The following is a 71,672-nucleotide window of genomic DNA, read 5'->3' as shown; positions in this document are numbered from 1 at the left end:
ATCGATTGATTGAAGAAACAGGAACGAAGATTGTGAGGCGCAGAACAGTTCCTCAGAGTTGTTTGGACGAAGAACAAATCCGCAGAGGGCCTTTCTACGGATCCAGAGAGCCCTCTGCGGGATTGACATTTTTTTAATGCTTTAAGCTATCATTTCCTTAGAGATGTACAAGTTTCCGTAGAGAGATACGTATTTCCGCAGAGACATCTTTTACGGAACTATGTAAAACAACGAATTTTTTGTCTTTTTCCCCACGTGTCTGATTCCTCTGAGCTTCAGGCATTCTATAAAGCTCTTCTCTGCGGAAGTCATGATCATTTAATAAATTTCAGTTTTTCATAGCCATTTGCTTTATATACACCCCTCAGTTTGGTCTTTTGAAGAATTTTCTAAAAAATACTTTTATATGAAGCAATGGGCAAGTATTTGATTTCTAGAAAAAATAATTAGACAATTAATAGAGTATGAGGTTGTAGGTTTATTTACTTTTTTTTAATGGTTATTATACTGAAATCTGAATGCAAATGTTTATAAAGACATTTAAGAAGTTTTTGGAGTTTTTATTTGCTAAATTTTTGTTGTTCCTTAAGGCATCCACAATGCATTAAACTTATTAGAGTTTAATGGATTGACACATCATCATTTTATTTACTATACAACTCTACATTAATTTTTCTACAATACATTGAATTCAAGAAAGTTCAATAGAATATATATATATATATATATATATATATATATATATATATATATATATATATATATAATACTTAAAAGGTTTCATTTTTCCCATTGAAGAGTTCAATGATCATTGAACTCAATATCCATTGAATGCCAACATGGCATCCTACAATGGTAGAGTTTAATCCATTGAATGTCAATTAGGCACTCATTCAACTCACTCATTGAACTATGCATTGTGGATGCTCTTACAAGCAAAAGTGCACAAAAATAACCATTTTTCCTAAAACCAAAAAAAAAACTTTTTAATAACCCATTTAAATAACAGAATCATCAATTAGAAATATGTTTTAATAAAATCAGAAAACCAGTTTTTGCATGTACAAATGTACTTTTACTATAATGGAACCGAATCGGTTTTTAAATCGAAAAAGCCACACAAGTTGTAATTGAAACAGATCTAAAAAAACAGGACAAGCTTTTAAAAAATAGAAACCATTATTATACACCTTTCCTCACAAACAATGTTTTAAAAACCGGTTTGAACCGGCCGATCGAACCGGGAACTGGGAGAGGGAGCGGTTAAACAATCACCAGTTTTATGTCGATTTCTGAACCGAATTGAACCGGCCGGTTTTATGAAAAACCTGGTTGAACCGGTCAAAATATACCGATTGAACCGGTTAAACCGAATAAAAACATATGAAAAATAACCATTTATATAACAAACGTTGGTGATTTTTATTTCAAATTTAATTAGTTTTCTCTAAATAAAAATATATAGTAAATGCTATATAATTTTTAATGTATTTGTATACATCTAAAACAATATTTTGTTTCGACATTATACTATATTTTCTTTTTGACGTATATGAATTGATGTAAAACACTAAAACTTATAGTTATGTGTTATTTTAATATGTTTGGATTCGTCAACAATTTATTTTTATGTGTATTTTTAATGTTTGAACTTATAAACATCAAATTCATGATTTATATATGTATATATGTGTAGGAGAAAAGGTAAAAAAAAATATGAAAAATATAGAAACCGGTTAATCTGACGGTCAAACCGGTTGAACAGTAAACCAGTTAGCATGCCGGTGCAAAAAAAAACGGTTTTTAAAACATTAGTCAGCCATATTATTTCCAGATAACTTTTTAATCGAAATTAATACTTTCATTTAAAGATGATATTAAATTATAATTAAAAAAAGAGAAATTAAATCAACCTACGTGCTGCGGAATCCCGTTCCCGACACCGTCATCCTACCAAGAAATCGCGTGCCACGTGTACCACTAAAATCATTTACTACCCTGATAGCATGTCCACCTCATCTCCTCGCCATTCGGCACTGACCATCAATTTATCTCCCTCCAGAAGCATCGTCGTTTTACCTGCACATCTTCATCACAAACCGTTTAAAACCCCCAACATAAGGCCAAAAAAAGCTATCAAATCACAATTCTTGAATCCTCATCGTTTCTGTCGTCTCCCAATTGGAAATTCCACTCCTCAATGGCTCTTAGGCTGTTGAATTTTGCAGGTTATGTATGTTTTTTAGCCCTAATAGTTCAATTTCGGGGTTCAGAGGCTTTGATCTCGGCACCTGACATCAATCAACAACATCCTAAAGCCATAGCGGTAAGTAATTATCTCAAACTCAACCGATTCGTAAATCCGAATTGTGTTTTTGATCCGATATTCCTATACATGGTTAAATCAAGTTTGTTCGTATTTCAATTTTCACAAAACCAAGTTTCCGATCTAACTGTGTTTCTCATGTGAATTTATCTTTGACTATTTCCTGAAACAATCTCTAAACATTCTGAATTTCACTTCGCATCCGATACATCTTTCAACCTAGTCTTATGCCGGTGTTGATGTATAATGGTTCATTTGTTCGTTTTACGCTTACAAAACTAATGGAAGCTTACCAAAAGATGCGAAATAAAGAATCTAGATCAAGAGTGAAAGAATCTATTCCGTGTGTTTCAGGATTTGAAGGAAGCTATTGTCAAAGGATTAGGGCTTCAATCGGATGATTTTAAGATATCTGGCTTTGATGCACGAGACGCCTTAGTCGGCCGATCCCTAGCTTATGAGTTTGATATCGAAATCGATGATAAGATTCTTCCATTTAAACTTATGGAGGATGTCAATAGATGGGAATACGTGGATTTACCTATTTTCCAAATGCAAGATCAGATCATAAACGCCGGTGATGAGAATGGTCTGGTCGAGAAAAAAGTCCTCGGAGAAAGGCTACCTGTTTTGGCTCCATTTCAGCTCGCAGGCCCAATGGAGCTCTGGATCCAAGACGCCAAGGACATGAGGCTTTCCTTGCCTGTAAGTTCAAGGTTCATATGATTCTTTACTTCCAACTTTATTGAGAAGAATAAGATTCTGATTTCTTATCTCGATAAATCGACAGCATGACGTTGATGCTGGTGAACTAAGGAAAATAATCCTAGCAGATGGTGCGGTTGTGACAGTGAAGGGTGCCCGATCGGTCAGCCTACGCCACCCAATCGAGCTTCCACTTCCATTAAACACCACCCAAAACGGCTTCGCTTCAGGTCTCCTAACCCTAGCAGAACGCCTCCGACACGCTTCCCAAACACAAACTCAACTTCTCTCCCTTCGAATCGTGGGCCCTACGTCTCTCACATCACCAACTCCATCCTCACCATCTTCAAAGCTCAAACTCAAGCTCAAGCGCCTCGCACCTGGTTTAGTCGAACTCTCCTCGGTTTCAAAAACCGCAATCTCAACCGTTGATCATCTTCAAGAAGACGCCCCGACCCTCCTGACACCGGACCATTTCACCACATTATGGCCGGTGACATCCATCAACGGTTCACACTCGAACCTAGTTGGGTTAGAAAGACTGCTGACGTCGGTTTTGGGTTCGAAAGCCAGTAAAGAGGGTTCGTTTAAGCTTTTGAAAGCAGATGTATCGGCTCGTACTTTTGTGAAGATAGGGTTCAGAGTGGAGAAGAAGCTGAGCGGAGCCGGAAACCTGTCAGAGTGGGAGAGTCAGCGTGTAGGTCAGCTGCCCGAATGGAGGACGAAGCCGGAAACAATGAAGATGCATTTTGAGGTGGTGGCGAAGGTTGATGGAGATAAGTTTGTGCCGGAGAGAGTTGTGCAGATTCAGCCTGTTGCTGTGCAGCATACTGTAGCACAAAGTGTTTTTGTTGGGAACACATCTATGTCTAAGCAGCCTCTTGTTTATACTCCTTTTAGTCCATTTGCGTTATAAAGGTTACAAAAGTTTCTATATATTGAAAATGAATCCTTTTATTTATCATTTTCAGAGTATATACAAAGATCATATGTTTTATAGGATTACTTTCTGTTTTGTGCCTAAAATGAAACTGTCGTTGAGGATTACTGCATATTGATTTCGTAAAACCTAGACATATGGAAAGTGAACTTACACATCATCACTGTATCCAAGCATTAATAGATTATTAAATACCTTATTTTGCACCCCTGTTGTAACAGAACTTTGTTTCTTTTCACATTTTGAAATAAGTCATTATTTCTACATTAAATAAAAGAACATTATTCATATATAGCTTGTTGGAGCAAATCATGTCTCCATTAATTTTTTTAAGTTAAACATTAACGTCTTATGGTGGCTGAAAACAATGTCACGTTTAAACCACAAGTCATGTGTCTCTTTTTCTTATTATGAATTTACAAGCATACAAACTCGTCTTAGGTTTCGAGTATGACTTGCTGACAATGATGTGTTGCTGCATTTTGGTTGAACATCTGGTCACATATACCATCAAGACTTATTTGAATTATGAAAAACCTAATATAAACCAGATTAACCCTTGATTAAAAGATAAAAGTATCCGGATTAAACAAAGTGTCAAATAATTTGATTTTATTTGGAATTTTTTAATTTGCAATGGTTAAAAAGTGACCAAAATATATTAATTTTAATTTAGTTTCCCTAATTAATAAAGTTTTTGATGAGTTTGCTAAAATGCCATAGGAATACATTTATTTTAATTTGAAAAAAATATATATGTAAGACTCTTTTTTGGATTATATATTTAAGAAAATCCTAAGCTCATATATTTTCCCTTTATAGGATAGATGTGCTTTTGCATGGATCCCATGAAGATATAAAACGTCCATACTGTGTTTCTTAAATGAGCACGATGAACCCACTCTTTATATTGTTTACAATAGAGATGTATAATACTTTTATCGTTGAGTAATTAACTATTAACAATGGAAATGTCTCAAAATAACATTCTTCTGAGGATGAAAACGTTTTTCTTTCTACATTAGTGAGTTTAAAATCCAATTCAGATTCAATAAAGTTGAAACTCAAAGTGAACCGAATTTGTATTCAATTTGAAGTTTTCAATTTGCATGAAAAGTTTGAACGAATTTTGTTGGTTAATTTTCGTTTGATTTTTATGTTGAAATTTTTTTCAGTCAAACAAAATCAAAAGAAATCAAGATGTGTATCTTTTACAGTTTCCTATTGTTAATGAAAAAACATACATAAAGTGCAACTACAAACAAAGCTAAATCCTAAAATTAAATATTTAAGATTATATGTAAGGATCATATGTTATAAATTACATGATGAAACTTATAATTTGTTAAAGTTACCTTACTATGAAAGTCTGGTGGTTGAGATACGGAATTTCGCAAAGAATGGTCAATTTTCAAATTCGGACACATCTAAATTATTGTTAATGCTCCGTGATAGAACTTCCATGTAACGGGCCGTAAGGCGTGTTCAACATGGGTCTTAGATGTCTGTTTTATCATTTTTTTGGACAGATTCCACAAAATTTACTAAGCTTATACAAAATTTGATGTAGACACTTTGTTATTTTTTGTCTCAATTAAGACATTTTTTTTACAATTTGTTTCAATGTTGATCATTCTACCTAGTTGTCAAGTGACGTACCAATCTTTGATGACATAACATAACGACGTGATATGCTCATATTATTACATTCTTTGATGACTCCATATTCTTGATGTCAAAATTTAAAAAAAAAATAATAAAAAAAATAACCAATGAAGAAACTTTTATGACTTTATGCAATTTGGTATTATGATAAAATTAATGAAAATTCCAAACATTTATAGGTATCACTATAGGTCCAGAATGTTCGTGTGATTTTAATGATTGCAATTTAAATATATTTTGTGGATAAATATGATTATTTCTTTGTATTTGTTAATCATAAACTTGGAATTAATATAAATTTGTATGTTTGGTGTACGTATAAATTTATCAATGGTATATATATATATATATATATATATATATATATATATATATATATATATATATATATATATATATATATATATATATATATATATATATACACGTTATAAAAGATTTTTTTTTCTTGTATGATATTTAATTTGAAATCTCCTAACTCTTCATTTCCACCTAATTAATAAGAACCATTCAAGAGTTTTTTAACATATAATATGTAATAGTGCTTATGACCCCTAATTGACTATGATATATATATATATATATATATATATATATATATATATATATATATATATATATATATATATATATATATATATATATATATATATATATATATTTTGTGTGAATGTATGACAAGTTTTGGACCACTAGATTAGATATATATATATATATATATATATATATATATATATATATATATATATATATATATATGGCTAAGATTTCATGATGTATCATAGTTACATTAGAACATAACACACATAAACATTTCTATTTAATAAGTAAAATCAGAAATAATAATTATATGGGCGTAAGTTACATTTTGATTAATTCTTAATTAGGAAGTTGAGTGAATTAAGGAAAACATAATTATTTTAATTAAAAAATATATTTAGTTATCAAAATCAACTTTAATCCTCTAGATATCTAAGATATGTTAACACGAATCATACAAAAAATACACGTATATATGTGTAAAACATCAACTTTTTTTTAGAATACGGCTTTAACACGTTCAATTATGTTTTCTAGTTCATTTTCTCACATATATATACGTTTCATTCTTAAAGAATACGACTGTATTCAAAATATGTTGCTAGAATTAACATTCTTAAATAATACGAATGTATTTGATAGCACACAAAAATATATACAATATTTTGAACAGTATAAACAACCTTGTATGATATATTCTTTAAGAATCTGTATATTATATATATACTACATTCTTTATTTAATATACAACACTCTTGAAAAAATATTACATAAAAATATAATATGTATTACATTCTTGAATAATCTGTTTGTCAAAAGGACTAATTGAAATACGAAAACTCTACATTCTTCTTTATTGTTCATCATTTTTTTATTACATATGTTTATATTGAATCAACCAAATCTACATGTATCATTCTTGAACCATTAATCTCTTTTTCAATCTTCCATTCTTCAAGAGTACATTGATTTCTATCTATCATTCTTAAAGAATACATTTATCATACGTTAGTTTCAGTCTTTCATTCTTAGAGACTATAGAAACCTTTGTTCATTATCGACCAGTGAACACAACCTGCAAGTCAGATTTATAGTTCATCATTTCGTGAACCATTCTTAAAAGAATGTAAGGGCCATTCTTAAAAGAACGTATTATGTTTGCATCAATATATATATATATATATATATATATATATATATATATATATATATATATATATATATATATATATATATATACTAAAAAATTTTAACCATTCTTAAAAGAATCTATTAAAATTTTTACATCAAAAGAAAAAGAATATGATGAAATAGCCATTCTCAAAGAATATGTTTACATTTTTTTCCATCAAAACAATAAGAATCTACCAAATTATAACAATTTAGAAAGAATATAGTAAAAATAATAACAGGAATCTACTTCTTTTTCGCTTAATCGAACCTAACCCTTCCATTTTTCCTCTTGTAGCCGATGCTTAGAACTTTGAATGCCTTCTGTATTTTTTTCTACTGTGATCACTAATCACCAATGAAAAAATTGTTATGCAAAAATAAATTGTAGTAAAATCCAACTTAATTGAACAAAAATAATAATAATAATTCCTCTTTATGATCACCACCAATACCATATATTTCTAACTGTTTAAAATCAAGAAAGCAATACAAAAAAAAGATCTACGTTAACTTGAACGAAGAAAAAAAAAGCCCCACTAAACCCTTATAAATGTGGTGATTTTCTTGGCATCTTAAAAACCCAATCCGATGGAAAAGGTTTTTAAAAATCTCTACTTCCATGATTTTGAGTTCATTAAAAATTAATGAAAACCCATGAAGATTGATCATGCATACCTACCTGATTGTCTTTAGTGTGTAAGTCGACGACCTTGAAGTTTCCGATTGACAAAATGGAAAATATATTTCTTGAAGATGACACATCGACGAAAAGGGTTTAGCCGGCGTGTAGGTTATTGGAGACTTTAATTATCAGCAATTACCATTTACTTACCATAATTCTAGGAGATACTAATTGATTTAATTAATAAAATTATCATATCAAATGATTGGTCAAGATTAAACCATACATTCACACAATAAATAAGGTTTATATATGAACCTAACTCTCTCTCTCTCTCTCTCTCTCTCTCTCTATATATATATATATATATATATATATATATATATATATATATATATATATATTTCATATTGCTAACTTATGTTAGTAGGGTTTGGACAATTATGATTGATTGTGTAGTAGATCGAAGACTTGAAGACATACAATTCTATTTTTGAGATTAGAACATAAGCAATACTTTACTTTTTGTGATAAACATGTAGGTAAAATAAATTATTATTATAATTTTTTCTTTGTTTTTTCTTCATGTTAAACTTCTTTTTTGTTATTTCATATTGTTTATATTATTAGATTATATGCATTTTTGTTATTTATCATACAATAAATTTCAAGGAAGCTTATAAACAGTAACTCTGGTTTGGCTTTTGATGGTTGAGGCGTTTTTTATAACATCCCGAAAATCAAGGTAAAAATTTTCATTTTTCAAAACCAAACCACAAACCAGAAATGTTTACAAACTTAGTTTCCAAAAGTTAAAATCACAAATCAGAGTATCCTAAAATCAAATCTCATAAAATCTAAAGGATGTGCATGATCAATCATTTGCCTTACCTCGATCATCTAAAGTACCTGAAATATAAAACTAAAATTGTAAGCCAAAGCTTAGTGAGTTCCCCCAAAATATCACCACACAAACATATAACAACATGCATATTGGGTCAACAACCATCAGGCTGGATTACCCCTAAGCCCACAACATGAGTCTGACTTGCCTTTTTGGCCGACATCCTATGTTTGGATTACTCCCGAGCCCATAACATAAGTTTGGCTTGCCTTACCGACCTTCATCTTATGTCCGGCTTGCTCCCGAGCCCACATCACAATTCTAGCTTGCCTTTCCAACCCACAACTTATGTATGGCTTGCTTCCGAGTTTGTTGACTTCCGCACAGAGTAGTATTTCCTCAACACAACCGTACTTTGTTGACATATATATAAAAGATAACATATATCCAGTAAACATATAATCATATAACCAGTCAAATGATAAACATGCAGATCTACAGATCACTACCACATAACAACATCCAACATACGAGAACACAGATCTAACAGATCAATACAACATAGCAACATCCTTTATACCAGGATACATAACCCAATGAGCCAGGGTTAGTGCCTTCGACCCACAAGTATAGTGAGGAAAACTCACCTCTCAGTCTGAAAAGATAGCTAAACAGGACATTGCTCTGAATATCTGCTCCACCAGTCACCTATACATCAAATAGTGACCAAACGTAACTACAACTCAAAATACACTTAGGTCAAATCATGGTCAAAGTCAAAAGTCAAAGGGGTCAATCGAGTCAACTTAGCTGAGTACACCCAACGTACTCAACTTGTACGCGCGACATACTATGCATCTTGACCAGATTAGGGGAGTTGACCATGTACACGAAGCATAACATCAGGTTATTAAGTGCCCAATACCAAATGATGATCTTGCATGGCTATTAAGTGCCCAATACCAAAACCCTAACTTAACATAAAGCTCTAAACCACTAAAGAGCATGCATGGAAGGATATGAACAATCAAGATTCCATTTTCATCACTCTATACACCCTAAAACGTCCATAAGGAAAACTCATTTGGTCTAGAGTAACTCATACTCAAATGGACCAAGGATATGGGACTAATAAGTACAAAACTCCACCTATGACAAGATCTAAAGGAATAACCATCATGATCAGAGCGTTATACCTCCAAATGAAGCTTAATGGCAAGATACTTCTGGATCCAAAGTGTTTTACTCCTCTAAGATGGTCTCCTCTCTTTTTCCTTCCTTCAAGGACACTACAAAGCACACTTTCAAGCTCAAAATGCACACATAAGGAAATAAGGTTTGTTTGGGACGAAAATAGGGATGGAGGCTGATGGATGAAGGGGTCTTAATGAGTTAAGGATGTTTAAATAGGGTCCAAACCCTAAAAATTACAGTTTGAGTCTCTGCCACGTACACCCAATGTACGTGACCAAATCCGTATTTTTCATTTGAATGCCATTTGCAAACAATTCTCATACCAAGGGTCAAAATGTAAATACCAAAAAATCAAGATGTTATAATTCTCCACCACTTGAATTAGAATTTGTTCTCTAAGTCCGCTGTCGTGAATAACTCGGGGTAGTGCTCTCGCATTTCTGTCTTGGGTTCCCTAGTCCATTCGGAACCCTTTCGATGCTGCCACTAGACCTTAACTGTAACATCCATAAAGTTTATGAAAAAATTAAACTTTTAAAACAACCCAACAATCATCGTTGTTTACAAATATTTTTCAAAACAGGTTCAATATCAAAGTAATCCCAAAATCATGAAACAAAACATGAGGAGGTGTACGAGCACGCCTTCGCCTTTCCGCGATCCTCTAAGGTACTAGAAACATAATCCAAAATTGTAAGTTCGAAGCTTAGCGAGTTCCCCTAAAATACCAGTACACAAACAAATATCACAAATATAATAATAGCGTGCAATGGGTCCACAGCTAACATACTGGATTACCCCTAAGCCACAGTATAAGTCTGGCTTGCCCTTGGCCCACAGCTTATGTCTGGCATGTTCCCCGGCCTGATCAGTCCTTGGACCGAATACCACTAAGCCCTTAGTACAAGTATGGCATGCCCTTCCCGGCCCTCAGCTTGTATATGGAATTATCATGAGCCCTCAGTATGAGACTAACATGCCCTCCCCGACCCTCAACTCATATCTGGCTTGCTCCAGGGTTTGTTGGCTACAACACGGAGCAGTATAACCTCAACCCAACCCACACAATATATCAAAATATAACAGATAATAACATATACAGATAAACAGACAATATTAAAGGTAGTCCTACAGATCTACCAGACTAGCATATCAAAACTAGTATGCATATTTATCCTAAACTCATTTTATCAACAATATCATATTATCAAACCAATGGGCCGGCCTTGGTGCCTTCGACCCGAAAGTATAGTGAGGAAAATTCACCTCACAAGCAACACGAAACTAATAAGGTCTGAATCCGAATCTCAGCTCCTAACTCAAATGCCTACAACCATCAAATCCCAACAATACCCAAAATACCCTCAAAGTCAAACATGGTCAAGGTCAAAGTCAATGATCTCGGTCAACGATCCATGTTGACCCAACACGTCGTGTCCACTAGCAAACATGCCGTGTTTTGATAACATTCAGACGATCGGGAAAACCTCAACCATCATGACGTGTCCAGTACCAAACACATCGTGTTTGCCCGGGTTCCAGCAGCTTAATACATTCAGCTGTTTGCTTCGATTTTAGGGACTCCAAGGCTCAGATCTAGACCTAAATGCTATCAAGAATGATAAAGTTTCCAACTTTATCCTTTGGGACTACTCCACGGGTCCCAAAACCCAACCACAAGGCTTGAAGGTTCAAAGGCTTAACCAAGAAGCGCTAAATCATTGAAGTCTAAAACCCATCATTTCCGGAAGAGATTCTAGCACCAAAACCCTCCCAAAGGTCGGTGCTTTATAGACATGCATGTCCAATGCATGTATTGAACCCAAAATAGGTCAAAATGAGGATTTATGACCTACTCTCCATGCATGGCATCAAAACTCAACTATAGGCAAAATCCAAGAGTCTACAAGGTCACTTAGACCTGAAGATTCATAAAGTTGCTAACTTTATGAGATCAAACCATTCCATCACTCAAGAAGAACAAGAAAAAGGGCCAAAACTCAAGATCTAGCAACATAGAGGAATAAAAATTGGATCTTGGACACTTAAAAGGGTCCAAAAGAGTGCCAAACTGAAAGGTGAGGGCTTGTTTGTTGGATTCTTACTTCCTTCTTCCAACTTATTTCTTCTTTGGCTCCAAAAACACCACACTATCTCACAGATGAGAGGATAAGATGATTAGGGTTCTCAAGGGTTGATATGGGGAGTTGGAGGCTAATAAAAGACTACCCCATGGGACTTAAGGGGATTATATAGGGTAAAAAACCTTGAAAATTAGAGTTTTCTCAACCAGCCGCCAACACGTTGTGTTTGCTCACCAATACGTTGTGCTAGTCCATAAAAATACGTGGCTGATAAGTTCCAACACATTATGTGAGGCTCCACCACGCCATGTTTCAGAGGAAAAACATACATAATTGGAATAAATCTTATACCTGGAAATCGGGGTGTTACAAGTCACCCCCACTTGAATTAGACTTTGACCTCGAAGTCTATTGCGGAGAATAAATTTGGGTAATGCTCCCGCATCTCAGCCTCCGGCTCCCAGATCTACTCGGAACCCTTCTAATGCTGCCATTGTACCTTTACTAAAGGTACTTCCTTGCTATTCAAAACCTTTACTTTCCTCTCCAGAATTGCCAATGGTTTCTCAACATAGTTAATTCACTCATCAACCTGAATATCATCTAAGGACACTACTGCACCCTCATCCAATACGCACTTGTGCAGCTGTGAAACATGGAAAGTGCTATGAATATGACTGAGCTCCTCAAGAAGATCCAATGCGTAGGCAACCTTGCCAACCCTGGAAATAATCTGGAATGGCCCAATATATCGGGGAACCAATTTCCCCCTCTTCCTGAAGCGAATCACACCTTTCTAAGATGAGACCTTCAGTAACACCATGTAGCCGACCTGGAACTCCAACTTGGATCAGCGACGGTCGGCATAGCTCTTCTGCCGACGCTGAGCAGTCTGCAATCTCTGTCGGATCTGCTGAATCATCTTCGTAGTTTGGAGGACCACCTCGGTCCACCCCACAACCCTATGACCAACCTCGCCCCAACAGACCGAGGTACGACATCTCCGCTCATACAAGATCTCAAAAGGCGGAGCTCCAATGATGGAGTGAAAACTGTTGTTGCAAGAGAACTCTGCATGAGGTAGGTAGAAATCCAAGCTCCCACCAAAATCAATAACACAGGCCCGCAACATGTCCTCAAGGGTCTGTATGTTCCGCTCACTCTGGCCTTCGGTCTGTAGATGATAAGTTGTGTTGAAGTGCAACCTCGTGCCCAGTTCCTCATGGAACTTCGGCCAAAAACGGGAGGTGAAACAAACATCACGGTCTGAAACAATAGAGACCGAAAACCCATGACAAGCAATGATATAGCGAATATACACATCGGCCAATTTCTCGGCTGAAAAATCTCCCAAATCGCCAGGAAGTGGGCACTCTTGGTCAATCGATCCACGATGACCCAAATCGCATCAAAACCCTTTGCCGTCTTCGCCTACTCGGTGATTAAGCCCATCAAAACCTGCTCCCATTTCCACATGGGAACCTCCAGAGGATGCAGCTTGCCATGCGGCCTCTGATGATCGGCGTTGACCATCCTGCAGGTCAAGCACTTCTTGTAACATCCCCAAAAACCAAGGGTAAGAATTTCATTTTTATTATAATAAAAATGTCATTGTGACTTTATCCAAACATTTAAAAGTATTTCAAAATAACACAATTATCAGAGTTCATTCCCAAAGATCACACATTACGGAAAACATGGGTGTACGCGCTGCGATCAAACCGGAACCATTCCTTACGAAACGGAAGTAGCTGAAACCATAAACCACAAACTGTAAGCACAAAGCTTAGTGAGCTCCCCAAATACCATATACCACAATCAATAAAGGTGTTATGTGTAATCCATAGTCTTGCCATTATGCCACGAGTCGCCTCGTGGTCTTCCTTGTCAGGCCCGGGGCCAAAACCCTGCATCTTACAGACAATTTCAGGAGCCACCTCCGGGTCTTCCATGCAAGCATCACAAAGAAAACCAAAATACAATCTACACTACTTAACTAATTAACTGCGAGAGTTCAGACTCTCGTCTTGCAGATAGTTTGTCAGGAGCTGCCTCGTGGTCTTTCATGCAAACTACCAAGGGTTACCCTTGGGTCTTCCTATAATACATAAACCAAATGGGCTGGCATTGGTACCTTCGAACCATAGAACAATGAGGAAACTCACCTCGAATATAGAAGCTCACAGAAAGAAATCCCTAGTTGTTGCCCTGATGACACCTCTGAGCTGTCAGATCAAAATAACACCGAATTAGCAATTGGGTTCCATTCTAAGGCCCCCCATCCATACTTGGGGTAAAATGACCATTTTACCCATGAACCATTATGAACCAAACTGAGGCCCAATTCCATTAACCAAAAGGTCCAAAACCAAAAGATTCACAAAGGCCCACTAATGGCCCAATTTTCCAAATTGGGCCCAACCTCATATGGCTTATCCTAAGCCCATAATTTCCTTAATTACAATTCAGATTACCTCAAGTACCCCCTTATGATAAAATTGGTCAAAGACAAAAGTCAAAAGTCAAGGTCAGCAACCCAAGTTGACCCAACTCGCCGAGTTGTTCCTTCAACTTGCCGTGTTTTTCATTTAACTGCGAAGTTGGGAAAAACCAAGCCAACTCGATGAGTTTACCATAAACTCGCTGAGTTTGCTCAAAACCCAACAACTTAATACAATAAGCACTTAATCCATAAGGACATGGCCCCAAAACATAGATGTGACTTCCTTAAGTTGGAAAACCACGTAAAGTTGCCTACTTTACGTTCATGCATGTCTAAATGAAGCTCTTGAGATTGAAATGGACTTAATAGTTGACTTAATGCATGAATGACACCAAAATCCTCATAAAGTGTGCACCTTTAAGCTCAAGGGTACCAAAACCAACTCATATCTGAAAGAATAAACCCCTTAAATGACTTTACTCCATCATCATCCCAAAAAGAAAACAAAAACACAACAAAACCCAAAATAAGGAGATCTAATCATCTACCAATCAAGGTATGAACTTGATACCTCAAAGTGACTGCAAGAAATGGAGTGATTCTGGATCCAAGACTTCCTTCTCCAAGCTAGAAACTTCAAGATCTTCTAACTCCTTCATAACGCACAAAATGAACACCAAACTCTTTTCCAAGGCTCAAATGCTTAACAATGGAGGATACAACTCGATTTAGGATTTTGATAACAGTGAAGGATGATAAGGAGGCCATAAAAAGGACTTAAGGCCTTTAAATAGGGTGCAAGACCCTAAAAATTAGGGTTTCCTTCCCAGCTGCCAACTTACCGAGTTAAGGCTCCTCAACTCGTCGTGTTGGTTCATTAAACCCGCGGCTAAACAGCACCTCGACTCACCGAGTTGAAGCACCTTAACTTTCCGAGTTCCAAAAAGAAATTTACACCCTTGGAAACTACTTCATATCGGAAGTCAAGCGTTACAACTCTCCCCTACTTAAATTAGATTTCATCCTTAAAATCATTCATTTCTAACACTCAGATCATACCAAACATTACGAGGAACGTAACTGAAGGTTCTTCACATAAAATGACCTTCCCCAGACAATTGAACCCAAACAGAAACTGCCAACCTGAAGAAGAACAATACATAATATCATGTGGAAAACCAACCCTACCTTACCCGAAACCTGAATCTTGAATTCTCGAATTGGTCTGACTCCCTAACAGACCACCTATACTGAATCATCACTCATAAGAAGCCCAGACCAAACAAAGTACTTCCCACCCAGATTATCTTGATGTTCTATAGGAACAAAATCACTATTCATATACAGCTACAGAACACTTATACTTGACAGGAGGCTCAGATAATCCTTCGAGCAGAAGATTCATCCCATCAACGGTTAGACTTGAACAAGAGTTGCGCAACAGGGTTAAATCAACAACTCTGAGATTATTTAATCTACTACAAGCGACTTAGCATTTCCTAAACAACAAGCTACTCTACTTTGACATCCCCATTTTCACGGCCAGAAAAGACCGATTTGTTTATGGTTTATTTTAAATAAGAGTAACCTTTTAAGAAAAGTGTTGCGGAATTTGTTCCCACAAAAATATGATAAATATGTTATCAAAGCATTTCCTAAGAAATGTATTTTATTCATTTTAAAACTTTAGGATGTCATCGTCAATACAAAATGTGACATCCCCAATTTCACAGCCAGAAAAGACCGATTTGTTTATGCTTTGTTTTTAAAATTAGAGTAATCTTTTTACAGAAAACAGTTGCGGAATTTGTTCCCAAAACAAAATATGATAGGAATTTATCAAAGCATTTCTTTAAAGAAATGTATTTTCATTATATAACAAAATCTCGGGTGTCATGTTCAATATAGACCAAAAGCATAAACAGAACAACATAGACCTTACACAGTTAATTATAACTACGGACCTAAAATCCATATCTCTCGTTACGCCAGCCAACTTATGCTCTTGTTGTAACGACCATTAAATTCCAACCAATTTAAACTTTTCAAAAACAACCCGATTTCATAAAATTATTACACAAATGTTTTCAATACAATTATTTTAGAGTCTTCCCAGAATCACATCACAAAACATAATCATGAGGAGCGGTACGATCACGCCTTTGCCTTGCCACGGTCTCCTGAAGAACCTGAAAAACATTAAACCACAACTGTAAGCCCGAAAGCTTAGTGAGATATCTCCAAAACACCAATCACAAATACCATACACGCACAACATGCCATATCACAACAGAACACAGAACAGCCATACACTTCGGGTCTACTGGGTGACTGGTCCGCCGCACCGGCCTTCAGTCCACCTGGTCCACCCTTCGAGTCTAACCACATACATCGAGTCTACAGTGTGATTGGTCCGCCCGCACCGGGCCTTCAATCCACCTGGTCCACTCCCTGAGTCTACAGTATGACTGGTCCACCCGCACTGGGCCTTCAGTCGGCCTGGTCCACTCTCCGAGCCTCGACACGTCTGGTCCGCCCTCTATGGGGCCTACAGCCTATCCAGACCGCTTGCTGGGCCTTCGGGATAACCGGTCCGCCCTGGGTATGTTGGCCTACAGCACAAAGCAGGTCCCGCCTCAACCCAACCCCAGTCCAAGCAACCATGTGCACATAAACATTCAAACATATAACAATTCGCATCCAATCAAACCGATCTAGCAGATCACAAAGCATAACATCGTCCTAACCAGGATACCGACTGATGAGATATGGTCCACTAGCGTGGGCTAAACTTCCCTGGCGCGCCAGCATGGCCTGGCACGCTCCTGCCAGCCCCTCGCCTAGCACTCCCTTGCCATCCTCTCCTGGTGCGTGCCCGCCAGCCCTGCTTAGGGCGCGCCCGCGAGCCCCTCCCGACGCCTCTGGGCGGCCTTGCCAACTCCTTGCTAGTTGGGCCTGAATTGGGCTGGCCAAAGGCCTAACCTAATCGTCCCCTATATAATAAATAGTACCTCCTCCATGGAGAGGGACCCTTTCCCTAGACTCTCCCCCAAGTGGTGCAGTCACCACTAGACTTCCCCATGGCTCAGCCGCCACTATACTCCGGCCGGGTGGCTCAGCTGCCACCCACCGCCGTCAGCCACCACCAACACCAAGATGGTTTTCTCCGGCTATGGAGGACCATCTCAAATCTTCTAGCTGATCTAACTTGACCATCGGAGCCCGCTCCTGGGGCACAGTCCCTGGGGCGGCTCTAACGCGTCTCTCTGATTGTGACTAGCAGATCTTCGCCGCAACAGAAGATCAGAAGCGCCGCCGGAGGTCCATGTTCCATCATTTGGCGCCATCCCGGACTCGAGCAAGTAGCAAAATCCTTAGTTGGTCTCAAGCTCGTTTTTGCCCAAGATCCCTTCAGATCTGATGTGTTCTCATCTAAGGTTTGTTCAGATTTGTTCAGTTCTACATTCCTTAGTTCAGATTTGTTTGGATCTTGGCAAAGATATATCCAGATCTAATTAGCTATGTTTCAGATCTTTGGATCTGATGACTTTTTTTTTCAGATCTGTTGATCTAATTCATTTTTAGCTTAAATCTCTAGATTTGAAAGTTTTTTTTTACTTAATCATCTCTCAAGTTTCAAAACACCAGCTCAAACCCGTCTTTATTTAAATTTCCGGGGATAAAGGAGGTTTTGATGAGCCTTCTTCCATTTACGTTCATATTTTGGTGTTTTATGGAACCAACTTGAGAGCTGAAGAACTTTTTGGTGGGTATTTACTTTGTTTTCAGTTTATGTTGCAAAGAAATCACCTTCAGTCTATGATTTTCTTTGCAAGACTCCTTTGAAGTTGTTTACATGGTGTTTCTTTTCAAAAAATTTGAGAAAGAAAACGAAAATATTTTCAGATTTGTTCCTTGTTCATGCTCTTGTTGAACAAGTTGAAAAGAGAACGAAAATTTATCAGATCTTCTTGGTTTTCCAAGATCTGTCCAAGTTTACTTCACAAATATGTGGATCTGTAGATCCATTTCGTTTTAGTTCAAATCCATGGATGTATACAATTTTCTTCACCCAAATACTCCCCAAGCATGCAAAAACCTTCTTAGATCCGTTTTTGTTTTTATTTTGGGGGCTTGTTTTAGAAGAAAAGAAATTTTTATGAGTTTTTCTCCCATTTCAGTACATATATTATTAGAAAATCGTTTTTAGTAAAGATTTTCTGTGAGCATCTTCACTCCCACTGCAACAACTATTTGTACATACAACCATATGGCTTGTACATTTCAAAGAACCTTTAAAAAAAGGGGGGCTGAGAAGATTTGATGGGTCTTAACCCACTTTGAGTTGTTTAAGTTGTACACACAGACATACGACTTGTACATTTCTGTGAACAAGTTTGTTTAAGTTGTATATTCAAATATGTCTAAGTCAACATTGAGAAAGTTGCATTTCACATCAGTGTACCATTTCAGTTAATGGTTTTCAAAAAATATATATGCACAATATACAATTTTTACAGCTTTCTTTTACACTACTTTTGTCACCATTTCGAAATATAATAAAAAAAAGGGAAAAGGGTGCATAATGCACCAAACAAATGACGCAGCTGTCAATAGTAAAAAAAAAAGTATATTCAATACATATAGCACAAAGAGAAACTCAAATACAACATACAGCTGTTGTTTAGCTGTTGTTGTCGTTTCATAGCTGACAAAAAAAAGAGGGAATAATGGTGCTCAGTGCACCAGAGACAGAGCTGTCTACAGAAGTCAGAAACAAAGGACCCCCATCTGGTCCAATTCTTTACGTACAGAAAAAACAAAACAGTTGGGACCCACCGGGTCAACACATTTTCCCGGGCAATCAAGCCAATCCCAATGCCAACAGCCATCACTGGTCGACTGCTTCCCCTGACCAGCACGAACCAACTACTCACTCCCCGGTCACGCCTTGCCCCACCAGTCGACCTACTCAACCCAGATCTAACGAACCTTCAATCGATGACGGCGCTCACCACCTTTTGCTTATTGATTCCGCGCCGGCGACCAAATAACAAGCGCAACCCAATGTCGCCGGCCATCCCAATCACTAGTCGCCAAACAGACCTGCGTTTCCGGTGAGGCTTGTTCTTCCTATCGCCGGTCGTTCCATCTTCAAGAATCATCATCACCGTCAGAACACGCAGCAGAACAACGATGCCTGCAAAGAGTGTGTCACTGAGCTTCAACTACAAATGAAGAAAACTAATAGGAAATCGCTAAAATCATCATCGAACAACAATCGTTGGAGTCATTACCGGTCAGTCCGCAACCCACCTTCAACACAGGTGGTGAAAAACCTACCGCTCCGACAAACTAGCGCATGTCAGGCCGCTTGTTTCCTGTTTGCCTCCGACAAATAAAGCAGCAACATCGCCAATCGACCCACCAAATCAACTTCACCAGTCAACGACTACAGCTATCGGTCCCCTTCAATCACAACCACCGCTGCTCCACAACGCATGTCGGACTCCGACGACTAGAACCCAGTCGCCATCACCGGTCAATTTCATCACCATCAATTATCGCCATCATCAGGGGGGAGAAGGGTGACACCATCGGATCACCATCGAGACTGGGGCCTTTTTCTTCATCAATTCGCTGACGCTGGGTGGCAGCCGTTGCTCCACAACCTGGCACGTCAGACTCCGATACTCGACCTCAATTCCTTGATCCATCGCCAGCGACCAGATTCAAGGTACCTTCGTTCACCGCTCGCTGTTCTGACCTCATCTCCCACCGTTGCCCTCCGGCGACGAACCACAGGGACAGTTGCGTCTGGTAGGATGCATCCTTTGCTCAGTTTCTGTGACGACGGGTACCAATCGACTGGTCCTTTTTTCCGAATCGTAACAAAATATGGGGCGTTCCCTAAATCAATTTTGGGTTGATTATTCAAATGGGCTCCTGAACATGTTATTGGGGCCATAGTTTGAAAATGGGTCACAATATTTAATTTGGATTCCTTTTACATTGGTCTTTATTTTGGGTTGGATTAAAAACTTAATGGGCTAATAACCTATAAATGGTCTAACATTTATTGGGCTGTTTTTCTCATATGGTCTCTTATCATTGGGCTGCCAGAATTCATTTATGTTCTTGGACTATTTCACCAACAGCAAAATACCCAATTTTACAAAAAAAGAAACTACTCAGTACTCATGCGCTACATTCCCGCCCAACATAAAATGTTTTCAGAAAATGAGTTGCGATTTGCATCACTCAGACTTTTCAAAAAAAAAAAGGTAGGGAGGGAGAATAGTAGTACACTACTGCTGCTACTCGTGAAGCATTTTGAAATAGCCCTCAACAGTTGTGTTGCTCAGCTATCAGCACTTGTAACTTCAGGGAGCCTTCCTACTCAGCTCTCACCACTCATGTTAACCGGCCCTCGCTAGTCTCGCTGCTTAGCCCCCAGCAGTTGCGCTGCCTGGCTCTCAGCGGTTGCACAGCCTGACTCTCAGTAGCCATACGGCCCAGCCCAGCAGCCGCAAATCTCGGTCATCAACATTTACGTTGCCTGACTCTCAGCAGTCGATCTAGCCGTGCACCCCAGTTTTTGTTAGTACTGGGGTCGCTTGGCTCTTACCAGCAGCTATGCATCTCAGCTTTCAGCGACTATACATCCACCTTTCCCTTTCTTCACCTCCTCTAAAAAAGGGGGGGAATAGTGTTGGTACGACACTATGTAGAAGTGATTTTTATTACCAAGGGGAAGAGTTAAAGTACATAAAAAGCTGACACCATGAATGATGTTGGTATTCTAGATGGAGAGAGTAGCCGCGTGGTCCAACTCTCGGTAGTACTGTTGCCTAACTCTCAATAGTCGCGTTACTCACCTATTGCTAGCAGCTCGCTGCACGGGCCTCAACGGCCCTGCTGGCCAGTTCCTGACAGCAGTCTCACTACGTACCACTTGACAATAGCTACACTATCAAGTCCTAAGTAGCACCGCCACATAGCTCTCCGCAAACAGCCGAGACAGCGAGGCATGATTTATTAGTACGACTAGCGAGGCAGCAAAGCATCAGGTACCATTCCGCTTTAACCCAGACTGGTCATGCGAGCTAGATGCATAGATTGTGGGGTGCTATGCCCAATCATGCGAGGTTCAGTACCCTCGCCTGAGTCGCCTGGCTTCTCAACCCGACTCCATTATAGCGGCAAGTTCCACATACGAGGTTTAGTACCCTCGCATCGAGTTACCTGGCTTCTCAGCTCGGCTCCATTATAGCGGCACGCTCCGCATGCGAGGTTCAGTACCCTCGCCTCGAGTCGCCTGACTTCTCAGCCCGAATCCATTGTAGCGGCACGCTCCGCATGCGAGATTCAGTACCCTCGCTTCGAGTTGCCTGACTTCTCAGCCCGACTCCATTATACCGGCAAGCTCCGCATGCGAGGTTCAGTACCCTCGCCTCGAGTCACTTGGATTCTTAGCCCGACTCCATTATAGCGGCATGCTCCGCATGCGAGGTTCAGTACCCTCGCCTCGAGTCGCCTGGCTTCTCAGCCCGACTCCAATGTAGCGGCACACTCCGCATGCGAGGTTCAGTACCCCCGCTTCGAGTCGCCTGGCTTCTCAGCCCGACCCCATTATAGCGGCAAGCTCTGCACGCGAGGTTCAGTACCCTCGCCTCGAGTCGCCTGGCTTCTCATCCCGACTCCATTATAGCGGCAAGCTCTGTATGCAAGGTTCAGTACCCTCGCCTTGAGTCGTTTGGCTTCTCAGCCCGACTCCATTATAGCAACAGGCTCCGACCATTTCACGCGATGCTCTTCTGCGTGATTTATCTATGATCGCTGGCAACTAAGCCCAATCCATCCCACGCAATGCTCTCCCGCGTGAGGTCTATGGTCATTGGTAGCTAAGCCTGATCCATTCCGTGCGATGCTCTTCCGAGTAACACCTCCATGATCATTGGCTGCTAATCCCAAGCTATTCTCTTAAGTTGTGCATCATAAGTCACACATCACAAGATTCTTCCACACCATGATCTTGGCGTTTCCTATCTCACAGTCATCACGACTCTCTGGGTGTCCGGACGATCAGTGAAGTGTTATCTGCATTACAACCTGCTATAATGAGGATACTCTCCAGCAAGAAGGTCATCCCGACAGCGGCCCTGCTACCTATGATCCCACAGCACCTCTGTTTCCTGGCTCTTGGAAATGGTCTCACTGTGTAACCCTACCTGTAGCCTTGCCGCGTACCCCACGGCACCTTTGTTTCCTGGCTCTCGGAAATGGTCTCGTTGTGTAACCCTACCTATAGCCTCACCGCGTACCCCACGGCACCTTTGTTTCCTGGCTCTCGGAAATGGTCTCGCTGTGTAACCTTACCTGTAGCCTAGTCGCGTACCCCACAGCACCTCTGTTTCCTGGCTCTCGGAAACGGTCTTGCTATGCAGCCCCACCCTATAGCCTTACTGCCTATCCCTCAACAATTCTATTGTCTGGCTATTGACAATAGTCTTACTATGTGACCCTCGCTAAGCAATCTAGTCGCCAAGCTCTCGGAATCTATTCCTTGCCTCCCCTAAGAAAGGGGGGGATAGGGTTGGTACACCGCAATGCAGACTATATAGATGGTTACTGGTGGCATCCCATCTCACATGACAACCACAACAATCATGTCGGATAACAGTCTCAGGGACTGAATGTCAAGCTTACGCTTCTTAGTTACCCCGGTCCGACATTCCACCGACATCAATGTCGCATAACACTCTTTAGCAGCCTCGGTCCGCATGATCACAGCAACAGTTATGTTGCATCTCACCGGCTCACACTCCTCTCAATGAAGGAGTATCAAGTCAGCTCAAGCAGTGTTTGGCTCATCGCACAACCCCACGGCTCTCGTGGACGAGGTTCAGTCATTTCTCTTTATTATTTAAATGCTTTGGTGCTTTATCTAGTCCGATCCGATTGTCAGCAACCCAATCGCATCAGACTAGGGGGACTTGACGACGCCCATTTTATTTGACTAAGTCCAGTCCGATGTCATTGGCCGCGTACCAATAACACCAGACTGGGGGGACTTGATGAGATATGGTCCACTAGCATGGGCTAGACTGCCCTGGCGCGCCAGCATGGCCTGGCGCGCTCCTGCCAGCCCTGCCTGGCGTTCCCTTGCCAGCCCCTCGCCTGGCACTCCCTTGCCATCCTCTCCCGGGGCACGCCCGCCAGCCCCTCCCGGCGCCTCCGGGCGGCCTTGCCCAACTCCTTGCTAGTTGGGCCTAAATTGGGCTGGCCCAAGGCCTGACCTAATCGTCCCCTATATAATGAATAGTACCTCCTCCATGGAGAGGGACCCTTTCCCTAGACTCTCCCCCAAGTGGTGCAGCCACCACTAGACTTCCCCATGGATCAGTCGCCACTATACTCTGGCCGGGTGGCTCAGCCGCCACCCATCGCCGTCAGCCACCACCAGCACCAAGATGGTTCTCTCCAGCTATGGAGGACCATCTCAGAACTTCTAGCTGATCTAAATTGACCGTCGGATCCTGCTCCCGGGGCACAGTCCCTGGGGCGGCTCTAACGCGTCTCTATGATTGTGACTAGCAGATCTCCGCCGCAGCAGAAGACCAGAAGCACCGTCGGAGGTCCATGTTCCATCACCGACCTAACCGGTCATTAGCATAGCATCATCCTATATACCAGGATTCCGACCTTAACCAGGTCTCTAACATATACCATCCTAACTACCAGGATGCAACATAGTAAGGCAATAACATAACAACGATACCCGGATCACAATCCGATAAAGGGTCGACCTTGGTGCCGTAGACCCTGTTGATATAGTGAGGATAACTCACCTCGCAACTACCGACTGAACAGATAAGCCCAAGCTGCTCCGACCACTGACACGATATCCACCACTAGCCAACACCAACACTGAACTCAAAACAATATCCAACAATTACCAAAATGCCCCTGGAAGTCAACTGGTCAACCCTTGGTCAAAGTCAAAGTCAAAGTCAACCCCTGACTGACTCTACTCGCCAATCCAACCCGATGACTCGCCGAGTCCCCATGCTCAGAACTTCCCCCAATCCGCGACTCAACTCGCCGAGTCCAACAACTCCGAGTCCTTTCACACTCGACTCACCGAGTCATCCCTTGACTCACTGATTAACAGCTCAACCAGAAGAAAGGTTAGGACCTCACGACCAGACTCTTCGAGTCCAAGAACAGACTCGTCGAGTCCAAATCTATCTACAACCAACTCGCCGAGTTGTTCTTCCAACTCGCCGAGTTCCTGCCCATCTTTAACTAACCCGCCGAGTTGTTCTTCCAACTCGTCGAGTTTCAGTCTATCTTCAAGCAACTCGCCGAGTACACCCTTGTGACTCGCCGAGTACCCCTAGATCTGAAACCATATAGAGGCTTTCCAAGCCATGTAGAAGCTCTAAACCATAGATCGACCCTTCTACAAGCCATCCATCACGTAAAGTGGCAAACTTTACGTGAATCCAAAGAGATCTAGACATTTTACACTCTAGGGCTATGGTTTAGGACAAAAGAACTTCACCAACAACTCTTGAGCATAGACTTTATGGCTTTCTGGATCATTAACAACCTAGATCTAAGGTAGCAACCTCAGATCTTACACAAAACTTGAGATGGACCTCATTTATGCCCCAAAACCCCCACAAATGATAGATCTAGATGCACAAAAGCTCAAAAAGAAGATTATTACCTCAAATGAAGGCTCCCACTGATGAATGAACCAATTCTTTGCAAAGCCCCTTGCTCCACTCTTCTTGCTCTACAATTTCCTTCCAAGATTACCTCCTCCAAGGCTCTAATCTCTCACCAAGGAAGGCTCACACGAATTTAGGGTTTCTGGAACTTAAAGGGAAGGTAAAGAGGCCGGGGAAGAAGTGTTATGTTCTTTATATAGGGCTCAACCTCCGAAATTAGGGTTTTCTCCACTCAGCACCAACTCACCGAGTCCACCCATGCTACTCGCCGAGTTGGTCACTTAACACGCGACCAGAGTCGCGACCCTACTCACCGAGTCCACTCGTGGACTCGCCGAGTTGCCCTTTCCCACTTACACTTTTAACCCTTCAACTCTACTTTTGATATTTCGGGATGTTACAATTCTCCCCCACTTAAATTAGGCTTCGTCCTCGAAGCCTGCGGCAACACAACTCCAGAACTACTCTCGCTATGCACCACCTGGCATTAACCAGACCAGGTTCCTCAAAGCACAACCAACAAAACCCAAACCCAATTTTCCTTCCCGCGGTGTTCTGACCACCGCTTCAAGCCGGCCACCGGCCTCATCCTCTGATCATCACACTTATCAACTGAGTACCACTCCATGATACTTTACTTGCTCCAATTCACAACAATCAATCGACTCATACGAGCTAGAAATAACCATGAACCACCGGAATTCCCGGTCTGAGCCCAACTTTATCCATTCCTTGCTGACAGGATGACACATCCTTCAGCCTTAGAGCAACTCCCATGAGTTTCTCCACCGCAATCTCATACCCATGTTGAACTGGCTCTAGCATCTTCGAGTTGGGAAAACCCGATACACTGACAACACCTCCAAACATCCCCCAGGATGAATTTCCACCACATACATAAATCCTTGATCAAAATCAAACTGGAAATCCAAGATTCCATCCATGCATTCCTTCCGAGCATTTTGGCTCTACCCTCGGAAATTCCTTCCGTGACCTCAGCAAACATCCAACCTGAATGTGATCCCATACCACAGTCGTAGACACACTGCTCATCAACCATGATTGGGACACCCCAATCATAACTTTGCATTACTGCTTTCACTTCCATGAACTTACACTCCATCTCGGAGCCACATTCCTTTCCCTTTCCTTACCAAGGAAATCCACTTGGCCATCTTGTCACTACAACAAATGCCACAGTGCTCACCCAATACTACACCATTCTCTTATAGCATAACCGCTATCCCATGCACCACACATGCTCTGGATCCGCTCGCAAGGACTCTCAAGTCCATGCTCTACCTTCCACTCACCATGATCAATACCCTGGGCCAGACCTTCTAACGCTAACACGTCGCGACATACTCAATCATTTCCTCTTACCGATCTATCAACACATGCAGAGTCTTCAGCATGACTGGACCGCCTTTCCAGGCCTTCAGCCCATCTGGACCACTCTCGGAACCTTCAGCAGATCTGGACCGCCCTCCAGGGCCTTCAGCATGTCTGGACCGTTCTCCGAGCCTTCGGCCTGACTGGTACGCCTACCGGCCTTCAGTCTATCCGAACCGCTCAACTAGCATTCATCATTCCGAGTTATCCCTCCGGGAAACTCTCCCATGCATACTGTTCTAGCCCTCTAGGGGTTCCGAACTCCATCTCCATCTTACATACTCAATCCCGGCCCGATCCCAGGCCTTCCACAATCAATCACCCTTGGTCTGTATCCCGCCCCGCATGCCTGCCACTTGCTCATACCAACCTACGCTCTTGGCTGACAGAACCACTGCTGAATCCCAAGCAGCTAAACAACCTCTCATGCTCATCGATCTTCCGGAGAATTTTCCAATTCTCCCCCTCTTAGAGCACTGACTATCAACCACCGGTCGCCATCACCGACCTCTCTTATCAACCCTACACAACACAATACCTTACACGCGGACTGGTTCCCACTAGAACGAGCAACCTTCACAGAATCACATATCAACACGGATCATCACCGCTCGAAGGAAACCCGACCTTCAGCTAACCACTCCTCAGACTGCAGATGTTGCCCAACATCAGACCAAACGTCAGATTCCTACTAATAACCCTCATGAAAGATAACCAACAAAATTCCCAACACCAAACCCTTAACCATACCATAACCCTTAAGGAACAACGAATACAATACCAGAAACCACACAACGAGACTAGCAGATATACAATACTCCAAAAAAAATCACAAATAACAAGACATCAAGGAAGAAACATACCCGCAGCTGCATCCGGCACTGCCCTGACCTCCTCTGTTGTAAGCTGATAAGCACGACCCTAAGCCCTTGAGGGCTCCGCTCCACCCTGACCTCCACCCGTAATCCTCAAAGTGGTCGGTGCTGGAGCCTGCACCGGTCCTACAGCAAGCTGTGGACAGTTGACCCTCAAGTGTCCAACTTGATGGTAATGATAACAAATCCTCAGATCCCGAACCGGGGCTGCCTGCCAACAATCCCTCGCATAGTGCCCCTCCTTTCTGCACTTGCGGCATGCACCACCAGACCTACAAACTCCGGCGTGACCCTTCCCACACTTCCCACAAGTGTGTCTGCCCTGATCTCCTAATCTAGAATCAACGGTTTTGGACCGTTTCGGCACCGGCTGCGACTGCACCGGAGCCTGCCTCTGTTCTCGCAACTACAACTCAATCTCCAACTCACGTCGCCTAGCGGCCTCCTGTAACTCCAACAAGGTCTCGCACCTTTGCGTAGACACAAACTGCCTGATATCCCTCTTGAGCATACTCAAATATCGGGACATCTGAGCCTGCTCTGAAGCGAACTCAGGGCAAAACATCGCCCTCTCGGTGAACATCCTAGTGATCTCCGTCACCGACTCCGAATCCTGCTTCAGCTCCAGGAACTCCTAAGCCAATCTCTCCCTCTCAACCCGCAGAACATAACGAGTGCTGAACATCTCCCGAAACTGATCCCATGAAACCGCAGTTCTCTGCGCATCCGAATACGACCCCATGGTCAATCTCCACCAATCCTTCGTCCCGAGCCTTAAAAGGTTCAGAGCACACCTCACCCTCTGATCAGCAAGGCATGAACACGTGAAGAAACACCCCTCCACGTCCGCCAACCATCTCATAGCAACAATCGGGTCCTGAACCCCGTCGAAGGTAGGAGGCTTCGTATTATCGAAGTCCCGATACTAAAAACCTTGACTGGCTCCTCCCCCTGCCGCTGCTATAGTCGTTGTAGCCGCCGCGGCAGCCGTCTCTATGAGAGCTGCATAGCGCTCATCAAAATACTCAACCATGGCGGTCTTGATCGACCCAAACAGTTCCAGCAACTCAGCCCGAAACAACGCAGCAACCTTATCTTGTAGGATCTCACGAATCCTAGCATCCAACTCGCATGTGCTCATCTGACCAATAACTTCGGGCAGTACCGACCCACCCTGACCGCCCTCTCCTGCTCCCGATCCCGATCCGGATCCACTCCCAGCATGCCTCGAAACCTCCATACTGAAAACATCGCAAGATATCAGATACTTCCCACTAACCCGGAAACCAACCCCCAACCCATCCCTAGAGGTTATGGTTTCTTTGATACGCGTATGGGTCCTATGCTTTCAGTAGTACGGGCCCATACTACCTTCCACACCTACCCATATTTGTATCAATTATACCACAACACCCTAGTGAAGAACATACATAACAAGCACTCAACCCTCACTCCTAGAGGAACACTGGAAGTCTCCCACAAGGAAACCCTAGGCTAACAGGCATCATAAATCAGGCAACATTATCATGAAATCCTGAAGATCCCTAGCCTAGTACTAGCATGTTGTTCTATCAAAGCTCAGAAACAAATATCATGCATGGTATTTTGGGGTTACTTACTGGCTCCGGCTGATCGTACCTCCGCGTCCTCCTTTACTCATTTTGAAAACCATTTTAAATTCTCTTTTGAAAACCCTCCTCGATTTGAGACTGAATTCACATGAATGTTCCTCCAATTCACTCAAACCAAGGCTCTGATACCAACTTGTAACGACCATAAAATTCCAACCAATTTAAACTTTTCAAAAACAACCCGATTTCATAAAATTATTAAAAAAAGGTTTTCAATACAATTATTTCAGAGTCTTCCCAGAATCACATCACAAAACATAATCATGAGGAGCGGTACGATCATGCCTTTGCCTTGCCACGGTCTCCTGAAGAACCTGAAAAACATTAAACCACAACTGTAAGCCCGAAAGCTTAGTGAGATATCCCCAAAATACCAATCACAAATACCATACACGCACAACATGCCATATCACAACAGAACACAGAACAGCCATACACTTCGGGTCTACTGGGTGACTGGTCCGCCGCACCGGCCTTCAATCCACCTGGTCCACCCTCCGAGTCTAACCACATACATCGAGTCTACAGTGTGATTGGTTCGCCCGCACCGGGCCTTCAATCCACCGGGTCCACTCCCTGAGTCTACAGTATGACTGGTCCACCCGCACTGGGCCTTCAGTCGGCCTGGTCCACTCTCCGAGCCTCGACACGTCTGGTCCGCCCTCTATGGGGCCTACAGCCTATCCAGACCGCTTGCTGGGCCTTCGGGATAACCGGTCTACCCTGGGTATGTTGGCCTACAGCACAAAGCAGGTCCCGCCTCAACCCAACCCCAGTCCAAGCAACCATGTGCACATAAACATTCAAACATATAACAATTCGCATCCAATCAAACCGATCTAGTAGATCACAAAGCATAACATCGTCCTAACCAGGATACCGACCTAACCGGTCACTAGCATAGCATCATCCTATATACCAGGATTCCGACCTTAACCAGGTCTCTAACATATACCATCCTAACTACCAGGATGCAACATAGCAAGGCAATAACATAACAACGATACCCGGATCACAATCCGATAAAGGGCCGGCCTTGGTGCTGTAGACCCTGTTGATATAGTGAGGATAACTCACCTCACAACTTTCGACGGAATAGATAAGCCCAAGCTACTCCGACAACTGACACGATCTCCACCACTAGCCAACACCAACACTGAACTCAAAACAATATCCAACAATTACCAAAATGCCCCTGGAAGTCAACTGGTCAACCCTTGGTCAAAGTCAAAGTCAAAGTCAAAGTCAAAGTCAACCCCTGACTGACTCTACTCGCCAATCCAACCCGATGACTCGCCGAGTCCCCATGCTCAGAACTTCCCCCAATCCGCGACTCAACTCGCCGAGTCACCCTGAGACTCGCCGAGTCCAACAACTCTAAGTCCTTTCACACTCGACTCACCGAGTCATCCCTTGACTCACTGATTCACAGCTCAACCAGAAGAAAGGTTAGGACCTCACGACCAGACTCACCGAGTCCAAGAACAGACTCGCCGAGTCCAAAGCTATCTGCAACCAACTCGCCGAGTTCTTGCCCATCTTCAACCAACCCGCCGAGTTGTTCTTCCAACTCGTCGAGTTTCAGTCTATCTTCAAGCAACTCGTCGAGTTCCCCTAGATCTGAAACCATACAGAGGCTTTCCAAGCCATGTAGAAGCTCTAAACCATAGATCTACCCTTCTACAAGCCATCCATCACGTAAAGTGGCAAACTTTACGTGAATCCAAAGAGATCTAGACATTTTACACTCTAGGGCTAGGGTTTAGGACAAAAGAACTTCACTAACAACTCTTGAGCATAGACTTTATGGCTTTCTGGATCATTAACAACCTAGATCTGAGGTAGCAACCTCAGATCTTACACCAAACTTGAGATGGACCTCATTTATGCCCCAAAACCCCCACAAATGATAGATCTAGATGCATAAAAGCTCAAACAGAAGATTATTACCTCAAATGAAGGCTCCCACTGATGAATGAACCAATTCTCTGCAAAGCCCCTTGCTCCACTCTTCTTGCTCTTCAATTTCCTTCCAAGATTACCTCCTCCAAGGCTCTAATCTCTCACCAAGGAATGCTTACACGAATTTAGGGTTTTTGGAACTCAAAGGGAAGGTAAAGACGCTGGGGAAGAAGTGTTATGTTCTTTATATAGGGCTCAACCTCCGAAATTATGGTTTTCTCCACTCAGCACCAACTCGCCGAGTCCACCCATGCTACTCGCCGAGTTGGTCACTTAACATGCGGCCAGAGTCGCGACCCTACTCGCCGAGTCCACTCGTGGACTCGCCGAGTTGCCCTTTCCCACTTACACTTTTAGCCCTTCAACTCTACTTCTGATATTTCGGGATGTTACACTTGTGCCACAACCTGTAATACAAAGAAAACTGAATGGGTCAGGCTTGGTAGCCTGGTGAGCATATAGGGTTTTCAACCCACAATATTATATCTTATATATATATATATATATATATATATATATATATATATATATATATATATATATATATTCAATCATCAAACGATCATTCCAATTACCCATCCCCATTATCTTCCTTACTCTTAAGGGTCTACCCTAAGAGTTATCTATTCGTTCCCTCCGTAATAGGCACTAAGACAATAGCTGCCAGGATTCTTTATTTGGTACTAAGACAATAGCTGCCAAGATTCTTTATTTGGCACTAAGACAATAGCTGCCAAGGTTCTTTCGTAAAACACTAATTCCATATCTTCTATGGTTCATTCATCGGGTACTAAATCCGTAGCTACCAGTGTAGGTACTAAGTCCATAGCTACCAACGTTTATCTAACAGTACTAAATCCATAGCTACCAGTGTAGGTACTAAGTCCATATTTACCAACATTTATCTAACAGTACTAAATCCATAGCTACCAGTGTAGGTACTAAGTCAATAGCTACCAACGTTTATCTAACAGTACTAAATCCATAGCTACCATCGTCTATCTAATAGTACTAAATCCATAGCTACCAACGTTCGTCTATATGATACTTAATCCATAGCTACCAAGGTTCATCTATACAATACTAAATCCATAACTACCAAGGTTCATCTATACAGTACTAAATCCATAGCTACTAAGGTTCGTCTTTCGTCTCATCCTCAAACCCATCTGTCATCACACACCAACTAATTCGTCTACCCACGTTCTACCAAACATATTTGTAGATATAACATACATATACAATTTAACTCATTAAAAACCTATATAAAACATTCATTACACACTTATCTCAAATAAACAACAATATATAAACACATAACACGTATTTCGTAGCAAATACTTAATACTTATGTGTTAGAAGAAAGTAACTATACACTCACACCAAACATATACTTAATACATTCAAACAATACTTGTATTAAAATCGTGTTTATGAAAGGGAATATACACTCACACATATAAACAACTTTATATATAAACATATAACACGTATTTCATAGCAAATACTAAATACTTATGTGTTAGAAGAAAGTAACTATACACTCACTTGATCAGAAGATGATCGGACAGCACTACGGCTTGTAGAAGTAGTATTCTTCGGTGAAACCGGGAGATCTTCACAAAAACCGGGCTTCTCGCGGGCAGAGCTTCGACTCGGAAACTTTACTTCTTGGTATCTTCGGGGCTTCGGGACTTGCTTCGGGTCTTGGGAATGATATCAGGGTTCGGGATATTTTTCTTGCACGAAAAACGAGGTAAAAAGGGAGAGAGAGAGAGAAGAGAAAAGGAGCAAAGAACTCAGCTGCCCTCGCATCCCTTTTATAGGGGCTGGATCTACGCATTACGTTGGGCGTAATGCTTAGCTACGCGGGGCGTAGTGTGGATCAGATCAGTGACTCCTTCGGATAACTATCCGATTTAAAGATTAATTATTTAAAAACTTCAGAAATTCATATCTTCTTCATACGAACTCCGTTTTCGATGTTCTTTATATCCACGCGTAGGTGAGACTACGCTCTACAACTTTCGTTTAGACTCTGTCGGCTAATTTTGAATTTATTTTTTATTATTTATTTTAGTAGGCCGGGACAGAAAAACTCCATTATAAATTCATAACATCTTCATCTGACATCCGTTTTCGTCTGTATTTTTATCGTTGCACTACTAATGTTGAGATCTTCGATTCTCGTTTAGATTGCTTCGGCTAGAAATCACTCGATCTCGAATTCGAGTTTCGGGCTGCATACTGCTAAGCTGGAACTTAAAAAAATCATAACTTCCTCATACGAAGTCAGATTTGGGCATTCTTTTTATGCACGCTCTCGGTTTAACGAACTCTATGACTTTAATTTAGATCACTAAGGCTAAATATTACTCTAACGTAAATTCACTTTTTACGTCATTCAGCGTCGTGCCGGTTCTGTCGCGAAACTTCGACATGTCATAACTTCTTCGTTATAACATATACTACAACTTAGTTAAGATTATTCATCCTAAATAATCTTCTATCAAAACGTCATTTTTGATGATAATCGTCTTTAAATTGACGAGCCCTGATCTACGGGCGTTACACAGAAGCATAAGCATAAATAGACCTTACATTCATTTACACTAGTGATCTACATCTCCTTAATTTCTCAGTGTAATGTAGCTTCATATCGACTCCTGTGATACAAATAAACTGAGTGGGTCAGGTTGGGAAACCTGGTGAGTACACAGAGTTTTCAACCCACTATAATATAATTATTATGTTTAAACATCAAACAATCAACCCAATTCCTCATCCCCGTTATCTTCCTTACTCTTAAGGGTCTACCATAAGAATCATCTATCTTGTATCCGTTCATTCCGAAGTCCATTGCTTCTAGGGTTTATATGACAGACACTAAGTCCATAGTTGCCAATGCTCGTTCGTAAAGCACTAATTCCATAGCTACTAAAGTTCATTCATCGGGTACTAAATCCATAGCTACCAGTGTTTATCTAATAGGTACTAAGTCCATAGCTACCAACGTTTATCTAACAGGTACTAAGTCCATAGCTACCAGCGTTTATCTAATAGGCACTAAGTCCATAGCTGTCGATGATATTTATTAGGCACTAAGTCTATAGCTGCCAGTGTTCACTCATATCATCTTTCATCTCTCATCATTCATCTACCCATGTTTTACCCAACTTATTCTTAGATATAAAATTCATATACAGTTTAAATTATTTAAAACATGTATAAAATCGTTCATCCAGCATAGATAGCAAGTATACATGTTATATGCACACATAGCACGTAATTTATATAAAATACTTCATATCTATCTGTAAGATGAAAGTAACTATGCACTCACTTGTCAAAGTGATGATTCCAAACTCGGGCAGTGCTTCGCTTCTAACGATTCTATTTTCCTTCGACGAAACCTAGCATTATTATCGCTAAGTTTTAGTTTAATCTTTATTGCAACTAATTATTAGTCTAGATCCATCATTAAATCAAAGTCTACTTTCATGATCTATCAAGTAAGGACCAACCAGGTAGGATCATATCGTAGGTAGGGTCCATTTGGTATACAAAGTATACTGTTTGGAAATCCCACTTTAGGAGGGGTTTTGGGGGTTTAGAGAGTACGTAGAGAGAGAGAGAGAGAGAGAGAGAGAGAAAAGTGGGTTTTGGTGTGAAGAATGAAGGCACTCTCACATAGTATTTATAGGCCAAAATACAGCTGAACTCGTTGAGTAGGACCTCCAACTCGTCGAGTTGGGTGCCACATGTCACCATCTGGTGGCAAGACTTGGGGAGAAAACAATGACTCAGATCGTGCCACGTCATCCCTTCGCAGCAGCACACGCCCGACTTCTAAACTCCGTAACTCTCGCATACGAGCTCCGTTTTTGATGTTATTTATATCCACACATAGGTATTGAAAAGATCTACAACTCTCCTTTTTACTCCGTCGGCTAGTTCATGGCCAATTTTAAATTTAACAGTGTGAGAAGATTACACTGTTAAATGACCATGTAGAATTCATAACTTCTACATACAGACTCCATTTTCTTCTGTATTTTTATTGTTGAGCTCTTATTAATGATATATTCAATTCTCATTTAGGTTGCGTTGGCCAAAAATCGATCGATCTAAAATTTGAATTTCAGGCTGTGCACTGCTATGCCAAATGTTAGAAAAATTATAACTTCCTCATACGAAGTCAGATTTGGACGTTTCTTTTTATGTATGTTCTCAGTTTAACGTATACTACAACTTTCATTTAGATCTCCAAGGCCAAAAAGTAGTTTATCAAAAAATCACTTTTTATGAGTCCCGGTGCCGTGTCGGTTTTGCCGTAAAACTTCGACATGTTATAACTTCTTCGTTATAACTCGGATTTAGACATTCTTTATATGTATGGAACCCTTGTGACATATACTATAAATTGATTAAGATTATTTATTCAAAATAATCTTTTATTAAAAAGTCATTTTAAATGCTTATTGTCTCTAAATTGACTAGCCCGAATCTGCGGGGGTTACATCTACATACACAAAAACTGAATCACTAATACTACCCGAAACATCACGATGCCCCCTAGATGTTTTCCAAAAGCGAACGAGACCTACCTGGTCCCAAATTGTCTGTAAACTATCTGAAACACCGGGTTCCTACCTGATTGTTGAGCCAAAGGACATACAAACACATAGTAGCCCCATGCGACTTCCGAGAGCAACCATATCTGGCAATAATACCCCAAACCATACTAACACCCTACTTATTGCTAAAAGAATGCCACGAGACCAACTGTAGTCTCACAACATACTCGGTCTCCAACGACCTACCTTCTCCTGATTCCAAACACGATGTGACCTTCTCGCAGACAGAACCAACCCAAGACACAACGCAACGGCTCGATTGCCATCAAAACTAAACTCATTCATTACCATTGAAGCCTATGATTGATGCCCTTGGCATTTAGATACCACAGTTCTTATTCTATTGAAATGAAATCCTGCACAAAACACATGCGCTACCCGACTTGAGATCATACCTAAAATCAATTCAATACTCCACTCTTAACCCGAGATTCATGAATCTGCACTTGCATTTCACACCATCACCTTCCGCTTCCTAATGAACCCTTACCTGACCGAAAATAATTATCCCCAAACCATTTCTGAGACTACCAGTCTTGCACCTGGTCTAACCACTAGGTTCCCAAGAGTCCAAACAACAAGACTACCCAACCTAAAAAAAACCCTCTACGCCACACACTGATTCCCCAGAACCCCAAAACACCCAGAAGCTCAGGAAGATACTCCTCATGTTACTCTCTAGTCTTGGAATACACCAAGATATCATCAATAAACACAAAAACCGAACAATCAAGCATCGACCTGCATACCTGATTCATCAAATCCATAAATATCGTCGGCGCATTGGTTAGCCCGAACGGCATCACCACGAACTCGTAATGCCCATAACGAGTCCAGAACGCGGTCTTCTCCACGTCCTCATCTCTCAACCTGACCTGATGGTACCCGAACCTCAGATCTATCTTGGAGAACCAAGATGCATCCTTCAACTGATCAAAGAGATCATCAATCCGCGGAAGGGGATAGGTTCTTCATTGTCACCGGTCCTTCTTCCTCTCAAATCTCTAACTTCATGTCAACTCTGGCAACCAAATTATCTCTTAAAGATCTGGGATCTCTTTCCTATTTCCTTGGTATTGAGGTACTCTTTTATCTCTGGTATTCTTTTATCTCAACGTAAATACATTCTTTATATAATTACTAGAGCAAATATGTGTGAGTGTAAACCAATATCAACCCCAATAACCACATCAACACCATTAACCTTAACTGGAGGTACACCCCACCCCTCTCTTACTGAATATCGAGCTCTCATTGGTGCTCTTCAATACCTATCCCTCACTCAATCTGATATCTCCTTCATAGTAAATCGTCTATCCCAGTTCATGCATGCTCCAACCTCCCTTCACTAGATAGCTCTCAAAAGGTTACTAAGGTATCTTCATGGCGCTTTATATCATGGTCTCCTCATAAGAAGCCAATCTCTTCTCACATTACATGCGTTTACTTATGTGGATTAGGCTGGAGACAAAGATAACTACCAAAGCACAACTGGTTACATTGTTTATTTAGGTTCCAATCCCATTTCATGGAGCTCCAAAAGACAAAACACTCTAGCAAGAAGCTCTACCGAAGCTGAATTCGGATCAGTTGCTTCCACAACTACTGAAGTACAATGGATCACCTCATTGCTTAGTGAACTTGGCTTTTCATCATGCACCACTCCCACCATATATTGTGATAACCTCAACGTTACACCCTATTCTGCAAATCCAGTTTTCCACTCCATAATGAAACACCTTTCCCTGTATTTTCACTTTTTTAGAGAAAAGGTGCAACAAGGAACACTTCGTGTTCAACACATTGCAGGTGGCAATCAGTTAGCTGATGCTCTTACCAAACTGATACACATAACTCATTTTCATTATCTTATCTCCAAGATTGGTCTTCTCTCTGGATCGTCCATATTGCGGGGGAATATTAAGAGATGAGTTATCAACATCATTCCTGCCAAGTTTTATTATTCACATGTTAAATATGCAGTCAATATGTTGTTATTATCTTTCCTTGTTTTCCTCATTAGTTAGGTGTATAATTGTATTATTTATACCGTGTATTTTCTTCATTCAAAAATATCAATACAAAAAGTATTCTCCAGATCCTCTTCTCTTCTCTTTATAAGAAGGAGATAAAAGAATGGCAAATAAAGATCTCTGCTACTACAACCATAATAACAAACCATAAAAGCAGGATAAATGCTAAAAAAACTGTAATCACATTAAACTCGAAGAAACAAGATATTCTTGACAAGTATGAATTAGACCAAATTACCCTTCCAACTGTGGCTGACCAAATCTCAACAAGGTCATACGCCATAGCAAGATGATAAATCAATATACTTTAAAATTTCTTTTAGCAACTCATTATACTTTTGCTTCTTTCTATTACACATATGTACTTTCGGTTCTTTTCTTATTAAGGCGTTGTACTCAAGACATCTCTCTCTCTCTCTCTCTATATATATATATATATATATATATATATACATATATATATATATATATATATGAAGTGAGCGATGTCTAACTGTTTTGGACATGAAAACAAGCTCAAATTGCATGATTTTGCACTAGCTCAGTGCCTACATACATTTAAATAATATGTGCTTCTACAATTGCTAGTAATTATGGATTCCAATGAATATGATTTTTTTTGGAGTTGGGGGAATATGAATTAATTACCAGACAAAAACTTTTCACTAGCCTTGACAATTGTCAGGCACCATGCACCAAGGTTGCCAGCTAGTACCCAAAGGACCACCTTAGACCGCAGGTATGGGTGAGAAGTTTTTCTTACTTTTTTTCCTGTCACATCATTCTTTTTCTTACTTTCTTTTCTCTCACTAAAACCCAAAGAATGGGTGAGAAGCTTCTCTCACTATTTGTTTTTTTTTTAAATAAAATTAATTCATTTTTATGATTTATAATTTTTAAATTAATAATAAACATAAAATTTAATTAAAAATAAAAAGCATTTCATTAATTAAAATAAAAATTACATTAAACCTAATATTTAAATAAGTAGAAAATTTTTAAAAAAACACAAACAAAAAATCAAACAAACCACAACATAGAAAACATAATTAATATCCTAATTTAAAAAAAAAAAAACAAAACAAAATACGCCACTCGGAATCATCGTCCTCGTCATCGACCTCATCGTCTTCATCATTCTCCTTTATGTCACTCTCTTCATCGGAATCTTCGCTCTTGACGAACATATCAAAATCCTCGTCTAATTCGTCAAACAAATTATCGTGACAATACTCTATTAGCGGCTGAATATGAGCCTTATAAACATGTTCCACCAAATCAGCACAAAGGGTGTCATGAATGTCGCGATTGTCTACTTCTCTTCTATTTGCCCTATACTCTTGTGTACCAACGACTACTCCGTTGACATTTGGCAAAACTTCATTTTTGTTATATCAATATATCGCTCTTCCTTCGTCTTCAAGCATCATATTATGCAATATGATACATGCATACATTACGTGATGTAACCTTCTCACTTCATATGACATTGCCCTGACTGCTAATACTTGCCAACGTCTCTTAAGTACATTAAATGTTCGCTCCACATCCTTCCTAGCTGAATCTTGCACCTCTTTAAACTTTTTCCTTTTCGGGTCCTTAGGACATGCAAACGATTTCACAAAAACAGACAAAGGAGGATATATACCGTCAGTAAGATAGTATCCACACTTATATGCTACCCCATTTGCTTAAAAATATACGTCGTGCGACTTTCCAAGGTAGATTGGTCTAGCACATTGATGTCATTGTTTGTACCGGTTGGACCAAAGAATGCATGCCATATCCAAAGGTCATGTGATGTGATAGCCTCTAGAATAATCGTCGGCTCTTTGTGATCGCCTCTCATGTACTGACCACGCCATGCGTTGGGGCATAATGACCAACTCCAATGCATGCAATCGATACTACCTAGCATTCCAGTGAATCCATGCTTGCCTTCATGTACCGTGTACAATCGGTGGATATCGTTCATAGTTGGTTTGCGCAAATACCGTTGCCCATAAACCAAACATACCGTTTTGCAGAACTTGTACACACACTCCCGCACGGTACGCTTTGACATCCTAAAATACTCGTCCCATTTGTCTGCGTCCATGTCGTATGCTAACTGACGAATTCCAGCCGTGCATTTTTTAATTGGAGAGAAACCTTTTATCCGTCTCACATCCATTTTCTATTGGAAATATGGAAAACGGTCTTCCAAATCGCCAACAATACGTAAGAATAATTGTTTCCTCATCCGGAACCAACGTCGAAATTTACAGCATAGATGGCGTCATCTGCGAAGTAGTCTTCTATAAGACGATCGTGTCCGGCTTCGCGATTTCTACGCAACGGCGGGTTTCTTGGTTTAGATCGTGCACGTGATGTTTCGCCTAGTAGGTTTTGAAAGTATGCAACCGTTTTCACCATGATAGAACCGATAAGCTTAGTCTCCTCTTGAGCTGTCGAATAAGATGATGAAGATGATGACATTTTGATTAATATTTTTAGAGTAAGAAGGTATGGATTAAAAAAAATGTTAGGTGTTGTGATATTTATAGTGGGGGAATAGAAAAAAATCATATATATATATATATATATATATATATATATATATATATATATATATATATATATATATATATATATATATATATATATATATATATATATATATATATATATATATATATATATATATATATATAACCGTTGGAACCAAAAAAATTGAACAACCAATCAGGAGTGGAGTGAGAATGCGGCAACCCCTCCCCCCACCTCCTCCCTGCGCCTCTTATCCCGAACCCCCAGTGCAGTGTTCATCGGAGCGGGAAACGTCCTGCCCCTCCTTCCTGCACCGGCTCTATCTGGCCTTAAAACCCTTACAACTAGTTTTATTACTCAATTAATTACATTCTCTAACTTCAAGAATTACTTTTGTGATAATGCAAAGTTAGGCAGAAGTCCTTGTATTTTGGAAAATTATCACAAAAGACATTAATTTTTAATTTTTTTGACACATAAACTACTAATGCCATGTCATTATATATATATATATATATATATATATATATATATATATATATATATATATATATATATATATATATATATATATATATATATATATATATATGATTGTTCAAATGAAAACACTAAATAATTGTGAGAACGTGAGACCACTTCTCAGCCAATCATTTTATTTAATATATATTTATCAATTAATATTTTAATTATTATTAGAATATATAATTAATTGTGTAAGGATAAAACTATAAAAATAAAATGAGATTAACAAGGAAAGTGATGGTTATGGAGGACTTTTAGGGATACTAGTTAATTTATTAATTTCATATATGTTTCCTATATTAAGGAATTTTTAATGGATACTTATTTTATTCTAAAAAGTAAAAATATAACGATATTTCAAAATGTATTAAGAATGCAAATTCATATGCTTAATTGATGAGATTCTTAAATATGTTTTACTTATATAGAATAAAGAATATATTTTATGTAATAAAAAACTATGAACACTACATATTCATGTTAGAATATAAAAAATATTATATTATTTGCAAGGATTATTTTAAAAATCCAATATCAATAAACAAATAAACAAATTTCAATAAAGTTTCATTAGCAATACAACTTTATTAAAAATAATTTGAACTAAAAATTCAATGTTTTCTTGAATCATGTTTGCAAATTTGACATAATTCATATTAGAATTTCATTTTGTTTCTACTTCGACAGTCGAGTAGTTATTCATAATGGAATATTCAATATAAAAGTTATTCAGAAATAAATACAAACATGTATCAATGTGAATGATGTCATCTTCCATTTAGAATATATAGAAAATAGGCATAGACAATATTAAGGATGGAAGATTAAAAATATCATAAATAAAAACAAATTAATATGCATTTAAGAATATATTTTCTTTCATGATAACTAATATCCATAAAAGAATTATATATAATTTTTAATATATGGCTACTAATAAACTAATATTACGTAGGAATTAGAAAGAAAAGTACTTAGATTCACACATGTGTTATCCCTTTTAAAATCAATATTTAACATTCAAACACAATCTCTTATTGATAATACATGCCACCAAAAAATGTAAAAAGGGTGTTGTCTCTTTTATTTTATTTTAACGAAATAGAGAAACGAGAATCTAAAAGACATGCTAACCTTTCTTAAATTTGGGCTAAAATTATGGATACATTTCTTTTATTTTGATGGAAATAGAGAACATTAAATAAATGATAGACTTCCCTTCCATAAAAATAGGGTTTGAATTTAAATCGGTTATTAATGGTGGTATCAAATACCTAAAATACCTTTTTAAATATTTTTTTAAAAGATTAATTAAATAAAACGATTGACAGATAATTGTTCTCACGTTTTCATTTTATTTTATGTTTTTATTTGAACTTACTTCTCTCTCCCTCTCCCTCTCTCTCTCTATCTCTCTCTCTCTCTCTCTCTCTCTATATATATATATATATATATATATATATATATATATATATATATATATATTCAATTTTCAACATAACAAAATGTTCAGAAACTATAGTTCGATTGAAGTGACGAATGCTTTTAATTTCAAAATTGGTTTGCTTGATTTGTTTGATTGACGAATTATTCAGTGTCAAATAAATTGTTAATTTCAAATGTAATGAATACATTTTACTCTTAATTTAGATGTTAGTAAGTCATTTTTTTAGCTCAAACATACGTTATTCAGTGAAAATTTTGAAAAAAAAAACTTTATAATGTAATATCCCAAATTCATAACCAAAAATTTCATTTTTAATATAACTAAAACACTATTATAACTTTGTTCACACATTGAAAAACATTTTAATTAAAACATATATCAGAGCTCATTCCCATAAACCACATATTGCGGAAAAACATAGGTGCATACGCTGCAATCGTCCCGAGCTCCTTTATTTGAAAACTGGAGGTACCTGAAACCAAAACTGAAAACCGTAAGCATGAAGCTTAATGAGTTCCCCAAATACCACATACCATACATATCAACATATTGCCTTGTAACATCCCAAAATTCAAGGCCAAAAATTTCATTTTTAAATAAGTTGTTACATAAAACCATCAATATAAAAACATTCATAATAACATCTCGTGTCAAACCAAAGTGTCAGTAATCAAACATGTTATCATAAAATCATATCAGAGTGTAATCCCCAAAGATCTCATGTGCGGAAAACATAGTGTGATGCGCTGCGATCAAGCCGACTCCTTTCCTTTAAACACGAAGTACCTGAAACCAAAACTGAAAACCGTAAGCACGAAGCTTAGTGAGTTTCCCCCATCATACCACATACCATACAATCACAAAGCATACATATTTCCGGGCAATTCTAGGGTGCCGACCTACCTGTGTCAAGCCATTATGGGGTGCTGATCTACCCGTGTCAAGCCATTCTGGGGTGCTTACCTACCCGTCGGTCCTAACAACCGACCCTCGGGGACTATTCCACCCCATACTACTACTATCACATATATCATAACATAAACGTACTATAAGACATATCTGGGGTGTCCGAACTACCCTTCGGTCCTAACAACCGAACTTGGTGACTATTCCCCTCCTACTACCACTATCACATATAACATATCATGCCAGCATATAAACATATCATCACATACTGTCAGGCATATCTGGGGTGTTTGACCTACCCTTCGGTCCTAACAACCGAACTCTACTACAATTACATATAACATATCATGCCAGCATATAACATATCAGGTAGTAACAAACCTAAATGATATCACAAAGACAATCATCTAACATACAACACCTACTGGTGGGCGGGCATTGTGGCCATAGACCCACCGCTATTGGAAGGTAACTCACCTCACACTGTTGAAGTCCCGAAGACACAATCCCACACTTGCTGAAGTCCCGCAGACTCGACCCCAGCTATTGGCTGACAGATTCCCGAATCATCAACACCAAAATAACACCCAATTAATAATTGGGTCCCAATACATAACCATAAGTACATTCTTTGGGTAATTACTACATTACCCCTAATTTGGCTTATTCAAGCCCAAGGCCCAATCCATAGGCCCAAAGTCAATTAGGAATCAAAGCTCAAAAAATGGCCCAATTTTCCAAATTGGGCCTAGGCCTATACATGGTCTCATTCTAAGGCCCAACATCATATAATCATTAAGGCCCAAACTATGGCCCATCTATGACCCAATTTTCCAAATTGGGCCTAAGCCCCTTACACGGGCCTTACCCTAATCCCATTAAATTACTCTAGACCATTTACTTGATCTTGGATAGCCCATTTAATAACCCAATCATCAAGGCCCAATAAAAGGCCCAACAATAAACCTAAGTGAAATTAGGGTTTCACATAAAATGATGATTAGGGTTAAGTTTCCTACTTAAGCCATTAAAGACTTAATCCTCTAAGGACTTAATCCATTAAGTCCAATATCGCTTAGATTAATCTTTACCAATGATTAATATTTAATATCTCAAGTTATTAAATAATTCTCGTGTGTGTGGCCCGATTAATTCTCAAAATTAGGGTTTTATTGGCATTAGGGTTTTTCAATCCAAATATTAGCCCATTTATCAATTTGTTGGCCTTTTATGTCAATTAGAGCTTTATTGGTCCTATTAGGCCCACTAGAATATCACTAAGCCCATTAGGCTTCATTGGGCCCATTAGGGCTTCAAGCACCCCAAACGAGTCAACACAATCCGGCAAGGCACACCGCCACCCGACACGACGGCCGGTGGCGGCAGCCACCACCCTACGGTGGTGGTTTGAGTTTCTTTTCATTATTTTTCTTTCCAGTTACATTTACAATGCTAAAACCCAAAATAATCACATACACACTAATACAAACACACATAGCCACCTTAAGGTGGTCGGCGTCGGCAGATGGTGGCAGCCACCACCATGAGGTGGTGGTGGTGGCTGTTCTCGAGAATTCCGACCAAACCAACACTACCTACATGAAATAACAAACACCCATACGATCTCTTTCTTGAAATGAGTCCAGCAACCCTCCTAGTGGCGGTTGGCGATGACAGCACCATGGAGAGGTGGCAGCGGCGGTCTTGACGGTTGCCTAACACTAGAGAGATAGAGAGAAGGACTTGGGGCGACGCTAATGGCAGCAACAGCAACGACAGAAGAGAACCCTAGCTTGAACTTTATTGACGGCGACACAACAACAAACGTCACCGGGAAAGGCGGAGGTGGTGGCGTTAGGCGGCAACACCATGGCTCCTCCGTGCTACAGCGACACATAGGCTGAGGAACCCAAACCAAACACGAACAGCAACGTACCCACGAGCGGCTTCCCAATCCCTCGAGTCTCTTTGTCCTGCCGGTGGCGGAACATGGTGGCTTCTCCGATGGTTCTTTGGTGTTGGTGAGGAGGCAGCAATGAAACAGTTGTGAGACGGGTCTTCGCCGACGGCCAAGCCATGATGGCATCTCGATGGTGAGGCAGCAGGCGGCGGCGTTCGGGACTCCATCTGGTCGGAAAGCGAGAGGGACATCGGGCGACGGCTGGGGAGAATGAGGAGGTGGTGCCGAAGGTTGGGAGGCATAAGGGGAGGTGAGTGATGGCTACAACATAAAGGCTTAGGGTTAGGGTTTACTTAACCATTTATACCGGTTCTCTTCAAAGGTTTGCCATAATGACAAAAGTAGCCCCTCCTTTCCCCATTTCCTTCAAAATAATCCAATAATTACCCTTTGAACCCTCACCATTAAAATCCCTTACAACTTAGGTACACAATTTACCAAACAGTCCCCAAAGTCTTAATTATAACATATTCAGCCCTTCCACCTCATTTCTTTTTAAAATAATTCCCGATAATTACCACGGAGCCCCTGTCTTCATAAATATTTATAAAATGAGTCCCGAACACACACTATTGACCCCCGACTTATAAAAATGTGGCAATTATCTCCTCGAACCCAACACCCTGCATATATAATTATTTGTTTTAGGCTACCATTCGTCCATTAATTTATTTATTTAACTAATAATTAAACGGGTGTTACATGCCTAGCATATCCGGGTGTTGGCCTACCCCTTCGGTCTCTTCCGACCGGATACTGCCTAGCATATATGGGTGCTGACCTACCCTTTCAGTCTCTTTCAACCGGATACGGGGTCTATTTCACCCCTACCCCTACCACACAATATCCTAACATATAAGCACATAAATCACATATTATCATACATAACCATGAGCCACACATATTATTCATATATCATAATCAATAAAGGTGTTATGTGCCGCACATCGTCTTGCCTTTATGCCACGGGCCGCCTCGTGGTCTTTCTTGCCAAGTCGGTGGCCACTCCCTGGGTCTTACAGACAAGTGCTAAGAGCCACATCTAGGTCTTCCATGCAAGCATCACAAAGACAACTAACATACATACTACTCTACTTAGCTAATTAGCATACAGTGTGTCATGAGCCACCTCCTGGTCTTTCATACATAATACCTACGGCTAACCCCCGGGTCTTCCTAGAATACATAAACCAAATGGGTCGGCATTGGTGCCTTCGACCCATACAGACAGTAAAGAGATTCACCTCGAATGCTGAAGCTTACTGCATGAAATCCTTAGCTGTTGCCCTGGCAAATCCCGAACTATCCATACCAAAACATCACCCAGTTAGAAATTAGGTTCCAAACCATGATCCATAATCCTTACTTGGGGTGAAATGACCGTTTCACCCCCGACCCATCAAGGCCCAAACTATAAACCCCATGAAAGCCCATCAATGGCCCAATTTTCCAAATTGGGCCTAAACCCTTACATGGAACTACCCTTTAGAACCCATTACGTACTTTATAACCCTAAAGGGGTCAACCTTGGTTAAAGTCAACATCCAAGTCAAAGTCAAATTTAATGCTCCGAGTTGACTCAACTCGTCGAGTTATTCTTTCAACTCGACAAGTTCCCACAAACCACAGAATCGTGATGCTACAAATCAACTCGTCGAGTTCTCCCTTAACTCACCGACTTCTTTCCTTTTTAACAGAATCGGGTCATACTCACATCAACTCGTCGAATTCCTTTGTGAACTCGCCGAGTTCTTCAATCTGTTTACTCCTTCTTAATGCATTAAGCATTTATTCTTCATATCTGAATCCAATACTCTAGATCTAGATTGGAAATACCTTTTAGAAGAACTTTACCCATTAATCCCTTCCTAAAGAGAAGAAGCTCAAATCCTAACCCAAAAGGGCCAAAGTCTTAATCAAAACCACAAAAACTAAACGGTAGACCATGAGGTCATAGATCTGGACCATAAGAACCAAAATATCATGTAAAGTCCTAAACTTTGTCCACATGCATGACCATTTAGGGCTTGAAAGGCCAAAACAAGAGCTTAGAGGTTGCATGGGGCTACTAGGGCCACAAGGTTGGCACCTTTATGCCATGAGAGCCCCTCAAGACCCTGGATCTAAAGTGTTTTCCATAAGGGATGTCCAACCTATCAATAATTATCTCATTTGGACAAAACAAGCCAAAGAACCCAAAAATGGAGATCTAGATGACTACAAGACAAGGTTTAAGCTTTATACCAGAAAAGTGTCTTGGATGAGGCAAGGATTTTGGATCTATATGCTCCTTCTTGTGTCTCCAAGTTCTTCCTTCTTCCAATAGCTTCAACACTCACCAAAAACACTCAAAATGACTCACAAATTCTCAAAATAGATTTAGGGTTTCGAGATTTAGGGTTAGGAACTTGGAGGCTGGAAATGAGGCTAAACCTTAGGGCTTAAGCTGTTTAAATAGGGTGCAAACTCCTAATTTTAGGGTTTCCCAAACCCAATCTAACTCGTCAAGTTGGTCTTCCAAACCTGTGCCCCATCATTCCTACACATCGAGTTTATTGCCCCAAACTTGACGAGTTGATCTTAGAAATGAGGTTTTATTCCGATAATTAACCTTCTAAATTCCAGGTGTTACATATAACGTATAACTTTCGCATACAGACTTCATAATATTCATCAAAAAATATGGATTCTCCTAATCAAAAGAATGACCTGCAAGAATCTACAAAAAAACGTAGGCCACCTAAATTTTCGTAGGTGGTGATCTACGCAGTGGCGGAGCCACAATGTAACAAGGGGATCCATGGACCCCACTTGAAAGTTGATATTAACCCCATTTTATTAAAATAATCCTTAAAAAATCCGTCTTTTGTTAAAATTATCCTTTTTGGTGATCACTTTTGTTTTAAAAAAGCTACTTTTGTAAGAGCATTGGGTGTGGGTAACAAGGTGCAACACCAAGTTGTGCCACCTCACATGCCACCTAAGCTAATGGTGTTATGACACCAAGTGGAGAAATGGGCAACAAGATGCAATACCAATTTTTTGAAAATAAATATTTTTATTTTTCTTTTTTTTTTACTATTTCGTTTTTTTTATACTTTTTTTTCCATTTTATAATTTATTTTTTATTTATTTCGATTTTTTTAAACTGATACAAATATTTTTTAAATATAAATAATAAATAAAACATAATGTTTAAAAATTATAAAAAAAATTAAAATTTTTTAAAGATTAAAATTAACATAAAGGCTAAATTACACATAATATCCAAAAACAAAAAAAGAAATAACATCCAAATTCAAAAAAAAAAAAAACAACGCTATTCGTTATCGTTATTGTTACCATAGAAGATATAATCCGCCAAATCATCTCAAAGTTGTCTGTGTTTATTTGCGTCCTGAATGTCAACAACGCGATGCAAATAATCTGTTGTTCCTGGTTGAAACTGAACGTGTCTGGGCTCTGTTGGGATATAGTGTGCAATATTTCTCCTTTTATCTTCTACTACCATGCGATGCATTATGATACATGCATACATGATATATCGTAAAGTTTTTAAATCCAATGGTCGTGCTACATGTTCGACTATATGTCACTTCGCCTTCAGCACTCCAAAAGCACGTTCCACATCCTTACGTGCTCCTTCTTGTCTTCTCTTAAAAAATTTGTCTCGTTCTTCAACCGGGTGGCGGAATGCCTTCACGAATGTGGAATACTGAGGATATATTCCATCTATAAGGTAATACTCATATTTGTATTCGTTTCCATTCACCGTGAAAGGAGCATCCGGGGCTTTTCCATTCAAAAGATCGTCGAATATTGGCGACTGATCAAGAACGTTGACGTCGTTGTTGGAACCCGCAATCCTAAAAAATGCATGCCAAATCCATAAATCTTGAGAAGCGACAGCCTCTAACACCAATGAAGGTGATCCGTGATGACCACTTGCGTATTGCCCTTTCCATGCTACCGGACAATTTTTTCCATTTCCAGTGTGTGCAATTAATGCTTCCAATCATTCCGGGAAACCCATGACGTTCTTCATGCGCCGCATACAATTCTTGCAAATCATGCAACGAAGGTTTCCGCAAATACACGTCTCCAAAAGTTTCAACAACACCCCTTGACAATGTATACAAACTCTCTCTTGCGGTTCTTTCGGACATTCTCATATAGTCGTCCATGGTGTCAGGTGACTCCCCCATAGCCATCAAACGAATGGCCGCAACACATTTCTGCAACGTTGTAAACCCATGTCTACCTCTAGCATCATATCTTAATTGAAAAAATTCGTACCTAAACATAAATTAACTACAGTTTAAAAATATATTGCATATGTTGTAAAATTAAAGAAACATGTAGTACATTTTTATTTATTTGGTATAAAAACATAATAAACAAATGATACCGGCTTTCCAAGGCGTTGACAATTCGTAAGAACACATCCCTACTCAAACAAAATCTTTTTTTGAAGTCATTCGCCCCGTATACATAATTATCCGCAAAGTAATCGCGATATAGATGTTCGTGTCTTTCCTCGCGATTTTTGTTTAACATCGCACGTCTTGTTAGTAGCGGGGTTGGGTCTGGTTGTAGCAGGTCGGTAGTGTAATAATGATACATCATCCTAAAGAAAATATCGTCATCTGAATCATCGGACGAGTCGAAAGGATCCATATTTTTTTTGAAGATAATTGAAAGTATGTAGAGAGGATAAGAGAGTGTGTGAAAATTTTAATAAAATGAGAGTATTTATAGGATAAAATGTTTTTTTTTAATAATTAACTTTTTTTTTCTAACCGTTGCAACTCAAACGGTCATTTTCTTCGTTTCTTCCCGTCGCCACCCCAACGAGAATCACCTCGACGAGATGCAACGAGCAGAGGGGGGGGGGGGGCGGTGTTCCCCGTGTCATAATGACGTTGAGGGGTGCCACCTCTTCCCCCGTTGCTTTTCATTGGACCCGTACCGCGTCGTCTAATATTTTTAACATAAAAAACTCCCAAAGAAACCTCAAAATTTCAGATTTTTTCTAGTTTTGAAATTATGTTTAATTTATAATATTTTTTTTGGATCACCATTGGACCTACCTGAATCTCAAAATAAAAAATTGCATGCCAAATCTTTACAGATAGTGACCTATGAAAATGATGACTATTTTTTATCTTTTTTTTTTTTTATTATTATTATTATTATAAAGTATTAAAGTTATATTTGTTTGTTTTTGGTTGATGAAATCATGAAAAGAAGATTGTAAGTTAGCAAGATAACAAAAAGGGAAAGCTCTACGAAGCATGTAGTGAGAACCTAAATTTCGTTATTGGCGTGTCTCAAACAAGCAATTGTCCAAACCAGCCCATGCATCACATTTCCGTCAACATGGGACGCCAATTACCATCCCAAAATAATTCATAAATATTAAAATATACTGTTAAAATTATATATATATATATATATATATATATATATATATATATATATATATATATATATATATATATATATATATATATATATGTCGAGCATAAAGAAATAATAAATTTATTTATAGTAGCTCTGATTTAAAAACAAATCAAAAAAAGGGTCCTAAAAAATAAAAATAAAAATAAAATATCATCATCATCAATGAATACATCAAAAATATTAGTTAATACAATACAGAGAGTCTGTTTTTGTATGTCTGGTTATAGAATATACAAGGATGTATACATGATGTATCAATTAGTTTGTTTATTTTTAAGTAATAAGTAAAAAAATCAGATATAATAATTGCTCGATACAAGGAATTAAGAAAATTTTTGATCAAAGAATAAAACCCCCGATACTTCAAGAGTCTCACTTTCTCACTTCACTTGCATCCACAGGGTTTGACCCAAAAATAAGCACACCATCTTTGATCATATCCTGCCCGGGTCGCCGGTATGTCGCCGGAATCCATCTCCGGTCATTTACTCCTTCTAGCTCTCTTTTTCTTGGTCGTCAGTCCTTCATTTTCCCAATCCGACCCTCGTCAGATTCTTCTCAAATTCAAGACTGAATTGGCAGGTTCAAGCACACAGGTGTTTATCTCATGGAACGAGAATAACCCAGTTTGTAACTTCACCGGAGTGGTTTGCGACAGCAAAAATTCCATCACAGAAATCAATCTTTCTAATCAAGGACTAGATGGAACTCTTGATTTTGATTCAATTTGTTCTCTTGAATCACTCCAGAAAATCTCACTAGGATCAAATCTTTTGCATGGTAACATCAGTTCTCGCTTATCAGACTGCACCAATTTGCAGCTTCTTGATCTCGGAATGAATCTTTTCTCTGGAAAGTTCCCGGATATATCTTCTTTAACACAGCTACAGTTTCTAAACTTGAATCTCAGTGGTTTTTCCGGTCCATTTCCATGGAAATCGCTCGAAAAACTTACCAACCTGACTTACCTGAGCGTAGGAGACAATCTATTCGATAGAACTCCATTTCCTTCGGAAATCTTCAATCTTGTGAAGTTACAAACCCTTTATCTTACTAACTCTAGCATCCAAGGGACGATCCCGGAAGAAATTGGAAACCTCGTTTCATTGAAAAGTCTTGAGCTTTCTTATAATTATCTGGTTGGAGCAATCCCGGAGGGCATTACGAAGCTCACCAATCTTCAAGAGCTTGAGCTGTACGACAATGAACTCTTAGGAGGTTTTCCTGTTGGGTTTAGAAACCTCGTCATGCTTTCGAAACTTGATGTTTCGAATAACAGTCTTGAAGGTGACCTTTCAGAGTTAAGAAACTTGACCCGGATGGAATCTTTGCAGTTGTTTGAGAACAATTTTTCAGGGGAAATACCGGCGGAGTTCGGAGAATTCAAGTTTTTAAAGCAATTTTCAATTTATGACAACATGTTCACCGGAGAACTCCCTTCGAAAATTGGGTCGTGGGCAGATTTTCAATACATTGATGTGTCAGAAAACTTCCTGACGGGTTCGATTCCACCTGATATGTGCAAAAAAGGGAAAATTATTGAAGTTCTGATGCTTCAGAACAAGTTCACCGGTGGGTTGCCAGAGACTTACGCCAATTGTTCTTCGTTACAGAGATTAAGAGTCAGCAATAATTCACTTTCTGGCAGAGTCCCGGATAGGATTTGGGGTTTGCCTAATGTAAGGATGATTGATCTTTCAATGAATCAGTTTGAAGGCCCAGTGACACCTAATATCGGTGAAGCCAAGTCTTTAGCACAGCTTTTTATAGCTTACAATCGGTTTTCCGGCGAGTTGCCTGAGGAAATATCCAAAGCTTCATCTTTGGTGGAAATGGAGTTGACGCATAATCAGTTCACCGGTGAAATTCCGGCAAGACTTGGTGACCTTAAAAAGTTGAACAGCCTTTATTTAGATGGTAATTTCTTTTCTGGTATTATTCCAGAGTCTCTCGGTTCATGTGTTTCTCTCAACGACTTAAACCTCGCTGGAAATTCTCTCTCTGGGGAAATTCCGGCAAGCCTTGGTTCTTTACATGGCTTGAACTCCTTAAACCTTTCCAACAACAAACTTTCCGGTGTAATTCCGTCGAGTTTCTCCTCACCAAGGCTAAGCCTTATCGATTTGTCTAACAATATGTTGATTGGACGGGTACCGGAATCTTTATTGGCGGAGGCGTACAACGGTAGCTTCGCCGGAAATCCAGGGTTATGTGCTGATCGGAGCAGAGGTCTCCAGCAATGTGCACCGACTCCTCGTAGGTCCGGTGGGTTGGGAGTTGCAAAGTATTGTTTCATCGCTGGTGCCCTCGTGTTAGTGTTGTCTCTGACGTGTTTTGTCCTTGTAAAGTCAAAGCAAAAAGATAGTGAAAGTATGACAAATCGAGGTTTTCCGTGGGACATTAGACAGTTTCATGTTATCAATATCAACGAAAGCGAAATACTACGATCTCTTAAACGAGAGAATTTGATTGGAAAAGGTGGATCCGGGAATGTCTACAAAGTCGAATTGGGATGCGGGAAGCAATTGGCCGTGAAACATATGTGGAAGTCCAACGTTGACCCCGGTGACCGGAAAAATCACCCGATATTACCAAAACGGAAAAGCCGATGGCCGGAATATGATGCCGAGATAGCCACTCTAAGCTCGATTCGACATGTAAATGTGGTGAAGTTGTATTGTAGTATAACGAGTGAGGACTCAAATCTACTTGTTTATGAATACATGCCTAAAGGTAGCTTATGGGATCGGCTACATACATGTCTGAAGATCGAAATGAATTGGAAGGTCCGCTATGAGATTGCAGTCGGGGCAGCAAAGGGATTGGAATACCTACATCACGGGTGTGATAGACCGGTGATACATCGAGATGTCAAGTCGAGCAATATTTTGTTGGATGAAGAGATGAAGCCGAAAATAGCTGATTTTGGACTTGCAAAGATCGTGGAAATAAACAAGATCATGGATTCGACACATGTCATTGCAGGAACACACGGTTACATTGCTCCTGGTACTTACCTCGCCTTAATCTTGATAATACTCTGTTACAAGTATGGTTTGTTCGGTACAATAAAAAACAGAAATGAATGGATTAAAACACCACTCCCTCGTAATGAAAACAAGTCTAGTGGAAGCAATCATATCCCTAGAGGAATGTTTCATACAATTCCTAAGTCGTAAATAATTTTTTTTTCATTTGGTAGTAATAATTGATCTTATTTTAGTTGTGATTGCTACATACCAAACACTACACTAAACTAATGACACTTTTTGCCATGTAGAATATGGATATACATTAAATGTGACCGAGAAAAGTGACATCTATAGCTTTGGAGTTGTTCTCATGGAGTTGGTAACTGGAAAAAAGCCTGTACAACCAGAGTTTGGGGAAAACAAAGATATAGTACGTTGGGTTCACGACGAAATGAGGAGTAATGACAACCGTATTGCTTTGGTTGACCCTAACATCTTAGAAGAATTTAAGGGACACGCAGCTGATGCTTTGACTATTGCAATACGTTGCACGATGACGATCCCTGCGCTAAGACCGTCGATGAAGATGGTTGTGCAAATGCTAGAAAAGATCGAGCCTTATTCACCTATCGATATAATGATCGAGAATGACATCAACGTTGTCAAGACATAAATTTTTATATAAAAAACGATAGTGTATGTAAATGTATTCGTACCACATTGTTATATTTTTATGTGATTCTTTATATTTCTAACATACGTATTATTTAACTTTTTATTTCATTAGAAGGTTATTAAATCTATGACCAGCTTATACTTTACACATGATAAGTTATAAAATAGAGAAAAATAGAAAATTATAAAAAGTTATAAAAGAATAATAAGCCAAGTACAAATATAATATTTCTTATTTCTCAATGTGAAAAACAACCTATTTTCCGATAAGAAGGAAATGAGGAGGAAGAAGCAAAATAAGACAATTTGAAGTGTAATTTTGAATTTTCTAAGATAGATACAACTTGTATTTTTGGTTATCTTTTTGAAATAATTTATTACAAAATTTATATATTTGCTTATTAGCAATGTGGATGATGTTAAGTTTGTTGTACTTTTATATATGTGTAGCACCTGGTTCATGGTACGTAAATCTTATTTGAGTATTCTCTTTTTTTAGCCTTGGACTCAACGAGTCATAGGTCCGACTCGCCGAGTAGATACGGGACCTGGGACACGTTTAAGTTGGCGACTCGGCGAGTCACCGCTGTTGGATGAAACCCTAAGTTTCAGGTGTTTGCACCCTATTTAAACATCATATCCGCCCCAGGCCAGCCCCCATTCACCCTCAGAGCTCCCAACCCTCATTCTAAGCTTGTTCATTGAGAGTTTGAAGCAATTGTTGTGTGTTCTTGAAGGTTTTGAGGCAAAAGGGGAGTATATCAAGAGGAAGGGAAGGAATCCAAGCATCTTTGTGCTCTCTCAGCAGTTCCTTTGAGGTATAACCCGTTTTCCCCCTGTTTCTATGCTTATTACTTCATTTAAGTCATTCTTGAGCCAATCCCCAAGCTTGTATGTGCAATATAAGTCGTAATAAGTTGATTGGCCTTTAGATCTAGGCAAGATTGAGCTCCAGGAGCTCAGATCTGTTACCTTTATGGACCCATGTTGCTTGTTCACCCTAGATCTACCCTTTTGAGGCATTTTGAGCCCTAAATCCCTCATTGGTGAGTATCTACACGTAAAGTTGGAAACTTTACGTGTCATTCATGCTCTAGGAACCCAGATCTGTAAATGGAATGGACTGGAATCGAGCAAAATCGCGTATATAGTGATTGCATGGCGACGACTCGACGAGTCGTTCATCAGACTCGGCGAGTCTGCTCGCGAGTCTCTGAGATTGTCCCCTTTTCGTTGTGTCGAGTGGGTGTAGTGAGTCACGGGGTGTGACTCAGTGAGTTGGAAGCCAAACTCATCCATGGAGGAACTCGGCGAGTCCATGCCCTGACTCGGCGAGTTCAAGGCAATCTCTTTAGATCAAGAACAGACTCGACGAGTTGTTCATACAACTCGGCGAGTCACAGCATAAAGTGTTCTTCGGATGAAGATGAACTTGGCGAGTTGTTCATACAACTCGGCGAGTAGGATGAAGGACTTGAACCTCAGTTTAGAAGAAGAACTCGTCGAGTCAGCGCCTAACTCGACGAGTAGAAACGGGACCCAACTTAGTCGATTGGACAGGGACTCGGCGAGTTGGCAATCCAACTCGGCGAGTCGGGTCAACTGAAAGTTGACTCTGACTTTGACTTATGACATGATCAGGGGTAAAATGGTCATTTTACCCAATGGACAGTTAGCAGTGATTGATTGAGTATGTTGTGGGAATTGCAGCCAGAGGATTTCCGGAGCAGCAGTAGGCAGTCGGTTATCTACCAGATCAGCAACTACTTCGAGGTGAGTTACCTTCCAGTAGCGGTGGGTCTACGGCCACAATGCCGGCCCACCAGTAGGAATTGTATGTGGATGATTGTCTCCGTGATAATCATCTAGGGTTACTACTACCTGTTCCATGCTTATGTGTTAGTATGATGTGATGCTATGTGTTAGTGGTAGCAGGGGAGATAGTCCCCAAGATATCCGGTCGATAGGGCCGAAGGGGTAGTTATACCCAGCCATGCCAGATAGATTCTTATACTGTGGTGCATATTATGTGGTAGTAGTAGAAGGGAGAAGTAGTCTCCGGTACCCGGTCGAGAGGACCGAAGGGGAGGCCAACACCCAGATATGCTAGGCAGTATCCGGTCGAGAGGACCGAAGGGGAGGCCAACACCCAGGTATGCTAAGCAATATCCGGTCGAGAGGACCGAAGGGGTAGGTCGGGCACCCAGATATGCCTGATGATAGAAGTATGTTATGTGATTATTATGGTATGTGGTACAGTGGGGGAACTCACTAAGCTTTGTGCTTACGTTTTTCAGTTGTTGTTTCAGGTACCTCTTCAGTCAAGGGGAAGGAGCAGGCCCGGTAGCAGCATGTCACACACACTTTTGTTTCCGCAGTTATGAGTTTATTCTAGGATTGACACTCTGATATTTTGGTTGTTTAAATGTTGAGGATTTCAATTTGGTTTTCGATGTGAAATGGTTTAATTATACAATGTTTTAATTATTAATGATTTCCAAGTAATGTTTTACAAACAAAATTTTTGGACGTGAAAATTGGGTTGTTACAATATGTCTTATTAAAAATGGATAAACCGTATTATCTGGATGGTTATGTCGAACTCATCCCAAAGTCCAACAGCCAATCTGGGACAATAAAAGATAATTAGGCAAACCAATAGAATCGACGAGAAATACGACTGTTATCTTCAGTGATTTTGTCACCTCACCCTCCATAAATCATCCGTTTTCATATTTGATCAAAAATATCATTTGCATATATTTATGACTTTTACGATCTCAAAACATAAACATCATCATATATAAAGCATCCCGCAAACTCTTTTCTGTGTAGTTTTTTTTAGGTTAAATTCATAAAAGATCTATAAGCTTGACTTTTCGACTTATATGCATTTTCTATTTACTAATCAACTATACACAACAATGCGTTTTATGACATCAATTTACTGATGCGGTTTTGCATTATCAATGCACAATCAATTAGTAAACAATAAACCATATATCTTGGTTTTAAAACCATATGATATAAAATGTATATGAGTCATTATTGAAATTGACTCAAAAGTTTATATATAAATGTGTTTGTTAGCGAAGGTTTGGAACCACTAGCTTTTAATGTTTAACAAAGAACTGTATTTAAACATAAATTTTCGTTTGGGAATATAAACGTTTAGTTTTTAATTTAAACAAAAAACTTCATATATAATAGCTACTTTACGTTATGTTTTAAAAAATCTATTGAGTTTTTTTAATCAATTTTCAAGATTGTATTTAGATATTTCATATTTATCTTTTTAAACATTGTCCTTCTATGTAATTTTACACAATTAAAATTTTTAATTATTTTTATAAAAAGATAACAAATAAAAATTATAATTTTCAACTATAGCTAATAGCTAACAACTTCAGTGTCCAAACACACCCATAGATTGAAATTAGTCATACAAACCATGGAATCTGAATCTGAATCTGAATGAATAAAGACAATGGGTAGGATCTGTTAACCAATTTCTAATGATTGCATTATTGTAATAAAAAAAAAAGTGAAAACCATGGCAAACCAGACCTAATTATTGGGCATTCGATACTCGATTGGTACGTATTTTTTCACCCATTTCAATTTCTAAAATGAGTTTAGGGCTTCTACAAAACACTCTTCTTCCTCACTTCTCTGCTACTCCACTTTCCATCTCCCAATCCCACAATCTATTGTTCACATTTCCCCACAATAAGAATCCCACTTTCACAGGTCTCTCTCTCTCTCTCTCTCTCTCTCTCTCTCAAGATTCCATCGTTAAAGATTTCATACTTTCTGTCTTCGATCACAAGAACAAACTGTCTTTTTAGGTTCCCTTTTCTTAAACTAATATGAGTTCTCGTTAATTTGTTACTAACCATCAATTTAGGCGAGTTACATGAGAGAATTATATGATTTGATTTTTCGAGATTCGAAGTTTTAAGATCAAACGCCTGTCGGACACATTGATGATCGAAAAAATCTAATTGGTTTTTTGCAGGACGAGGGAGTTTAATTTTGAGAGCTCAGATTTCTTGCAATAAGAGCGAATCAATACCACTAATCAAAGAATCAATGGATTTAAAGAAAGAGGTTCAAGAGTTAAACAGGAATCTTTATGAACATATAGAACCATATGCTACTGGTTTTTTGGAAGTTTCTGATCTTCACACAATCTACTGGGAGCAATCTGGGAATCCTTCTGGCCATGTCAGTGATCAATCATTACTTAATTTTCTTCTATTCATAGTCTCTTGATTCCACATCTCACTAGATTATGATTATGATTATATGAGATCATTTAGGGCAAAAGGAGATTAAATCAAAATTTCATGGTTATCTCTAGTTTGTTTATGATCCTTTAATACATTGCAGCCAGTTGTATTTCTCCATGGGGGTCCAGGAGGTGGAACTTCACCAAGTAATAGAAGATTTTTTGATCCTGAATTCTATCGTATTATTCTATTTGATCAGGTAGACACACCAAACATAATACAATCCTACATGATTTTTAAAGTTATTTCACCTTTTTTTTATTGTTGTTCTTTTAGAGAGGAGCTGGTAAGAGTACACCTCATGCTTGTTTGGAGGACAACACAACATGGGATCTAATTAAAGATATTGAAAAACTAAGAGAACACCTTCAAATCCCCGAGTGGCAGGTTTGTTTTTTTATTTACTTTAAATGAATTAGTGAATGTGAATCACCTATTTTTATCATTTTCTTGATTTGTTTGTTATTAGGTGTTTGGTGGCTCATGGGGAAGCACACTTGCTCTTGCATACAGCCAATCACACCCTGAGAAGGTATCACTTTTGTTTCAATGTAAAAAGTTAGGATTAGGATTCTGTTAAGTCGTTCTTTCTGTATTAAGTCAAAAAGGTTACTGGTTTTTTGTGTTGTGATTTTAAGGTGACTGGGATAGTTCTTAGAGGGATCTTTTTATTGAGGAAGAAAGAGATTGATTGGTTTTATGAAGGTGGTGCTGCTGCAATCTACCCTGATGGTAAGCTTCTATTGTTATTTAACTTTTATTTATTTATTTGTGTTACAATGATTAATGGGATAAATTGTTATTTTTAAAATACTACACAGCTTGGGAACCATTTAGGGATCTTATACCAGAAAATGAAAGAGACTGCTTTGTGAATGCTTACCATAAGAGATTGAACTCCCCTGACATAAACACACAAGTAATAGAGAGAGGACTTTGTTTTAATTATTGTATTTTGTTTTTTTTTTTTTTATTTCATAAATGTTGGTTGTATTTTTGTTAATTAGTATGCAGCTGCAAGAGCTTGGACTAAATGGGAAATGATGACTGCTCATTTGCTGCCAAATGAAGAGACTATTAAGAGAGGGGACAATGATGCTTTCTCTCTGGTAAGAGAGTTTAATTACTACTTATTTATTGCATAGTTTGATGTAAATAAAAGAAATTGTGTTTAAACAAAACATGCAGGCTTTTGCAAGGATTGAGAACCATTACTTTGTGAATAAGGGGTTCTTTTCAACAGATTCATACCTCTTGGATAATATTCACAAGATCAAGCATATTAACACTGTAATTGTCCAAGTAAGATCATTTTCTGCAGCAACATTTATGTTTGTGCTCCTAATTTTGTTAATCAAATGTCTAAAATACCCTTTAATTATATTTTGACAGGGAAGATATGATTGTTGCTGCCCCATGATGTCAGCATGGGATCTGCATAAAGCTTGGCCGGAAGCCGAATTTAAGGTATTTATCATCATCAAACCTTTTTAAAATTTTAATTTAGAAAAATTATTTTTGGTAGTTGTTGATGAATGAGTATTTTTTTTTTTTTTTTGTTGTTGTGGAAACAGGTGGTTTCAGATGCAGGGCATTCTGCTAATGAACCAGGCATAGCAGCAGAACTTGTAGCAGCAAATGAAAAGCTCAAGAACATCATCAAGACAAGATAAGATAAAGATAGATACAATTTTGGACACAACACAAATATCATTGCATTTTTGAATTCCATGTATGAGATCATAAACATTAAGATCAACTTTTTGCATAAGAATCAATCAATTGGATAATTGAACAAATGAATGTCATGGAACAAAAACTGAAATTCAATGAATGATTGAGGGAATAGATCTTACATACAACATAAAAACCACCAACCACCATGGAATGGATGCAACTTTAAGCAATTTTCTTGAAGCAACCCTTTGGCAGATGTGAGGTGTGAAAATTCGGTTGTTTAGCAATAGTCACAGACAGCTTTCCTTGTGATGTTGATCTTGGAGCAGAAGCTGCTCTAGTTTTGTTCACTGCCACCTCATCACCGGTTAATTTACAAGATTTCTCCTTTATTACACCCAATTGCTGACCTGGCCTCCTTATCTTCTTCCTAGGTGAAGCAACCCTGCATATACAGTTTTTTTATATACAATCCAGTTAGAAAAGATTTTATTGTTTTCAAAAAGAAAAAAAAAAAAAAAAAAGTTACCCTTCAGGTTGTGGCTGGATAGAAGGTGATCTTGTCCTTAAACTGGCTTTAGGTCTTTGCTGTGTTGTATTAGGAACTTGCATCCTTTTTTTTACAAGACTTATGTCTTTTGCAACCTCTTTCTCACAAGCAGGAAGATTAAGCTTTCTCTCTAATATGGCTTCTTTAAGAATCCCTCTTTCCTAAAAGAATAATCATTTATAAAGTGATTAAAGAATGAATAATCATTTAAAAAGTGAAGTAGAACTGAAATTGCAAAAACAAATGCTTACATCGGTTCTTAGCCTAAAAGGCTTGACATTAGTAGGTTGTGGTTTTTTACATTTTGGCAGTGCAGGACGAGCAGTTTGAACTACCTATACAGTACATACAAAGTTATAAGCTATTTAAAAATTGAATTTTTTGAAAAAAAGAAAGAAAATAGAATCTAACCTTGTTCTTTTTAAGTGTCTCCTTGCCAAGAATCTTATTGCCCAATGGTTGGTTTTTAAATCTGTTTGTATAAAAAATTATAAGCATTGTGATGAGAACCAAAAGAGAGAAAGTAAAAAAGCAGAAACTACAAATTTTTTTCATACCTGTTATTATCTTGAGGATTTGGAGCATTTTCTTTACCATCGTCTTCGTTTGAATGATGTTCTAAACTTCCCATATCCTCTTTATCTTCTAAATTCCGTGCATTTTCTTTTTCATCATCATCTTCTTTTGAATGATGTTCTACACTTCCCATATTCTCTTTATCTTCTAAATTTGGCAACGAGATGATTTCAGCTTTAGAAGCATGTGGGATTGAATTGTCAGAAGTTTCTTTAGGTTGCAGATCCTTTTCTGTTTTCACATCAACATCCATGTCACCAGACTCATTATGATTTGGGATCTTCTTGGTAGGAGTCTTTGTAGACTTGGAAGGTGCCAAATCCTTGGACTTTTTATCACTTCTGCAAATCTTGACTTGCTTTCTTGAAGAATCTTCAGTTAACTTGCTTTTGATACTCTTTGATGTCTTCTTTTGGCTTGCTATCTCAAGCCTCTTCATCCCTTCACAAATCTTCTTTAAAGGAGTACGCAATTCAACAGACTTTTTAAGGCTAATGGCCTTCTTAGGAGAGTGAAAAACAAGAGCCTTTGCTAGTGTTCGATTCTTAGCCACATCAACAGTGGTTATCTTTGGATTTGGTACACTTTGACATGAGTTAGGATTTGGAAGACACTTCTTGTTCCTTGGAGTTGTCATATACTTGGCAGCAACTTGTCTTGTCTTGGCCACAGGGGTAGAACCGACTTTTGAACAAGGTCTGATATTGCTCTGTTGGTCACTTATTTTTTGAGAAATCGAACAAGAAACACCTGCCAACCTTGGTATCCTGGGCTTTGAAGGTTTTGCAGGAGCTGAAAGTGGACATTTCATGCTAAAGAAACAGAATTGGAAGTATTAGTATTTGATTCTCAGTTTTTTCTGTTATCAATGAGGGTATTATAGTCTTTATGTACGTACCTAGATTGATCCCTGTTTAGTGCTCTTCGAAGCTTAATATTGGGACTTCTTGCTGCCAAGACCTGTTGGAAATTTATCAGTATCTAAAAGGGCATGCCTAGATTTGAGCGTATTGTTATTGCAATAAAAAGAGGAACACTCACCCGAAGAACAAAGTTTTTAGAGATCTCTTCTGGGTTTATTTCTTCCTCATGCTTTCTGTCACAACCTGGACAAAATTCGGATCATGTTAATTTGAGTGAACTAAGGACAATGGATAGATCTACATACCTGAATATAAACCCAAACCCAAAATAATCCCATTTTGCAGATTCATAACCTACTTTGAATTCCAATTTATGGACCCCATTCTAATTGCGAAGTAACAAAAAAGCCATAGTTCATCTAGAAGATCAGGTCGACTATAAATCCTAATTAAAAAATCTTGAATTATGATTTTTCAGGTGTAGAATTGCAGTTTATACAGTCAGTATGGTTTAATTTCTAAACTGCTACCCTTGTTTCCTCATATTACTAGAAAATGAATGGTTTATTAAGCTTTTACTAACCAATTTCGGTGGGTTTTTCAAAGAGCGAGGTTTAAGACTTAAACTTTATCAAACATAGCTAAATTCCTAGAATGAGCGAATCAGTGGGAGTGTGGGACCATATAAAATAACGAACGATCGACTAGTAAACCCTAAATTTCACCATTACAGCTAAGTTCTAAATCCAAAACGTCCTGAATTCATCGATTGATTTACCGAATGAGGAATTTGAATGACATACCAACCCGGGAGCAGAACCAGTAGCGATCATCAGTGCGGAAGGGGTAGGGTTTAGTGAAATCGATGAACTTAGGCGCTTCAATTCTCTCATAGAACTCCTCGTCGTCTTCGTCTTCGTCCTCCACCTTCCTAACTTCTTCCTGATCCACCTCTGCTTCCTCTGTATTCATTTCTATTTCCTCTACCATGTTGCCGTTGACCACCTCCTGCACTGATTCAAGCACTTGCTCTTCCATTTTTTTCGACACAAGAAAGATCGATCGAGAGAAAAATGTAGCCGTTGAATTCTTCTTACAATTGTATTGATTTGTGTGCGAGATCTGTTTAATTTTTTGAACTTGTTGAGTGTCTGCAACTAGCCGTTGGGAATCGTCGCCGATGCGTGATTCAGTAAAGCAATTGGGCTTTTCATACTATTGGATTCCGAAACTCTTAAAACAAAAATAATTATGGGTTAAAGCCCAATACGAATAAAAAGTCAAAGCATTAAGTTTTTACGAAAAGTAAAACAAAACTTTAATAGAAATCTTCATAAAAGTCTCAATATTTACGGAAAAGTTATATTTTAGTTCCACGACTTTTTTCTGAACAAAAAAGTCCCGAAAATCGGCAAAAATTTACAGTTTGACCCTTTTTGACCGGTTGAAACCGGTACCAAATTAATTTGAGACTATTTCGTAAACTAATCCAAAATATTTAAACTTTAATAAAACTAAATAGTTTTCTACTTAAGTATTTTGATAAAAGTTACCTAGTTTTGATAAAACTAAATAGTTTTCTACTTAAGATTATGCAACTTCTTTCAAATTATTAAGTATTAATATTATTAATTGAAAACAATAATAACAAATATGAAATGACCATATACAAAATAAAAATCTACAAGCAGATATTCACGATTTCAATGCTAAAAGCATCACCATCTCTTTCACCTCCACCCTTAAACAATATCATTAATATTATTTTTTTCATTTAATGCATTTATATGTATTAGTAACAATATTAATAATAACAAGTTCAAAAAATAGTATCCTTATTTATATTTTTAATAATAATAATAATAATAATAATAATAATAATAATAATAATAATAATAAGGGTTCCGTTTGTAGAAAAGTCCTAATATTTTTGTTTACAAAAAAGTCATAATATTTTTTGTTTACAGAAAAATCTCAATATTTTGGATTAGTTTACGAAATAGTTCCAAATTAATTTGGTACTGGTTTCAACCGGTCAAAAAGGGTCAAACTGCAAATTTTTGCCGGTTTTCGGGACTTTTTCGTTCAAAAAAAAATCTTGGGACTAAAGTGTAACTATTCCATAAATATTGGGACTTTTCTAAAGATTTCCCAAACTTTAATATCGGGTATTATTTCAAACTTTTAGGTTGAATCCTGTCAACACAGAACGGTTTCAAAATCTATTCGGTTTTTTGTCAATGATGGTCAAATTGATCATCCATGTTGTTTTGTTCTTTGAAGGCGAGACCGACATTCTCAAAACTATTTCTCTCTTGTATTTGTGCCCTTTTAGCAAAATTTATGTTGGTTTTGAGTACATAAGATATTTTTTTCAAGGCACAAGTAATAGCCATAGACATTTTCTAAATATTTCACAAATTTGGCTTTCATTGGTCTGTTTCACAGTTTCGTTTTACATTTCAAATTTATTTAATGTGGAGCATATAATAAACACATCATAAAAATCATAAAAAGTTGATGTTGGTTCAAAAACTCCAGGCATATTAGTTGATGTTGGATAAGTAACCAACTTGAGGGGATAACTGTGGAAGGTGGGAATGAAACATTTTTAGGTGTTGTTTATTTTTTTAGAAAAATCACTTCTGATATTTTTTGCTACGTCGCGTACAAGCATATCACTTGGCCTTTTGCGGGTATTTGTTTTTTAGAAAGCTTTTAACTTAAAAACTGTGTATTTGTTGCGTGACGCAGCACTGGACCATCATCTTCAAACCACTTCTCACTTACTTTAAGTTATATTATTCAACTGATATTTGTTTTAGTTTTTTTTCAACAATATGTTTATTATCTTAATAATATTTGAAGAATATATATTATAAACAATTGAAATATATTTTACATAATTTCAAAACCGTTTGGTGATTGCATATAAATATTTTTTGTGTTATATTGTTTATAATAAAATATTAATAAATTATAAAGTTAATCATTAAAATTATCAAATTTATTGAAGTTAACCGGAAATAATCATCGACATTAAAATTTTAACAAAAATGATTATATTTTTAGCTGAATTAACACTTTTATTTATTGTTATTTAGCAAATATTATGTTTATTCTTTTATATAAACCGTTTTAAAAAATCATAACATCACAATACTGTTTATATTTGATTCGCAGATGATTAAACCAAATAAAATTTTTATTTAGATTTATTTTTAACTACTGTATAGTTAATTTTAGTTTATTGCAGCAGTCTGCAGATATTAAAAAAGAAACAAACTTCTTATTACAGGTTGCACCCGCTTGATCCACCTCTTCTACTGCAGTCATTTTCGTTTCGAAAAAACAAACAATACCTTAAAGTTTTTCTTTCATAAAGCATTTCAAATATATTGTAGGGACCCTATATTGTATGTTGTCTTCCATAGAATAGATATGTCCCAATTCAGATCTAAACAATAGAAATTGCATCATTACATGACTTTATATATTTATAATATCTACCTAGTACTAAATAATATCACATAGAATTTCCTTAAATTTTTTCCTTTCTATCTTCTATATATTTACGTTTGTCTTGCAAAACCAGTTTAATGATGTATGCAACACACTGAGTATTTAAAAAAACATTGTACCAAATTGGTTAATATTTTAACTTTAATTATCTAAACATGATAGATATATTTTTTGTGGAAGCATTGAATTTTATAGCTGGCTAGAATCTAAAAAACAATTACAAATGGATAATTGAGTTTTAAAACAAAGGAACCCATCTACTTTTAAGGTTTTGATTTCTATACACAAACAAAGTGAAAGTAATCCTTAGGCTGGTGGGAGTGGACGCAGCAGCGAACACCGAGTCGAGGACTCGGCGTGCCGGGCCCAGCTCGACAACTCAACGGAAATACACCGATGAGAGAGAAAAGGTGAATGGTGAAATTGATTTTTTTTGAACAGTCAAGTTTGTCTTTCGACCGTATTTTTCAAAAAAAATCAAAAATCCTTATTTGTTTACCCTATATATATACATTTACATATCATATTTCATCCCACTTCACATTCTTCATTTTTTCACTTAAACAACATAATTTATGTGAAAAAATGATTTCCCCTTCCAACCCAGAAGCTCAAAAAACACCAAAAGAATCACCCAAAACACAAACCTAAACTCACCTTCTTCACCAAATTTTGTTGATCGACCTATTTATTCCAAATTCACACTTTGGTGGTGTTTACTCCCCATTCGAAGCCCAAAACCAATCTCAATTCCAAAACCAACCTCTATTTCAAAGACAACTTCGGTTTCAAAACCAACCTCAAATGAACTTCTCATCCCAAATGGAAAACGGCTTCAACCAATTTAACAATCTTCTCGACACCCTCAATGAATTTCCAAACCCAATTCCAAACTCAAGGGGAACCAAAAGTCGTCCCCGAAACGAAATTGGAGCCATAAGACAATCAACCGCAACCAAAAAAAGGTGGAAGGGCAACTCCAAAGCAATGGACATCGGCCAAAGAAAATATGTTAGCTTGTGTGTGGGTGGATGTTTCTGAAGATTCGGTGGTCAGAAACAACCAAGATTGTCCAAATTTTTTCCGGAAAATTACACGGTGTTTTCTCATGGAGATGAATCTTGGAGAGTACCAGAAAAGACAAAATTTATTCGAAGTGGAGAAATATCAACAAAATGGTTTGGAGTTTAATGGTGTGTTTTTGAGTGTCAAAGGACAATGACAAAGTTGTGCAAACGACGAAAGTACTTTGCAAAAATCTCTTGAAATGTATCGGAATAAGAAAGGGGCCAATTTCAAATTTCTACAAGTTTGAAATATTTTGAAAGTGTCCAAAAAATGGCAAGAGGTCAACGATTTTGAAACCTTTACGGGTGGTTCTTCTAAAAGAATCAAAACATCTGAAACGACGCATAATCAATCGTCCGATGTGAACGTCCGGATTGACCTCAATGACGATGAGCCTTTTAATGTTCCAAGAGTCACTCATCCTATGGGAAGAGACCAAGCCAAGCGAAAGGGAAAAACGACGACAAGTGTTTCCGGATGTGCTTCGGGCAACATCGACCAACTAACATCCAAAATGGACAACTTGAAGTTGTCTTTGGAACAATATTTGGCGGTCACACAAGTAAAAGAAAAAAAACTGTTCCATGAAGATCTTAACGAGACACTAGCACTCTCACCAGACGTGAAAAAGAAATGGCGATAAAAGCAAAAGAGGAGGTTGCGAAAAAATACAAAATCAAGGTTTCGTTATTTTAAGTTTATGGTTTCATTATTTAAATTTCTATCTTTTTCTTTTTGTGGTTCCTAGGTTCGTAATTTGAAATTCTATGTTTTTTTTGTAATTTTATTTTCTAGTTTAATGAAATTTTAATTTTAAAAAAACAGTATGTTTGAAATCTTTATTTTTTTAATTAATTAATTTTTAAAAAATAACATGGCAAGTGTGATAACCCATGCCAAGTAAATAGCAAAAATTTGAAGGAGTGTGGCAAATCTGACGTGGTGCCTACGTGGACCGTGACAAATATGGCACCACTCCCTCTAGCCTTATAATACTATCAAAAATGATATCCCTTCTCAGTTTACTTGCGTCGAATAAAAAATAGTTTTGACTTCCAAATAATATACCACCAAGCCGTTAGAAAAATCACATCCAATACCACACATTTATAATTTGACTAGGGTAAAGTGTCAAGTAATAATATCAAATCACATACCTAATTAAACATAGGAATGACAATATCACACCACTAACCAATTCACTCCAAAAGTTAGACAACCACCTCAGATTAAAAAAAAAAACGGTCCATCCCGTCCACATGATTGTTGCAAACAAAGCATAAGTAGAAGGAAGATTATTACCAATAGACACCAAAATTTCCTTATTACAAAGACGATTCAACAGAATCCTCCATAAAAGAATATTGACTTTCCTAAGCATAAACATATGCTACCTTGTAGCATAATAACCACCCGTCAATAAGTTAATGTTAATATAGCTTCCCGTGGCTCTAACCGTAAAGTCTCTCCGAATTGAAAAGATCCCAAATCCATTTATTTGTTCGAGGGACTAACAAGGTCGACTCCAATAAGCTAAAAAGAGTCGAGAATTGTTCAAACTTGGTTCCACCCCTTGGATCTCGCCTCTCGTTCAATCTCTAGATACCAGTTTATCTTCTATCAGAAATGAGACATTATTTTTCTTATTCAAATTGAAAAGTATTGGAAAAGTGACAAATGACATTTCCAATCCAAATATCCTTCCAAAATTAATTCATTGTCCTATTCTCCACACATTTTTTTAAATGTCAAAAAAGGTATATGTTAGAAATAGTGTCCCGGTTATAACTATTAATAATATTGTCCTATTCTCCTCAAGACCTAGTTGAGTAACTAAAAGACAAAAGGAAAATTAGATAAATTAGTTTATTAATTTTTCTTGTTGTGATAAATTAATTAGAAACTATTTTGGAATTAATTATTAAATTAAAATTAATTACATGGTCTGGATGTTAATTAATTAAAATGTTTAATTAATAGAAATAGTCCTTGAGGATTTTAGAAATAAGACAGTTGCTTAGGCTCTAAGAAACTGGATGCCTATGAATAGGGAGGTAACGTCCTGTTTCGAATCGTTTTCTAATGTGGGGTGGCAACTGAAGATCGGGTATCATCAGGCTTAGGGCCTTTCAGGAAAAGAGATTTAGCCATATTTGGGTGTGGGTAATGTAATTTAGAAGATCTGGGAGTTCTGTTGGAGTTTCAGAGCCAAGGGGTATATGGGTAAAGTGTTAGTTTGGGATTTTATTGAAATTGTATTTTAGTTCGGGACATTTTAAGGCAAGTTTGATTTTATAGAAGCGTAGAGCTTCTCGTTACCTTTTCATGGATATAAGGATCGTCGGAAACAGACTTATAACGAAGAAGTTATGGCCTTCAGAAGTTTGGTTGTTTTAGGGTTTAACCGAGTACGTGGGGCATACACAAGTGTACGCATGGTGTACTAGTGTAAAGGCCGGTACGCGAGGCGTACATGGGTGTACTTTGGGCGTACTAAGCAAAATGATCGCGGGGTGCTTAAGGGAGTATGTTGGGCGTACCAGAAGTACACGGGGCGTACTCAAGTCAGATCCAAACCCTAATTTACTTGGACCCTATTTAAGTTCCTTAAATCACCACCAAACCCTATTATCTTCAACCTCCATCCCTCTAAACTGTAGAAACGAAACCCTAGCCCCCATTTGAGTGGTTTTTGATATTTTTGTGGTATTTCATGCTTTTTGGTGTTCATAGAAGAAGAAGGAACTTCTTAGAGAAGTGTGGGATTGCTTGAAGCTTTTGGATCCAAGCTTATTACATCTTGATCTACCGTTTGAGGTATAAAGTTTCTATCTGGATGACTCTAGGTGTTATATCTTGTTTAAAGAGTATTTTGGGTTCATTTTGGTCCTTAGAGTCATCCTTGTGAGTATGAGTTACTTCAAGAGCTTAGAATGTTGGATCTTGGACTTTGGGAGGTCCCTTATTCATAAAAATGTCATCTTGATGAGTTATTTTGGACCATGCATGAGTTTGGATGTTTATTATGGATGTTTTTAAGGATTTGGTTCCATTAAGCCATGCAAAGGAGTAAAGTTGGCAACTTTACGTGTTAAGAAATCTCATTAGGGTCATATATGAGTTTGGAAGTCTTTGTCTTAACCATTAAGAGCTTAATTTGGATTTTTGGTCCCTGATGAGTACGTAGGAAGTACGCTCAGCATAATGAAGGTTTCGTGCATCAGCCGCTTGTACTCAGTGTTTCGAGGGTGAGTACGTGGGGTATACCATTCTGGTACGCGAGGCTTACTCCCCAGCTTGTCATTTTGAGCTTTTAAGGTCTAGGCTATTGGGCTTCTCGCTTTGGGCCATGGTTAGATTGTGGGCCTTCTTGGTATTGGTCCCGTGATAGTTTTTAGGCCTAATTAGGAAGTTGGGCCATATTGGGACTTGGATTGCCATTTTGGGTTTTAGGCTTTTTGTGCATTTTAGGTTGGGCCTTGGTTATGGAACAAGTAAGAAAAGGGTAAAACGGTCTTTTACCCTTTAGAAGTTGGTTTATAGAGTGGGCCTCAGATTTTGGGTTATCGGGTTAATTATTGATTAAGATTGTATTTATTGTTAGTTGGCGCGAGGTTATCCGGTTCAGCGGTCCGAGCAGTTATTTGACTATTAGCGGATTGAGGTGAGTTTTCTCACTATATCCATGGGTCGAAGACACCAATATCGGCTCGTTGCTTGTTATGTGGAATGTTAGTTGTCTTTGTGATACTTTCCTGGAAGACCTTGGGGGTAGCCCATGGCATTTGTATGAAATACCATGGGGTAGCTCATGGCACTTGGATGTCAGGCCATGGGGCCAACCCATGACATTTCAAGGAAAGACCATGGGGGTATCTCACAGAACTTGGATGTTAGACCATGGGGGTAGCCCATGGAATTTCAAGGATAAGACCATGGCATAGCCCATGGTAAATATATGTATGGTATGTAGTATTTTGGGGAACTCACTAAGTTTTCTGCTTACGGTTTTTATGGTTATGGTTTTAGGTACTTTCGTTTCGAAAGGGAAGGGACCGGCTTGATCACAGCACATCCACCCATTTTTCCACATTATGATGTTTTTGTGATTGTACTTTGATAACTGTTTTCTTATAAAGTACTTTTAAATATTTAGAAAAAAGAATATCGAATGTTGACTTCAATAAAATTAATGTTTTGGTTGAATTAAAAATGAAATCTTTACTTCATAATTTTGGGATGTTACAAGGGAGCTAGAGATCAAACCCTAGATACTCCTTCTTACTCCTAAATCTTATCCCTCCTTTCTTTTCTCCGAGGTGAAGCAAAACAACCCTTCTATTGTTTTGGTTTTGGCAATTTTACCTCCCCTATCCTAGGGTTTGTCACATTGTTCAATTGGTGTTCTTAAGTGTGATTTCATTAGAGAGATTCTACTTTGGATCCTTGGCATCCAAGCAAAGGTAGCAAGAACAAGATCTCAAGCAAAGAGATCACCAGCTTCAAAATAGGTATGTATGTTTTCTTATTTATCTTGTAATTACAATAATGGAATTAATTGTAGGATCCTTATAGGTTGGATGCATACATAAGAGAAAATTGTCATATGCTTCCACATGCTTATGATTATGTGTTAGTATGTATAAAACCATACAATATAATGCATCGCTCGTGTAATTGGTTTATGGAATCAACAATTTTCACCCAAACTCCTTTCTTAAAACCATATAAACCTTATACATCTTGAACACCCATGGATTGACAAAATCATATTTACCCATACTTATTATAAAATTAATCTCCAAATCCACTTCTAAAGTAAAGCATCACTGAAGACCACAA

General features: G+C 38.6%; 5 protein-coding genes across 5 annotated transcripts; 3 read left to right on the top strand and 2 right to left on the bottom strand.

Annotated features, from left to right (window-relative positions):
• Positions 1 to 1,926: 1,926 nt before the first annotated feature.
• Positions 1,927 to 4,036, top strand: LOC111913284 (uncharacterized). The gene is made up of 3 exons (XM_023909007.2): positions 1,927 to 2,326; positions 2,681 to 3,031; positions 3,117 to 4,036. The coding sequence occupies exons 1-3, from the start codon at positions 2,201 to 2,203 to the stop codon at positions 3,945 to 3,947; spliced, it is 1,308 nt and encodes a 435-aa protein (XP_023764775.1). The 5' UTR covers positions 1,927 to 2,200; the 3' UTR covers positions 3,948 to 4,036.
• A 44,728-nt stretch (positions 4,037 to 48,764) lies between these two features.
• On the bottom strand, positions 48,765 to 49,729 carry LOC111913296 (uncharacterized). The gene is made up of 3 exons (XM_052763664.1): positions 49,581 to 49,729; positions 49,115 to 49,468; positions 48,765 to 49,038 (listed from the first exon to the last, which is right to left on the bottom strand). Exons 1-3 carry the CDS (start codon positions 49,727 to 49,729, stop codon positions 48,765 to 48,767), a joined length of 777 nt encoding a protein of 258 aa, XP_052619624.1.
• A 1,255-nt stretch (positions 49,730 to 50,984) lies between these two features.
• Positions 50,985 to 54,378, top strand: LOC111913283 (receptor-like protein kinase 7). Its single transcript, XM_023909005.3, has 2 exons — positions 50,985 to 53,644; positions 53,916 to 54,378. The coding sequence occupies exons 1-2, from the start codon at positions 51,094 to 51,096 to the stop codon at positions 54,278 to 54,280; spliced, it is 2,916 nt and encodes a 971-aa protein (XP_023764773.1). The 5' UTR covers positions 50,985 to 51,093; the 3' UTR covers positions 54,281 to 54,378.
• A 3,452-nt stretch (positions 54,379 to 57,830) lies between these two features.
• LOC111913282 (proline iminopeptidase) lies at positions 57,831 to 60,373 on the top strand (the record flags this gene model as incomplete). The annotated part of the gene is made up of 11 exons (XM_023909004.3): positions 57,831 to 58,032; positions 58,301 to 58,509; positions 58,675 to 58,773; positions 58,851 to 58,961; positions 59,044 to 59,106; positions 59,213 to 59,306; positions 59,396 to 59,493; positions 59,582 to 59,683; positions 59,763 to 59,876; positions 59,967 to 60,041; positions 60,149 to 60,373. Coding segments are annotated over 11 exons (1,266 nt in total), but the record flags the coding sequence as incomplete, so codon positions are not given.
• LOC111913281 (uncharacterized) lies at positions 60,265 to 63,366 on the bottom strand. The gene is made up of 8 exons (XM_023909003.3): positions 63,044 to 63,366; positions 62,419 to 62,483; positions 62,276 to 62,337; positions 61,359 to 62,189; positions 61,213 to 61,273; positions 61,053 to 61,136; positions 60,781 to 60,962; positions 60,265 to 60,696 (listed from the first exon to the last, which is right to left on the bottom strand). The coding sequence occupies exons 1-8, from the start codon at positions 63,276 to 63,278 to the stop codon at positions 60,474 to 60,476; spliced, it is 1,743 nt and encodes a 580-aa protein (XP_023764771.1). The 5' UTR covers positions 63,279 to 63,366; the 3' UTR covers positions 60,265 to 60,473.
• Positions 63,367 to 71,672: the final 8,306 nt, after the last annotated feature.

This window comes from Lactuca sativa, chromosome 5 (genome assembly GCF_002870075.4).
Source record: "Lactuca sativa cultivar Salinas chromosome 5, Lsat_Salinas_v11, whole genome shotgun sequence".
In the NCBI taxonomy this organism is placed as follows: domain Eukaryota; kingdom Viridiplantae; phylum Streptophyta; class Magnoliopsida; order Asterales; family Asteraceae; genus Lactuca; species Lactuca sativa.
This window is presented reverse-complemented; position numbering and strand designations above follow the sequence as displayed.

Coding starts and splice junctions, on each gene's coding strand:
- LOC111913284 (XM_023909007.2), top strand. CDS start 2,201: ATGGCTCTTAGGCTGTTGAATTTTGCAGGTTATGTATGTTTTTTAGCC. Junction 2,327..2,680: donor AACATCCTAAAGCCATAGCG/GTAAGTAATTAT, acceptor CGTGTGTTTCAG/GATTTGAAGGAAGCTATTGT. Junction 3,032..3,116: donor ACATGAGGCTTTCCTTGCCT/GTAAGTTCAAGG, acceptor ATAAATCGACAG/CATGACGTTGATGCTGGTGA.
- LOC111913283 (XM_023909005.3), top strand. CDS start 51,094: ATGTCGCCGGAATCCATCTCCGGTCATTTACTCCTTCTAGCTCTCTTT. Junction 53,645..53,915: donor ACACGGTTACATTGCTCCTG/GTACTTACCTCG, acceptor TTTGCCATGTAG/AATATGGATATACATTAAAT.
- LOC111913296 (XM_052763664.1), bottom strand. CDS start 49,729: ATGTTAAACAAAAATCGCGAGGAAAGACACGAACATCTATATCGCGAT. Junction 49,469..49,580: donor GTCAACGCCTTGGAAAGCCG/GTATCATTTGTT, acceptor ATTTATGTTTAG/GTACGAATTTTTTCAATTAA. Junction 49,039..49,114: donor GAAAGGGCAATACGCAAGTG/GTCATCACGGAT, acceptor TGCATTTTTTAG/GATTGCGGGTTCCAACAACG.
- LOC111913281 (XM_023909003.3), bottom strand. CDS start 63,278: ATGGAAGAGCAAGTGCTTGAATCAGTGCAGGAGGTGGTCAACGGCAAC. Junction 62,338..62,418: donor CTAAAAACTTTGTTCTTCGG/GTGAGTGTTCCT, acceptor AATTTCCAACAG/GTCTTGGCAGCAAGAAGTCC. Junction 61,274..61,358: donor AATCCTCAAGATAATAACAG/GTATGAAAAAAA, acceptor TTATACAAACAG/ATTTAAAAACCAACCATTGG.